Genomic DNA, 72089 nt, shown 5'->3' on the forward strand with positions numbered 1-72089 from the left:
TTATCCATCGCCAAATTAACCAGTAAACAAAACAGCCCAAAACATCCGAGCTCAAAATTCGCGTACACTCGAGTGCACAAACGTTAACAATTAATTTTATTCCAACGCAAAGGGACGTGCTGGCAAATCGCACGGCAAGAAAAGAGGACAAAAAACACAGAGGCAAGGCAAAGCTTTGTGCCGGCAAGTCCGCCATGCAAGTTGATTCGATTTCCATGTTAATCCGCGACTCCTTTGTAACAAGTCGCCGTGCGAGTTTTGCTCGCGACTGTACCTGCAAACGACAAAAATTCAATAAGTGTTTGTGCAGCTTTTTGTTACCCCCCTTCTTGCAGTGAAACAGTCGAAAGTTATATACGAGCAGGTATGTAATAAAAAAATTAAAAAAAGTTTAATGGAGCGGTGCATTTGGTATGAAAGGAGAAAGGTCAGTTCAAATTCAGTTCCTTAAAAGGTAGGGGAGAATGAAGAGAGTTGTGACAGAGGAGAGCTGTTGTGATATTGTTGATTTTTGGAAACCTAACAACTATAAACGAGCTCGCACGTATTTGTTAGCTCGAGACTTGAACTAAAAACGCGCACTATTACGGAGCTCACAGGTAATAATAAATTCCAAAAAAATCGACAATGTCACAACTCTCCGAATATTTTTGTACCTTTTGATCCATCAATCAATAGTATTATTAATGAAACAATAAAATGTCTTCGCTTGAAAGACTGTAGCAGTAAAAAAATAAATTACCTATTTTTGAGGTTATTATCATTCTTAAAGATATTCCTTTTATCTTGCATCTGTGACTATTAAAGCTGTCGAGAAGTCAGTATTCTGAAATCAACCGTGTAATCTGCTTTTTACGGTTCATCCGTCCTAAAGATGCGGCTACATTGTGTATTTTTTTATAAATAAGTATGAGTAAATTACGTAGCCGTACCCTTAGAAGATCGCTGAGGTTGCAGCCGCGCGCTCTGTATGAAAATACCTAAGTGTCGATATTGCAATTTGGCGCTGTGACGCAAATCTATTTCCTTTCAATATTGTTTAATTTAATTTGTCATTCCATAATCCGACTTCGATTAGGTTTCATCTCTTAGAAAGTAATTTCATGTAATTTTTTATTTCTTTTAATTAAATATATTTTAAATTAATTGGTTTTTTTTCGATCCTCCGGCTGCAGTAAACGTATTTAGTATAAGTATTCCTCAAAAAAATACAAGCAAAAGATCAATACAAACACGACTCTATAAATAATAGCAAAATGTATGCCTAAATGAAAGGTCTGGGTAAACTGGAATGTTGAATGACATGAGTGAGACTCTACATTGGAAACATTTTCAGAAATATGATGACAATATCTTAGTTTAATTCTGGTAAAATACAATTAGAAATATATTTTATAACAAGGTATTAAAAAAGTCAAGATAGGTACCTACGATGTGGTTTGCAGACAACCTTAGATACATGGCAAGAGGCATAGCATAGCCATAAAAAAGAAAAATCCTTAGATACCAACTGTATTGTAATAAATGTGTCTTTCTTTCTTTCTTTCTATTGATAAGGGCTATATTTCACCGGGACACCATGGCGGCGCAACCAGTCGCTGGCTACCAACAAAATGTATACTGCTCTATAGAGAGTTACTCACCTGGTGTCAGTTTGGTTGCGCAAAGCTGCATACATTTTGTTGGTAGCGGCGACTGGTTGCGCCGCCATGGTGTCCCGGTGAAATATAGCCCTAAGTGGAGCTGCTCTTTTATGAATTTGCTAGTAACCAACCTGTTTCACATTCAAGTTAACCTTATGTACACATCTTTACAATTCGAACACCCCGCGCATACTCACGATATTTTACTTAAAACTTTTCAACTCGTGCGCCAATATCCGTGTCGAGTATCATCCACGTTCAAAGTTTTCATCTCATCTGGGGGATTGTTAGATGCCATTTTCCCATCTAGGGGATTGTAGGGGGACCATTTGCAGTGTTAGGGGTTTCCTTGACATAGTTATGGGCGTTTTATCGCGAAAACATATCATCAAAGTTGTGGACTTTAAGCTGTGCTGGAGTGAGGAACGAGGAATATGATCTTCATTCAGAATTTTAGTCCATTTAGTAGAATTTGTTGAATTGCGCAATATTGCTAAAATAAAGTAGCAGTGGACGGGACACATAGCTCGTAGAGGCCGATGGGGCAGAAAAGTTCTCGAATGGCGACCACGGGCCGGTAGACGTAGCGTGGGCAGGCCCCCCAATAGGTGGACCGACGATCTGGTGAAGGTCACTGGAAGAACCTAGATACAGGCAGCGCCGGACCGGTCGCTGTGCAAATCCTTGGGGGAGGCCTTTGTCCAGCAGTGGACATTATTTGGCTGAAACGAGTAGAATTTATAGCTTTGTTTTTTGCATTTGTTCACTATCATCATCATCAGTTTGTCTTCATTACAGGAGGACGACATTATTTTCCAGCAGCACAAGGTCTGCACGCGATATTTGCTATTTTCAGGCACCTGATATTTCCTTACGCCTCTAACGATGAAGAAGAATGGGGTGGTTACTCTGCCGGAGTTATTTTTTGAAAGCAATCCATAGTTATCAATTAATGATTTGAGATAACTAATCCAACATTATCAGCAAATAGCCTAAGCAGTCTTAACTAAACAAAGCATGCTTTAATTAACATAACAATATCTAACTAATCTGCGCCCGTTGTCACCTACTTACGACAAATTAACGCTCCGGCTTGCCCCCGTGGACCGTAATGGGGCAAAGATTAAACAAGGCAGCAAGTTATGTTACCATTATTGCCTACATTTATATTTTCAGGTAAGTAATAACGGCCATTCCGGATATCATTGGGGCATAATTTCCAATGGAAAGGTCCTAAACTTTACATAATTTATTATGAATAGTCTGTGCCCGTGGTTAAAATATGATTTTGAAAGATCATTAAAATATTAAATTGGCATAAAACCAATACCTGACTTTTTAGGAGAGAAGAAATAATCAATCTTACCATTGTGGGTTGCACCAAATTACTTTGACCGTAACAATAATCATAACTGATGTTTTTTTGTATAGAGTTTGACAGACTTGAGGTTTGATAAGTTAAAATAATATAGTGCAACCCAGCATTTTTTTGTTTCATGAAACACAGGAGGGATACCTATGTGAATTGTGACTGTAGATATTTTAGTTCGTAGGCAAATAATATACATTTATCTGTCGCTTCTGTACATTGTCTAGCCTACAGGTTAGGCATTATGCGCCTGCGTCCGGATCCACCTAATTAAGTGCTTGCAGTTAGTGTCGCGGGATTTATGATATGTACTGCGGATGCAGCGGAACGTCTTGCTTATCAGAAGGAAGCTGGCTTGATGACTTCACTTGGGGCATGATTAATGGTTAAGTGGACATTTGAGTGTTAATTTCAAGATATAAATGTTATCACTGTACGGTCAAAAAGGAATAGCACTTTATTCCTACAACTAGCGGCCGCCCGCGACTCGTACGCGTTTTACCGCCTAATTTTTTTCTTATCGGATGCTTACGTCATAACATCTACCTGCATGCCAAATTTCAGCCCGTTCTGTCCAGTGGTTTGGGCTGTGCGTTGATAGATCACTATGTCAGTCAGTCAGTCAGTCAGTCAGTCAGTCACCTTTGAGTTATAATATACATTTATATTTAAATGTATCTACCTATTAAAGGTAAAACCGTTGATTGTAACATGCAAAATTTAAACCGCTGATTTTCATCAATAAAACTTTAGCTTTACCTGAGAACTGCCGAAGTACTTTTACTTATTCAGATTGAAAGTTTACAAAAGGGTAGGCAGTTCCTATTTATTTCTCAGTAACGCTTGGGTATTATTTACGCAATCGTTTAAGTATACAATCGGCTTTCATAGCTCAGAAAGGACAATGTTCGTTCTCCATACATTGTTCGCCTAAGAACCAACAATTTTGACATATTACTACCCGAAAGCGAAATAATACGATTCTGTGTGTAAGAACAATGATTCCTGATGGACACTTGCCATAAAATTAATGATTAAGAATATTAAATCACAGCGATTTTATAATATGTCGTTTATGACAACATGGCGTCTAATGTATTGTGTGAATGTATGAACACCGATTCGCGAAAAATGTTTTGTATTGTCGTCACGCCGAGTCGCAGCCAAATAGTATAAAATAATAGAACAAGTTTTAGAAATACAACTCGGCATTCCACTTTTATTTTATTTTCAAAATCGATATTTTATTGTCTATGATGGCCGCAGGAACATCACTATACATGGACTCCCAGCAATAAAGTACGGTAATGCCTCGTACAGATTTTATCGGCAAAAATTATGGAACTTGATAGGTTTTAGACCATGCCACGCACCAAAACGTCCGGAAGTTGTAATAGTATTATAGAATAAACGTTAAAAGACTTATTTATTTAATTTTTCAATGCTTAAGTGTCCATTAGAATGAAAGGGTGCTTAATGTATTAAAAAAAATAGAAAATAATTATGATGGGTTAATGTTTTTGGGCGGTTTTTTAGGCGGTTTCTGACAATGTCCTTTACGTCTAACAAGAAAATAATTTCATAACTGGATGATTACTCAACTTTAAAGTTATTTGCTTTAAGGTGGTGTTAGTTCAATCTACCGGGTGTAACTAGAATACCTGCGCTTACTGTTATGGGAATGAGAAAAATTATAAATTATCTTCTCATGATATACCTGTTAGTTTGTAGGTTTTAGGGCTTAGGTTAAAACTCGCGTGTGTCTGTATCGAAAAATATTATAAGCAGCGCAGTATGGCGCGGTCGCGTGCAAAGAGCTTTCTAAACGATTACACCCTGTATATTCTTAAAACTAAAACACGTCTGACATACCATCTGACCTCAGCGGGTACTCGTATCACGTCTGTCCTTTTACAACCAAATACGACTCAACAAAGTTGTCCCGTTAACTGTTAATGATCGTAAAAAGTTAATAGTCATTTTAAAGTTTAAGAGGTGACTGAGACTCCGATAGTCGGAGTCACGTGGGTGGCGAATCGTAAAATAGTAGTAAAACCGGATTAATTCGGATCTTGATGCGAATGCACTGCATTCGATGAATATGTGGTGTTCTAAGATTGATCTTGAGTCTGCGATGTGAAACAAGGCTTGAAATTGGTTCAGGTTTAGGTTTGTTTCATTTAAACATTTGGTCAGATTAAGGTAAACCAAAATGGACTCGTATTCGATTTATAATAAAAATATATCCTTGGACATTTTACACTACGCTTCTAGTCCCAAACTAAGCAAAGCTTGTACTATGGGTACTGGACAACGGATATAAACATACTTAAATACTTTTTTTTGTAAATACATACATATTATACATAGTAACACCCAGACCCGTCACAGAAATTAAAATTCATAATTTCAACTTCTGCCCGGCCGGGAATCGAACCCGGGACCTCTCGGCATAGTAGTCCGTTTCCGAACCACTACACCAAACGGAACACAAATATTGTATTACTAGCTTTCCGCCCGCGGCTTCGCCCGCGTGGAATTTTGTCTGTCACCGAAATACATTACCGCGCGCGTCCCTGTTTCAAAAACCGGGATAAAAACTATCTATGTCCTTTCCCGGGAGTTAAACTATCTCTATGCCAAATTTCATCAAAATCGGTTGAAAGCAAGACAGACAGAGTTCCTTTTGCATTTATAATATTGGTATTTTGGTATGGGTAGTATAAATTTATAGCAGTAAAACTAAGACACAAATCATTTTAGGCACTCTTACACAATTACGACAGCTTCTAGCTGCAACTGCATACTGACAACTGTTTTCTACATACACACATACACGGTACTGCTCGAGCAGTTGTGACTACTTCGGCACGGTGAAATTTCAGTTGCCAGGTATATTTTATACTGACTGCTCGAGCAAATATTACAAAGTAGCAGTGGTTCCTCTTCCTCAAAATCAATGTTGCTACTGATTTGAATGAAAATGAAATTGTGACCTGTTGAGCAGTTTCACTACCAACTACTCCAGCAGTTATCAATGGTAGATTCAAGCTGTTGACTGGCTGCAAAAGCGGTCCGTGCCTTTATGTTGACCACTGGCTAATTGCTCGAACTGTCCGTGTATGGCGGGCCCAAACAGACTAATTTTTGCGTATGATAATTTATTATATGAAAGTTCTGTAGCTCTACCATAAGTTTAACCTTACCAAGTGCGTACAAAATGTATGGCAGATTGCACAGCGCCCCTAGCGGTGAACGGCAGAAGTTTGTGTAAGTTACAGTTAGTAGCAGCTAGTCGTTAAATATTTCTAGATTTAAAAGTTTTTTTGTAGTTTTACAAAACACTCCATCCACTATGTCATCCACTCCATCCAGTAGGTACCTATCCATATTTCTGCTTACAAATCCAGACATAAGTGTAATAAGTTATATTATGGTAAATTTATGTTCAAATTCAAGCAAAAAGCATTCTGTGTTTATAAAATATGTTTATTTGCACCTAGTTTATCAATCACCATGTTATTTCCATGCTTTCTATCCAGTCGACTGCTCTAACGACACGGGTGGGCAGTCGTTGAGATGACAGCGCGAAAATCGTCGGCATCCACTAATTATGACCCTTATGTACCACTATATTGACAAAGTTCTCCGTCTTCGTACGCGATATTGGAAATTTGGCATCTACTATCTTCAGAATGACATTAGGTATCTTCTGGCTTTGATATTCAATTTTCAACTGTATTACCTTGACAATCAGTTCAAAATTGATTTACTAAAAATTATTTGACAGACGATTTCTACTGTCGACAAATGCATTTGAATTACCCCACAGTGCTCCAACGCACACACGCACATTGTTTTGATAGATTATGATCTTTGACGTTAGGAACACACCTACATTGCTTAGACAACAGTGAGTGCATATGAACTTTTTACCATAGCAATAAAGCTCAAATTGACTACGTTTTAGTTACAAATCATTTGTATGGGAAAAAGAAAAGGGCTATTTTTAGGGTTTTTCCAGCAATAATTCTAATTTTTCTCGCCGTAAAAACCATCCTTGAACTTCAACGAACATTTTAAAAAAAGATTTGGCCAAATTGGTCCAGGCGTTGTTGAGTTATGCGCTTACCAACACATTTTGCGATTCATTTTTATATTATAGATTTATTGGACAGTTATAGTCGAAGCTAAAAAATAAATGGTGCGACAGAATGAAGACCTACTTACTTGGCCATTAGTGCGTCTGATTATTTGTATTTGTAAATTATTTACTTTCGAGAGCTTAAATACAATAATAGTGAAATCTCATGCCAACAATTTTTATGACCAAGCTTTTACTTACAAACATTATCAAAATGTTTTAAATCCAGAAACTAAAATATCGTCACGTTTATCGGAAATGCTAATCAAATTAATTAAAATACGAATTAAAGTTAGAGACCGTTAAGTCTAATGTTCAAAGGGCGCTGAAAAAATAAATATTCGTCGTTGTTAATGTAAAGGGTTAAGTGAACGACACTGAACTTTTAGTTCATACGTATAATGAACTATAATTGTAACAAAATTTAACTATTCAGTCATTGAACCCACCTTGTTTTTGTTTTTAGCAAAAATTGTATAAGATGCATGGCAACACTGAAATAAGACCCGTATTACGAACCGAGCTCAAAACTTGTTGATTCTGCCCTGTGTTTGGTCTAATGTAATTCAACCAATTTCAGGCAACCTACGAGTATTCTCCATTTTGGATTGAGTTTATGTTTTCCTTTACTAGGCGTCATTTGAAAAAAAATCATTACCAAATCAAACATCGATTTCTTAAAGTATTCATTCATTCTTTTTTCGTCACATACTACTCTTTGTTAGAACTAGCTGCATTTAAAATTTAAAAGTTTATAAGAACTTTGACATTTTAATGCTAATTTGCTATAGTTCCGAATAGATAAATAGTGTTTACGTCGGTAAGGCGAGGGACACACTCAGGGATTTTTATTGCATAAAAGAAAACTGCATTAAAAACTGAACGAAAAATAAACATTTTTTTTACACAGAATTGAACAAAATCGAAAAAATAAAATAAAACATTCATCAGATTCCTGAAACGATAATTTATTCTATCAAAAAAAAGAAGCATGAGTGCTTAATCAAAATAACCTACTTAACGTTTAGATGCAAACACGAGACGTGTGACTAAAATAAATAAATAACTGTTACATAGCTGGCAGTCATAATCATTAATTACAAGGACGCAACATTCTGACTGTGGAAAATCCTGGAAAAATTAGCTTTTTAAAAAAACTGAGAAGTAAAAAAAATAACAAGAAACTCATTGTGTTCCAGCCTTTACGTTCCCACTAGCTTTAAATACCATCACCGCCACTCCACGCCCGCCGATTCTTCGTAGGCGTCGCTGTTAACTGGTAACCATGGCTCCTACTCCCCAAGAAGTGGTGATTGAGGAGTCGAAGCCTGTCCACAGGCCGTTGTCCGGGGATGAGGTGGTCATCAGTGGGATGTCCGGGAGCTTCCCGAAGTCCGACAGCGTCGCTAAGTTCATGGACAACTTGTATAATGGGGTAAGTTTGGAACAAAGATCGTAATTTCAATTTAACGATGCACAACATTATGTTATTTTCTGGATTCTTTGAAACTTTATTTTTTTATTTAGTTTTAATTATAAGAATCATTTTTAAGAGATTATAGAAAGTTTAAGATTGTGTGGTTTTGAAAACTATTACACTTTCTAACGTTTACTCGTAAACTATTAGGCCCGATTCGATCGAAGTTTTATCCGAGAATAACTCCTGGTTTAACTGGCACATTGAGAGTTTCAGTATCGGAAATATGTTAAAACCGACGATTTATTCTGAGATTAATATTTACTCTTGTTTGGTCGAATCCACCCTTAGACGAATAAATCGTAAATATAGGTGATAAGCAATTTTTTTTGCAATTAAAATACTAAATGTAGTCATATTTTAAAAAGATAGACCTAGACCTAGACCTACCATGTGGTTTTAATAAAATACGTTGCTACTTTTTCCTTCAAAACAGTTGAATTTCCTTACATCCTAATCATGCCCACAGGTGGACATGGTCACTGAAAACAACCCGCGGTGGACGTTCAACCACCCTGAAGTGTCGAGCACCATCGGCATGGTTAACGGCATGACCAAGTTCGACGCGCAGTTCTTCAGGGTACACTTCAGGCAGGCCTGTACCATGGAACCCATGAGCAGGAAGCTGTTGGAGCACGCTTACAGTGCTATATTTGATTCTGGTAGGCTATTTTCAAGTTTAAACTCAAAATTCGATTAAATTTTAAGCATAGACGCTTTTGATTGGTTGAATTTCAATGTTTATAATATCTACATAATGGCTAAAATTGAATCGAGTTTTAGGTTAAGAACTCACGGCGCGATTTCCACCCGCGCCCGCGGCGGTGTTGGAATTGCGGTTTTATTTCAAAATTCACGGGAGCGGTTAGTTGCGCGGTTATTCTAAGAACTCACGGCGCGCTAAGACATTGGTACAAAATGGACGCCCGCTGATCGGGCGCCCCACGATTCTGCCGCGCGCGCTGCGGGCGAAAACCGCGTCGTGCGTGAGTTGTGCATTTGTTTTTACATACATTATCTGCATTCTACAGAAGCTGTGGGCTCGCAACCGCTTCGTAAAAAGCGCCATGAGTTCTTAGCCTTAGTGTTGTATTATACGTGACTAAAACACTATAATTATTAATGTAGACTATCTTGATTAGATGTGCAGGTTGATCAAAGTGCCTATATATAAACTTTTAAGGCTCTAATAGCCCAGGTATCGGTGTCTGACTGCCAATTTAATTGTCGCTATTTTTATCTCTGTCGAAGTTTTAACTATAGCATAGAGCCCACAAAAGTTACTAGTTATCTTAAAAAAATGTTTCCTTTAACATAATATTCACTTGTATACATTTTAATATTATTTGTAATCTTCTTTTTATAATATTGTCTGTATTTTACGATGTACGTAGAGAGTATGTATGACTTATATTTTCTTTCAGGAATCAATCCTCTTCAGCTGAGAGGGAAAAAAGTGGGCGTGTTCATCGGTTCAACGTTTTCGGAGTCCGAAAAGATCGTCATCTACGAAAACATCCAGCGCAATGGCTTTGGTATCACTGGGTAAGTTTTAAATTAATGTGAAAGTGTAAACTAAACACATCTCAAACTAAATTATAAATAACTTGAAAAAAAAAACTAACTGCCTAAGATGGGAATCGACCCCACGGCCTTTCGTTTGCCGAGCGACTACTCTTCGATCTGTACCTCTAGTAGGAAAAACTTTCGAGTTCGTTTCGTTGCGTATTCAAAGTGTCATCGAAAAATTTTGTATGAAAAATTAAACAGCGCCCCCTAGGGCGGCTATAATATAGGGGGCGCTGTTTAATTTTTCATACAAAATTTTTCGATGACACTTTGAATACGCAACGAAACGAACTCGAAAGTTTTTCCTACTAGAGGTACTGATCTATTTTGATTCCTATCTTAGGAGAATGTTTCCATTTGGATTCAGGTGAACATTCTCCCTTAAGCGCATAGTTTAGTGAACTCCTATAAACAAATACATAATTATGTTGTGGTTGATGCATTATTATAACCTGTTTCATAAGGAAAACTATCTTCAATAAAATTATTTTTTTTGGGAATTGAAAGCCTGACATTGTGACTTTTATTATTATTTTTTCTAAAAATTTTAATATGAGTTTTCTCTGCACTACAGTGTTATGGAACTGTTTTTTTTTTCATAATTAATTAATGAAGTTTTCCAAATCTAAAAACCCCATAAATTTTCATACATGAAGGCGAAAAACATCGTGTATTCAGAGGAAGCTTTTAAAATACATTTAAAAACATTTGCTACAAAAACTAGGATTATACATAGATAAAAAATTATCCCCTGTGTGTGGAGTTCACACGGGTCGCAACTCACGCTGTCGGTCAAATTTACGACTGTACCTGCAATATCCAGTCTATTGCAAAACAAATAGCAAAAAATAAAAAACCTTTTAAAAAAGTTTGTTTAAAATATTATGGCCAGGTTTATTTTACACTGCTGTACTAGCAACGTTAAATGTAAACTAAACGAATTAGTTGGTTTCAATTGCATATTTAACTTTTGCCATCACTAAAATCAGAAAAAGTTCACATTTGCGTTTAAGAATTACATTCACCTGAACGCGACCAGTGGGAAAGACCTTGTTTTCTTGTTGAACTACTAGTAGTTCAGGGACCTGATCTTTGAGGAATTTTCGAGGTAGTGTCCTTTTTAGGCTTTTTGGAGAGTCAAAAAAATCAACCGACTGGTCGTGTTCAAATGAATGTAATTCTTAAATGCAATGGTGAACTTTAATGTTTTTTTTTTTTCTAGTAAATAAAAACTGCGTCTCTATAATTAGAAACACGTAATTTTTGGATAAATAAGGTTTTTTTATATTTTATGGGACAGGTTTTAAATAAATACATAGTTTTATACACTGTTCTATAAGCCCGTATTGACATCGACTATGCCCCGTATGAATATATCGTATGTGCAATCTTAATTTTAAAGCCAGATAGTGTCACATAATATACCTATAAATATTACTTTCTAATTCATAAGTTAGACGTAAACATCACAAGCTTAATTATTTAGCCAGAAGCCATATTCTGATGAGTTTAGAGAATTTAATTTAGGGTTACCTAGGGTGTGTTTAAATATATTTACGCATATTAATTAAGATTCAATTTAGAACCCTCACTCGTTCAGCATTCAATTACACGTTAGCAACGTTCGTAATGCGATGTTCATGAAACATAAAATTTAAATTCGTAACGATGAGGAAAAAAAAATACATAAACCTTACTGAACTTTACCTTTAAAATATGGATTTTGAATATTATTAATATAAATCATGTTCATTGTCCTGTCACAGAAGGATTTTAATATGCGTGTATATTTCATCTAAATCGGTTCAGTGGTTTAAGCGTGAACAACTTACAAAAAGTATAGACAGAGTTACTTTCGCACTTATAATATTACCTTAGATCATAATAATATTATGATAATATCTATAATATTATCTATGATTCTGAGATTAGTACCATTAGTACTGTTAGTACGGACCATGAAAGAACGTTTGAATCATTTTTTAATCTGTTGAACGTATTAATAATAAGTTTCCTCTTAAGAAATTAACTATTAACTCGAAACATCATAATACATCTTTATTCTGTCAACAGACCACATTTTTTTAAAACCTTAAAAAATAATCTCCTCCAGCCGTCAGGCACAGATGGCGCTGGGGTTCCGCGAACTAATAAGGGAATAATTATGAGTAAGGGCCCACCACTCGGCAATTTTTGCCGTTTATTAAAACGCGAAAGCAGGTAAGGCGTGTACGAGTTTTTTATACAGCCCTGTAATGAAGAAGTTTGGAAGGAAACTTTAATGTTTATTAACACTTATTTTCCTTTATTATTAAGGTGGAACCATTAAAATTCGAAAGCCATCTGAGGGCTTAGTGTGAGTTTACATCAAACGTCCTCACTAGTGAGCGCGTAAAAAAATGACTTTAAATGTATCACGGATTGTACAGCGCCCCTAGCGGAAACTTTCAAGAACTAAATTTTTCATATATTTTTTAATGCGCTTTCTAGTGAGAACGTTCGATGTAAACTCACACTTTTCTTGTGGTGCTGTTTTCTTAAGTGAAGACTCAACAAGGCCCAACATCACCCGCTATGACATAAAAACAAGTAAATTAGGCCTTCTAATCCTAATTCTATTGTGAAATCATGATTCTCAACTCGATTTCTAGCATTCATTCAGACATTTAATTTGTTAATTTAATCAACACTGTAGGATACTCTCATAAGTCGAATCGAGTTTTAAGCTACGTATGTTGTTGGCTACGTTCCGTAGTAAGGGCCTTATTCTATGACTACACGCTGAGTCTAATCCCAAACGAGTGTGGTGAGTATGATCAAATTCCAGTAATTTATTCTAACACGCACTTGCAATTATATCAAAAAGTCACGTGCAAACACATAAAGGCGCATCGCAGCGCATTGTAACCGATCCCTTTCAAAAATCCCCCATACAAAAAACCGCAAGGTAAACCCATCGAAACGCGTGCCGCCATCTATTGAGCGGCTGCGACAACTCGCTGAAAACTTTAATTCCATATGTCGCACGTAGGTGGCGCTCTACGTGAAGATTAACAAGTTTGACGCCGCCGAGTAATTTGCATTCGAATAATAGTCCTGTGAAGTTTTAGCCGAATGTTAAGCAAAAGTTAGTTGTAAGTTGAGTAAGAGCCAAACATTGGCTTCGTTACAGATGTAAATCAGGTGACTTGTATACTTGTAATAATAGTAAAGTTTAAAAGAGCTTAAGGCTATGGCTACACTGCGCTCTGGTGCTATACAACTTACCTCCGTATTCACAAACGATGCTTGCTTAAGTGAAGCAGCAAATCGAACGCACAGCGTTGAATAGAGCTCTGTTATTGGTTCTGTCACTCTGTGCGTCAACGCGCACTGTGAGACCTCATAGTAATACTTTGTGAATACGGGCGTTAGCATTTTAAAGATTTTCTTATTAGCTTATTACCAGAAATAGTAAATTCTAAATCACGAATTTATAGATCTATCACTTTATTGTACATCACACATAATGAAAAGAAGATTCATACTCAAAAGAGAAAGTACAGTTTAGGCGGTCTTAGAGCTATGAAGCGATTTCTTCCAGACAATTACATAGGGACAGAGGATAGTTTTTGTACAGATATTTTTATTGATTAAAAATATTTTATAGCGCTCGCTGAAAACAGTCCTGAAATCACTTACATATTCTGACGAATGATGCAATTTATTTGAAACATTTATTAATTCTGCCCTTGACTCCCACAAAGCCACAAAGTTTGAGCGATCTGTTGTGAGATTATGCACTTAGTTAACTAACAAATATTTGACCTAATATAGGTAAATAGGATCACAATTTCAGTCTCTAAACTTCACTCCGTAATATAGAGTAAAGGCTAAATTAACCGAACGAACTAAGTTATAATTAGATTTGCCTCTCAAATGAACACGAATGCTAGGGTAATTCCAGGATACATGCCCCAGTGGGATAGGTGCCGCGATTTTAAGTACACTATGTTACAAGCAACTTAGCCTAAAGTTATAGTACGTATAATAGAAAGGGACCTCCTCGTACCACTTTTCGCCTCGCAAACCATCAAAGAGTGCGTTCGTTTAGCCAGTGAGAGCAAAAATCTTCCTCGGCCAGACCTTAGCGAGCGTCGAAATAATATTGGTAAGTATCTTTAAATGGATAATTTTTTTGTTAGCTGTAAAATGATGAAATTTTTTATATAATTTGATAGACTATCTTATAAATTATACGGGATAGCTATGTTTAATTCGATTTTTAGTGTTATTATATTTTTTATTAAAAAAGGCACCTATCCTGTGCTAAAAGGATAGTTGCCTAATTTTTTTTGGGTATAGATGCCCTTAGGGCCATGTCCCATGCACCTAGGGGCATCTATCCTAACCTGCTCTTTTTGTCACAGGTAGCAAGTAAGAAGAAAAAAAGAATGTAGTACGGCTAACCTTAGGAAAGTAATAAATAGGGTGCCCTTCTGATTGAATTTTCTTTTTACCCGACTGCGCTAGAAGGAGTAGTATTATTTTTAATAAAAAATATTAAATTTCATTTTTAATTCATTTAATAACAAACAATCTTAAATAATAAAACTTGGCTTGTTTGATTTCAAAATACATTTGACCCTTAGAATTCAAAAACTATATTAACGAGTCATCTATCCCTGCATCAGGCATCTATCCTTTGAAGCAATCATACAGTGAGTCTTCTATCCCCCACATTAGGCGTCTATCCCACTTTTTAGAGGTCAATTAAAATGGTATTTTCTCAGAATCGGTATAACTTAAACTAAAATAATTATAGTATTATCATAGACGAAAGACCAAAGTTTATAGATACTAAGGTCAAATTGTTGATAAAAACTTACTGACTGAGTTACAGAGCTGTTTCAAAAAGTGGGGCATCTATCCTGGACTTACCCTATACGTGTGAGTTCAAATGATTTGCTAAATCAAATTCAAAGTTATACTAAAAGTAGGTACTTAAGATTTTCCAATCTTGGAAGTCAATCTATGTATACCTAAACTTTTTTATGATTGTGACGAATAAACTCTTTTTTTTGTTTAGAGTTTGCGTTAGTTATAAAAATTTCTGTTTACTCAAAAACTACTAATATGATTTGAAAAATTCTTTCACAATTAGAACCCACATTTTTTTCTTATTCTTAAAAAAATGTTAGTAACTACCAACGCGAAGCCGGGGCGGGCCGCTAGTCATAAATAAATAAATAATAGTTAAATAGCAAGACATCCTAATGTGTTGTCCATTTGCATAATTGCGTTTTAATCAATGTAAGGTTCAAGTAAACTTAATTTTAGAATCAATGTATTCGTTTTAAATCAACTGTTAAAAAATAACTACTAACTAATTATTCAATTATTCTCGTCAAATATCGTTTTAGTCCAGTCATTTAAGCTTAAATTAGGTAAGAATCTCGGAATTAGAGATACCCAGCTGTAAGTCTGTAAATACTTGTATATTGACACCCTAAAAGTTGTCTCAAAACCTACATATGGTAGGGTGTAAGCAACTTTTAAATTTTAAGGTCAAAGGTCACAAAAATCGGTTTTTTGCGCTTTTTTTGGAAATATCTCATTTCCTATGGGTTTTTTGCTATTTGTATTTATTATCAATATTGTAGAATACNAGAACCATAGACTTGGCACGACTTTGTCTTGATTTCATTACTTTTTAGAGATAAACAAGCAGCTCCATCGAGACTTGGCTAGTTTTTTACAGAATGTTTTTGGTGGGATTTCACTTCTTTTTGTAGAATGTGGCATAATTATTTAACGTCGTCGTCCTTTAATATTATCGACATTTTTTTTACGATATTAAACACAGATGGTAGGGCCCAAAAGATAAGGAGACATGTAAAGTGCCCCATAAGGGCTATCTTTTCTTTCTTTTTTATTATTTTCTATAATAATTTTGACGTTCATAAGTGCCACTTGTGGTCTAAACTGAATAAATACTTTTGATTTTGATTTTGATTGACAGCGACCTTTAAAATGGACAACGAGTCAGAATTGTTTTAATAATAACTTAACCTCAGCGAACCTCACGATATAATAACGAAATCAACCAAATTCAAATTACACAACATTCAACTTAATCGACGGGGGGGTCTAGAAAGGAAAAAACATCTGGACACCGCGGTGCAGAAAATCGACGCTCAAAGTGCTAGCGCCATCTAGCGGTGAGCGGTACAGGCGAACACCACGGNCTATAATGACTGGACCTATTTGTTTTTTCGTATTAATTACACATAGGTACCTACATTTATAACACGCTCGCTACGAGTAGGTAACTGAATCGTTTCTAATAAAACAATTTATTGTTAAAAATATATACAGACATAACTTCTTAATAAGTATGTTTACAGTAAAATAATAATAAGTCTGACACGAGTCTACTTTGGGCAACTAAAACTAAAGAAAAATCATAATAATTATTAAACATTTTGCCTCAACAAGAATTATAACCCGTTCTTGTTTTGACATAAATATTTGTGTCAACGAAATTTAACCTTGTTTTTACAAAGAAAGGAATACGACCCAAAAAAGTTATCAGACGACCTATTTCCCATATTTAACGGGCCACGATCGACTCGACTAACGATACTCAACGGAATCGGGACAGTAACGGTATAACGGGATAATATCTTTGATTTATCGTTGTGCATCAAAAATAAAAAGTGGCCAGCGCTAGGTCGGCGGGATGCTGTGGACAAATGACCGTATCTATCAATTTAACGACGCCACTCAAAAGGTTAAGGATACTCGCCGATACTCCGTTAAAGTACACACTAGTGGTGGGACACGGTCCGTTTTTAGAAAATAGCTGTTTGAACTGTAATATTGCAATTCCGATTAGCACGAACGAAATTACACAAAATGCATACGAGTTTGAGAATTGTAATTATTGCTTTTGAAGTACAGGTTCTGATCATTATTACTTGGAATGATAAAAAGGACAAGTGCAGGTTTCAAAGTTATCTTTCTAACTTAGAAAAATAATTTTAAAGAAGTAAGTCCGTGTAACTTACATTTTAGATGGTAGTTTTATCGATTCGATACTTACACTTCGTTTCAGGTTCGAAAATTATATCACATTTACCAATATTTTGTAAAAAAACATGGTGAAAATATAAGACAAGTGTTTCTTTGTATTCATTTTACCGACTCTACCTTAGACAATCGATATATTTGTTTGTGCACTAAAAATGCAATTCTACTATTAAATTCTTATAAAAATCCCAAATCTTTGTCCAACTTGAAATCAGAAGAAATTTCACACCCCATCACTACCGGACAGTAGATAATGACCGGATCTGGATTCCGTAACGATACGTCATCCGTTACGTCGAAGTCGAACTGGGTCACTGATAGCCGATGCATTGCGTAGGTGAGACTTTTGGGTGAGGGGTATCTCCACGATGGAGTGACCAACTTACACTTCGCCCTGAATTAGGGGCGATTTGTTTGAAATGAAGACGGTTTGGGACGAATGTGATAGCGAATTCGAGGAGTAGAAAAATCGACGCGGATTTTCGTGTGCGATATAAATCGTCTAGTCGTGTGGGTCAGTTGGACAGGTTCGATTCTTAAATTGGATACAAATGGTCAGTAAGATGTTTGTGATATTTCCTATTTCAACTCAACAGTTCGAAAAGTTTTATTAAATACAGTTGTGCACTTCGTGTTCAATCAAAAAGGTCTTTGGACTATTAACATATCTTCAGACAAGAAGATAACTTTATAAGGGGTCTAAAAAAATAATTCCCAACAGGGGAAGATAAATATTCGGACCACGCGTTAGAGGAACCGGGTTTCTTTTTGTGGATTTAACGACATACATAATTATGTTTGATGCTATTGTTTATAACCAACACTCTATGTTACCAAAATCCATTTTAATATTGATACCTCAAAAAATATCAAATAGCAAATACTATCGATAGATACAAACAAAATAATTTAGTGAATTCATTTCACATTCATTGCGAGTGAGCAGTCATTCAACCGAACATTCAGAGCTTTTAATTATTTCACTTTGTATAAAATAAGCGCTTGTCCTGATGAGTCTCATTTTAGGGTGTTTGGTTTCTATATGGAACATTTTGAGCATTTACTTACGTTTCGATAGCGATAGATAATGTTTTTGGTTCAAATTTTTTGCTACACAAGACGTGATTTATTAAGCACTAAATCTAAATATCATCATTATCATCATCATTTCAGCCATAGGGCGTCCACTGCTGAACATAGGCCGCCCCCAATGCTTTCCATGTTGCCAGGTTGGTAGCGGACTGCGTCCAGCGCCTTCCTGCTACCTTTATGATGTCGTCAGTCCACCTTGTGGGTGCAAATCTAAATATATTGTTTGCTATTAAATAAAAAGACGAAATAGATTTTTAATTATGGTAGATACCTAAAAGATAATAAATTCCATGTTGAAATCCTTAAATTATTTTTTTAATGTTATAATTTATAGTCACAATAATATTTTCAATTGTTTTCTTTTTCAGTTTTCAAGTAAAGGTTTGGCAAAATAATGTTCTTAATAATGTTATATATTTTGTCGTATGAAATTACTTTTGCATCCCCCTGTGACATCGACCTAACGATATAAAATACTTTAAATTAATAATTACGGTATGAATTAACGAAACTTGCTCGAAATGCAGTCGTAAATATTAACTGGAGTTTATGTGGGTCGCGTAAAGTCAATGTCTATGTCTCAAATCGGCATTTTTGTTCTAAACACTGAATAAAATTATTTAATTTAAAAAATTGCGTACTATAAACGTTTTTTGAGCTTTGTTAAATTTCTTCCTAATTTTGTACGCAATCCCAAACCTTACAACTTTTGATTGTCCTTTGTTCCGGTCTAAAAAAAAATCCCGTCTCAATCATTGGTTTAACGATTCAATAAAAGAACTAGGAAAGAGACCAGTAAAAGCCCTTTTACGTCTTTTAAATACCACATTGTTACGTTGACAATAAAAATTTTATAAAAAAAAATAAAACCGCCCCCAAAAAACCTACACTAAAACGTAGAAAAATAATTACTAATTACCTACTTATTTATTAGGACGAATTATTAATATTTATGTAGGTATACCATGATTGATACTTCTGGAGTCGGTGCCAAGATTATGAAACATGTAAAGTTTGCCTGCACCGACTCCAAAAGTATCAATCATGGTATACCTACATAAATATTAATAATTCGTCCTAATAAATAAGTAGGTAATTAGTAATTATTTTTCTACGTTTTAGTGTAGGTTTTTTGGAGTCGGTTTTATTTTTTTTTATAAAATTTTACTTATTTCTTGCTTTTTAGTTAACTAATTATTACCTTGATGTTACCACTGAAGGTAGGCAGTACACTGAGACCAAAAAAAATTGGTTCATAATCGGCGGAGATATTGCGTATAAAAAAGTTCATCCCCAATTTTCCACCCTTGGGGGTGAAATATTTTCTTCAAATTCGCATGAAACCACCCTTTTGATAATACCTATTCAACAAAAAAATATTCGTTCAAATTGGTTTATAATCGGATGAGATATTGCGTATAAAAAAGTTCATCCCCAATTTTCCACCCTTGGGGGTTGTTTTTTTTATTATTAAATTTAAATGGGACCACCCTTGAGGTAATACCTATACGCCGAAAAAAGATTTGTTCAAATCGGTTCATAATTGGCGGAGTTATCGCGTAAAAAACATAAAAAAAAAAAAAAAAAAAAAAAAAAAAAACATACGGGTCGAATTGAGAACCTCCTCCTTTTTTGAAGTCGGTTGAAAACTCGAGTTCATTGAGTTGCAGAGCTTAAAGACTGGTGGTTTGATTTCACGCCACCGTAAGCCATTGTTATGGCGGTTGTAAGACTTTTATCTTGCAGGACATTAAAATAATTTTTATTGTTATTTAAGTAGTTTTACGGATTTTTGCATTTATAATCACAAATGGTAGAGAAGAGTGATTTATACATCTTATCTTATTTATAAATGAAAAAAGCTGTAAAGAATTGTGGCGGCGAAGGCTTTGTCTAGCATCTCTCTCACTTACGGTTACTTACGGAATATCGGGGCCTTATAAGTGGTTGGAAGTTTTTAGCCTTGTCCTTTTCAAGTGGAAAACCTGACTCACCTATTGAGTTAGGTTTTTCGCGTGTAAAATAAAATAGGTGGAGCAAAAGAAATAAAATCATCGGTCAAGCAGCCTTTATCACTAACTTATTAAGTTATAGGTCACCCTGTTGAAAATTTCATTCGATTTTCACGCTGCGAGCTAGACTCGTTCCATCAATGTTAGGAAGTATTACTGCACTCGCGGGTTAAGTGATAAGGCTTTCCAATATTAGGTTTATTTTCAGTTAAAGGACCAAGTTACAGAAATTGTTTAGGACCACCTCGTATGCAAATTCTATTTCGTATTCTATAAAAATATACCCATGAAAAAAGTAAAAAAAAAATCTAATTCTGTTACTTATCAAAAAACTATTTTATAATTTTAAGATTAGGATAATGATGAATACGGTGTGCTTAATACTTAATTTTACTTTTTTTCAAAAAATTTATTAATTAACTTAAGTTATAGGCTTTACCTAAAAAATTTCAGTGTAGTCGTATTGATTTGACTCTATTAAATAGTTGTTTTATACCAGACTTACACCCGTATTCACAAACGATGCTTTCTTAAGTGTAGCAACAAATCGAACACACAGCGTTGAATAGAGCTCTAGATTGGTTCGTGTGTCACCCTGTGCGTCCACGCGCACTGTGAGACATTATAGTAATGTTTGTGAATACGGGCGTTATAATGCCTAACGCCATTGGTTATAATGCCTAATGTCAATGGTGTTTTACATTTAACAAATGCAAAACACCATTGACATTTTGACTTTACGCGTCTCCTCGCGTTAATACACGGTTCATTGAAAAATAGCGTGAAATGTCCATTTCCGTTAGGCTTTTTGATAGTGAATTTTAATTTGCGGCGTTCGTGTTATTTGGATAATTGGCAAACATTTTGATTGCTTGTGGCATTGTTCTCATTAATAATAGGTAATTGTATTTTGCGCACAAACAATGTATGGCCAAATATTTACATGGAATGTAACATTCCATCAATTTTCAATTGGTTTACCTGGTACTAAATAAATATTAACATTAATTAGTAAAGGTTAATTTGTTTCATGTTTTAATATTCTAACTACCTACAGCAATAAAAAAAAGTTTCGGCTGTACCTACCAACTTTTTAATAAAAAAATGACTTTTTTAAAATAAAAGTACAAGTTTTGCTTTTGTAAGAATTAAAGTCATAGCAGACTTATCAACTCGGAAAGGGATCAACACGGTATCGCCTTTTGCGAGTTGTCATCGCCTTTCGTTAGGTTATGGTGCGGATAAGTGTGCGTGCTCGAGTGGCGACCACGGGCTGGAAGACGTAGCGTGGGCAGGCCTCCTACTAAGTGGACCGACGATCTAATAAAGGTCGCGGGAAGAGCCTGGATGAATGCAACGCAGGACCGTTTATCGTGGAAAGCCTTGGGGGAGGCCTTTGTCCAGCAGTGGATGTCATTTAGCTGAAACGAACAAACGAACGAAGTGTGCGTTGCAGTATCGAGTTTCATACAAAGAATACTGACCGCCTCGAGTTGATAAAGTTACGATCCCTTTCCAGGTTTATAAAATAATGTCCTTTAAAGTACTAAGCCGTCAGATCATGTCGTTTTATTATAATGAAAAACCATTTCCAATAAATTAACCTTAGTTAAATTTGCGTTAAAACAATCCCTTTGTCCACAGATGCAACAAAGCCATGTACGCCAACCGCATCTCCTACTGGATCGACGGGAAGGGTCCGTCCTACGCTCTGGACATGGCCTGTGCCAGCTCCATGGCTTGCTTGGAGCATGCCTACCGATGCATCAGTACTGGCCAGTGCGATGCTGCTATTGTAGGAGGATCTAACCTGTGCATGCACCCTAATGTATCTTTGAACATGAAACGGTAAGACACAATCCCAGCAAAAACATTTTCGTATAAAATGTTGCCAAGAGGAGACAATAATTATTTTGATTATGAAATAGCTATAAGATTCCATATAGAGCCAAGATTCTAACTCCACACGCGCTAAATAAACAAACTCTGTACCTTAGTAAAAGTGGCGCGGCCGTTTTATTAGGTACTACATTAAAGTCAAAATAGAATTTTTTTCTATTTTGTATATTTCTCTATATTCACTCTTTGATCACGGGAAGTCATGGACCCGGTTTCGGATTTTGTTTTATGAATTAGAAAATTTAGGTTTTTTTACTAAACAGCTAAAATAAAATTATGTAATATACCTACCTACCTGTTTTTATTAGAAATAGGTATAACACAAAATATTGATTCCACAGGTCGACGGAGATCTAACGCGACTCCTTCTTCTTCTCCAAAGTCCAATGCCTTTACCTAAATAAAAAAAAACTAATAAAGTCAACATTTTGTAGTGGTGTTGGTGGTACCGTCTGTTGCGGCCGTACGCGACCGCCTCCTTGGCGGCGCGACACTGGCCACCAAGAAAAACGAAATTCTTTTTTCGATAACCAATTTGATGTTCTTTTGTTTATTTCGCTCTCAGCCCATAATTTTCTCACGTTTGCAATTCCACGATTTGAATTTGTAAATTATTGTAAATTACAAATGTGTACTGACGTTTAAGCATAAAACAAGTAAATACTTTTACACATGACTAACTCAAAACACACATGTAACACAAGATTTAGCCCTAACGAGCTACTACATCATCGTCTAAAGTTCCTCTTACACACTTCTGACGACACATGAGTTTAGAAAATTAATTATATTTTTCACATTATTTTTTAACAGTGCCGGGTTCCTTTGCCTCGATGGGAAATCCAAGTGCTTCGACAAGAACGGCGATGGCTACGTCAGATCTGATGCCATCAGCGTACTGTTCTTGCAGAAGGCCAAAGATGCTAAGAGGTAAGTACTCGTAAGCTGGATACCGGCTAACACAGAAGGCATTGGGGGAGGCCTATGTTCCGCAGTGGACATCCTATGGCTGAGATGATGATAATGATGAAGTACTCGTAAACCTATACCAAATTCTTCTTTCCTTTTTGAGTTTTTGTGTCACATAGAGATTAGTAGAAGTCTTGGATGTAATTTTTAATTATACTTACACAATCCAATGAGGGCTAACTAGACCCCACTCAAATTCAACTACAAATTAAAATATTTATTTACTCGTGATGTGAAAGGTTAATAAACTTTTTCAGTAGGCCGTTTGATTTGCATAGCGGTCTACTAGTGTCAGAGGCCATGGGTTCGACTCCCGCACAATACAAATGTTTTTATGCATGAACGTTTTTATTAGTATTGGGTGTGGCTGTTTTCTATGTACATACTTATTGTACTGTAGCTTTACTTGTGCGTATACGTGTACATGCACATAACGATAGTCTGTATCGACCTACCACACATGTAAAGCTCACTTGCCTTCGTGAATTGCAACAACTAAGTATATGTAAATATACTTAAGTATTAATATCCATTGTCTGGTACCCATAATACAGGTTTGAGACTAGATGGCGCAGTGTAAAATCATTATCATCATCATTATCCCAGCCGTACGACGTTCACTGCTGAACATAGGCCTCCCCCAATGCTTTCCATGTTGCCCGGTTGGTAGCGGCCTGCGTACAGTGCTTTTCTGCTACCTCCACCTTGTGGGTGGACGTCCTACGCTGCGTTTTCCGGTACGCGGCCTCCACTCCAGAACCTTGCTGCCCCATCGGCCGTCAGTTCTGCGTACTATGTGCCCTGCCCATTGAAACTTCAGCTTGCTAATCCGTCTGTCAGTGTAAAATGTCCAAGGTTACACCTATTTATTTATTTATAGGATCTACTCCGAAGTGTACCACGCCAAGTCCAAGTATGGTCTCAAAGAGTTCAGAGACACCGAGTTCCTATCAAACCGCCATCCCAAGACCATCGAAGACTTCCTGAACGCGTTCTACTCTGAAATCGACGTGTCTCCCCATGATGTGGAATATATCGAATGCCATGGGTCAGGTAAGAAGTATACCTTCTTTGGAACAGTTCGTACCTGTAGAATTGGGGATTTTGACACCATTGTCCAATAATTCTAATGCACATTAAAAAAAAACACTTCATTCTGCTCTTAAATAATTGATTTTAAATTACCTGTAAATTAGGATTTGAGTTGAAAAAATAGTGACGTCACAGGCTAGTATTTCCATACAAAATTTATGTACGAGTCTCGTTTTGACAGTTTTAAAAAGTACATCAATTGATTGGTGGTGTCAAAATACCCTATTCGACGTTAGTAGGTACAGCAATGTACTCGTAGCAATAGGAATTTGCTAGCGAAAGAAAGTAGCAATATTAGCAATATGCTTTTCGTTCTAACATTGCAGTATTATTGAAATAAATAAATGCTAAACATGTTGTATTGTGGTGGTCAGATTTCTACCTCACGTACAAATAGCTGGCAGCTAACAAAACATTGGTTAAAAAATAAAAAAGCTATCAAATATTAAAACCACTGCCATTGTTACAATAAAATATTTGTACGCTAAGAGCAAATTTTGGCGCTCCATTTATATTTTACAAAAAGTAATCAATGTTTCCACAAAATTGTGCAAATAAATATTTGAATTTGTTTGTACCTTTTGTTTTAATGTTATTATTGTTTCAACAGCCAATGCAGAAGCAGACGGGAATGAGCTTAGAGCTATAGAAAAAGTATTCGTAAAAGAAAACCCCGTGAAAGTTGGTAGCGTTGTATCCAACATGGGTCACGGAGAACCGGCGTCGGGAGCATGCGCTGTGACTAAGGTAACTTATATTTTAAAGACTATGTTAAAATTAATAGTTGAGGTAAGAATAGATACGAGTAATAGAAGATAAATATTATGTCATACCTTGCATAAGTCTGTCCAAATGCTCACCACTGTGCTCGAAGCTTGGCTATTTTCTTTTAACGGGTCTTCATCCAATAACACTGCAAAGAAGAAAAGAATACCCATTTTTACTTCTGGAATACCACTAATTTCATAACAAAATCAAAATCAAAATCAAAAATATTTATTCAGTTTAGACCACAAGTGGCACTTATGAACGTCAATAGAAAATAATAAAAAAAGAAAAGGTAGCCCTTATGGGGCACTTAACTACACTAACCGTATTGTAACTATCTATTTTCCAAAAGAATGTCACAGCTACAAACTAATCCTTCGATAGCAGTTGATCTTTAACATTTATGTGGGCTGGCAAACACTCTTATAATGATTTTTTTTTGCCGCACTCACGTTTGCTAACTCTGATGTCCTAAAGAAAGTACATTAATAACGTAGTTTATAAGAGACTTCAAATTTTTCAGGTGTGTCTAGCTTACCATAAAGGTGAGCTACCAGCTAACCTTCACTACAACGAGCCTCAAGATGATATCCCGGCTGTAAAGGACGGAATGATCCAAGTAGTGCAAAAGAACGTTCCGTTCGGCAGGGGATTTGCCGCTTTGAATGCCTTCTCGTACTCGGGCACCAATGTCCATGTTCTTTTGAAAGGACATTACAAGAAGAAGGTAAATAATTTAGTTATTTAATTGTTTGTAAGATTGATTATGAAATAGAAGGTGGTTTGTTTGCATTTGCAATTTTTGTTGACAAGTCGCTCATTAATGCATTTATTTACAAAATACGTAGCCCTTTAAAAAGCCCTTTTTGTTTCTAAATCCAATTATTATGGTTTTAAGAGGATGGTTTTTATTAATTGTGTGCCTATTGACACAGTGGCCCACTATTTTCTTTATTCGTTTTGTGTTGTTATTGTTTATTGTGCTTACTGTGTTCAATAAAGTCTATTTCTTTTTTTCTTTCTAATTGGAATATTTTACGTCTTTCACCGTCACAATATAACTTTTTATGTAACATATTCATAACTTTTAATTTAAGACTCAAATGCATTCCCTAACATTGAAATCCAGGATCCGGAACGGTACAAGGCCACCATCCCTCACATCGTCCTCGCCTCTGGCAGGCAAGAGGAATGTGTGATGAAGATCTTCGACGGCCTGAAGAACCATCCGGTGGACCCTGAGCAGATCGGTCTGCTGCACAGCATCCACGAGAACGAGATCCCTGGACACATGTGCAGAGGTTTTCTTCTATTAGGTGAGGGAGTTGAAAAGTTTATCTAACTTAAGAATAAATGAAATACCTACGTCTTTAGTTCTTGTTTTTGATATTATATTTAGAAATTCTGGTCAAAGAAAAATAGGAGCAACCCCGTGTATGTCTTTCCGTGTATGTCGTAAGAAATCACTAAGGCCAGTTTGAAACCGGTTTGAAACGGTCGCGTCATGTGTGGTCTCTCAACGGAATCTATGGCAGAAACTTAGATGCAACTCAAAAGTAACTAGAAGTTGCAGTTTCGTAGCAATTGCGTTTCACCGTGTGTTCTGGGCCTAAGGGCGTAATACGAACATCAGGATTCCACAAACTTGTCTGGTCAGCGTGGAGAATGTAAGCCAAATCCTGGGGTTCTGCTCTGAATAAGAAAAAAAGTCCTCATGAAGTAAAGACAAAATACTCTGATAAAATGATGTTGTTTTTCAGTTATTCTAGACTAAATACAAAACTTAAGTCGCCTCGATTCCTTAATCTCATTTTTCTTTGTCAGATACAAATGAGGAGACCAAAGAGACTGTAGTCGTCTCAGAGAAGGTGGAACATTACCCGGGCAGTGTCCGTCCTTTGTGGTTCGTATACAGTGGTATGGGGTCCCAATGGGCTACCATGGGAGCGGGACTCATGCGCATCCCGATATTCGCTGCTGCTATTGAGAAGTAAGTATCATTTTAGCACTATTTATCATTTTAGTGGTCTCTTTTGATGATTTCATAGGGTGAAGCTAGAAAAGCTTGCAAATTCTTATTTATTGCTTAGGGCTTAATCAATGTACATGTTCTGATGTTACGTTACAGTCATCCGTTTGCAGGACCGCATATGAAAAATAAAACAAAAAGTACCAAGAGTTGTGTCCAGTCTTGCAAATGCACGATAGACACTAAGGGCATTTTCAAATTTAACGTTTTAAGCTGGAATTAAAACGTTAAATTTGAAAGAGCCTTTAGAGGACAAACTAAAGGCTAATGCTGTTATTCACTAACCATAAGTACAAATTAAAGGAGTAAATAATAATTATAATTAACTTCATCATTCTCCATTAAAAGCAAAAACCGCAATATTTAATTCTCTTTCAACTCCACAGATGCCACAGAGTCTTAGAGCCTAAAGGCATTAACATAATGCACATCCTCACCGACCCTGACAAGACAATCTACGACAATATCCTGCACTCCTTCGTCGGTATCGCAGCAGTCCAGATCGGACTGACTGACATATTGAAGTCCATGGGAATCGTGCCTGATAACATTATTGGTAAGATGGTATTGTGTGAATAACCAAAATATAAATGATAAGCGACTCAAAGAGGTCAAATTTTAAATTTCAACTAAGTTTTTGTGCGGCAATGAACGATTACCTACTTTAACACGTTGGACGCCACGCGGCTCACCGGTGAGCCTCGAACAATACAATTTCCATTGTGTCTAGCGTCTCGGCGTTCAATGACTTAATAGTTTGTAAATGATGAATAGTTTGATTCCTAGATGGGCTTTGAAATTAAAAATGTCTTATCTGGGGGCGAGGAAATTCTAACGAAGTCGTTCGGTCCATTTTTGACCCTTATTTGGTACCTGTTTGCCTAAAACATTGCTGTTATAAATCTGTTTGGCCCAATTTGTAAACATGCTTCTGAAGGCTTGAGTAGTAGACTAATGTAAATAGTCATAGTCATAAATGTTTATTGCATCATGTTGGTTAAAGTAAACCATTCCAGACATCTTTATAAATCTACCACAATCGCTGTGTAGGTGTTTTAATAGCTCATGCTCTCTTGAAAGATGTATGGAAGACATTTTGTTTTTAGAAAAAGTTTGATCAACTATGCAGCGCTCTAATTAAACCTGCCAACAAATCTTTTCTTTTGTTGTGTGGTATACGATAAAGTGTGTCCTATCTGTTTATATTTGCCTCAATAACTCAGGCCACAGCGTCGGGGAGTTAGGATGCGCGTACGCTGACGGCTGCTTCACGGCTGAGGAGATGATTCTCTCCGCGTACAGTCGCGGTCTGGTGTCGGTCCAGACGCCCTTCATTAAGGGATCCATGGCTGCTGTCGGCCTTGGATACAAAGCTGTGAGTGATTGTTACAAGAACAATATCATCATCATCATTTCATAGGACCGTCATATTCCATATTGCTCATTTGGTAGTGGATGCTTCACGGCTGAGGAGATGATTCTCTCAGCTTACAGCCGCGGTCTGGTGTCTGTTCAGACGCCCTTCATCAAGGGGTCCATGGCTGCAGTTGGCCTTGGGTATAAAGCTGTAAGTGACTGTTACAAGAACATCATTATCATCATCATCATATCACCCACAGGACGTCAAATCCTGAACATAGGCGTCCCCCAATGATTTACATATTGCTCAGTTAATAGCGGCCTGCATCCAGCACCTTCCTGTCACCCTCATGACTTGTGACGGACGTTCCACGCTTCTTTGGCGTGCGTGGCCTCCACTTCAGAAACTTGCTGCCCCGTCGACCGTCAGTTCGTCAGGTGTACTATGTACCCTGCCTATTGCCACTTCAGTTAGCTAATTCGTTTGACTATTTATAATTTTCTCATAAATCATCAAAGTTACATTTCCTACTAAAGCAGGTTATTTCAAGGAACGCGACATAAATACTCATATCTCTGTGTAGTTACTTACTACCGTGTCTGTTATTATTTATATCTTTTTCTGAAGTACCTATAACTCAGGTAATTGACAAGCAATAGACGAGCTATATTCGGAACTCCCAATTTTTTTACAAATTGAATAAGTAGGTTATTTGAATTTTGCTCATAATAAGCGAGTTATTTATTTGGAACAACTCCTTCAACATCTACCTACTCATATTTTACCAAATGACCATTATAAATCTTGCTCCAACAGATCCTGCCCATGTGTCCACCAGAAATAGAAGTGGCTTGCCACAACAGCGGCGAGTCGTCCACCATTTCAGGACCAGCTGACGTCATGAAGGAATTCGTGGCGGATCTGACGAAGAAGGGCATCTTCGCGAAGGAGGTCCCCTGTTCGAACATCGCTTACCATTCCAAGTACATTGCTGGTGCAGGTACGTTAAGCAGAACTTAGATTTACTACTGACAAAAAACTGTCAGTTTTAACTTTCCCCCGGGACAAACTTGACCTTCACTGGTTAGATTTTTATTGGCGGCCAAGCTTTAGATGTTGGCTACACCGGAGTTGTAGCGGTGGGAACGAGAGGTGGTAATAGTCCCGTACTGACCAAAAAATCATTTATGATGTTGATTTTTTTATGCTGGACAAGGCAGGTATTTTACCGCATTCGCACCTGGTGTTAAGTGAGATGCAGTCTAGGATGGTACATATCTGCCCTGTAAGTTATCTATTATAGATACCGTATTGTAAACCCTTTAATAACAGGTTGATTAAGGTGAAGAAGTTTCTTGCGATGCTTCTTCTCAGCACTGAATTATCCTGAAGCAATTGTAGAGTTAAAGTAATACTGCAACATCTAATAATAATAAATCATTTATTGTTCTAATTGTGCTGGTAAATACAATTCAAGTCAATTCATAAATTTCCTGACAATTAGCCTTGTAGAAGCGTTTTTAAGCTTGTTTGTAGAATATAAATTCTACTGCCTACGACGGGATTCAAACCCGCAACTGCGCAAACTACCAAGCTAAGCTGCGTCCAGTAAAAATGAGCATAGATAATAATAATATGGGACATTATCACTCATCAATAGCTCTAACTAAGTGTATAATTGGTCATCTATGATACTCGAGTCCAGTTGAATAGGCATTCGAAATAATCCCTAGCATCAGAGGGAGGGTCCTAATTCGTGCCTTTGTCTAGTTCGTAAATAACAGGGTCAGCCATTGTTCGAGCTAGACAATCGTTACAACGAGTGTGTCACGATCTTTTGTCTGTATTGCGTATTGTGTACGGTTGTGTAACCCTTGAAACGGTAATTGGTATTGACATTGCGTTAGTAATTAAAATAACAACGTTGTGTGTTAAGATAATATGTAAGGAGGGCCTGATTTCTATGTAGTATTTTTTGCAAATATAGTCCAGTCAATGAATGCCTTAACGACGGTGTAGAGAGAAATCCGTGGAACACAATTTCTGACCTCGGGACTTTATTTAGCCTAGTTAGGTGGTGAACATAGCAAAAGTCCCCGCCCTTAGCCCTTGAGCCGGCGGGGAGAGGGGGGTTTAAAGGTACCACTTTTCGGTTTTTCGCTTAATCCTCGGAAACTATGCGTCCTAGTGACATGACTACTATAAACCAAAAAAAGCTTATTCAATTTGCTACAGGTGAGACAGTCAAGTTTTTCTATATCTTGTATAGTTTTTGCGGCATCTGCTCTAGAAGGTCTGTAAAATTGGAAATTTTATTGTTGTCTTACATGTTCCTTTCAGGAGAAAATCAACTAAATCAACATTGAGCAAACACTATAGACATGCGGGAGCATGTTAAGCTTAGTTGCATGGAGGGGACTGCACCGTGCGTATATTTAGACGAACCAATTAGAGCCACTTTTGACTCCTCATCATTCAAAAACTACTGTGCATTAACACTTCAAATTTGGCTCATGTATTGAGACTTGCAAGATATACATCAGCTTCAAATTTCATNTATAGAAAAACTTGTCAATCTCATCTGTAGCAAATTGAATATGCTTTTTTTGGTTCAAAGTAGTCATGTCACTAGGACGCATAGTTTCCGAGGATTAAGCGAAAAACCGAAAAGTGGCACCTTTAAACCCCCCTCTCCCCGCCGGCTCAAGGGCTAAGGGCGGGGACTTTTGCTATGTTCACCTCCTAACTAGTCTAAATAAAGTCCTGAAGTCAGAAATTGTGTTCTACAGTTTTCCATCTACAATATGTAACGGAAACACCGTCCGATCCATTAAGGTGTTAATAGGTATCGAGTTAAGATTCGATTTGTGTAATAATTTTCATAAAATATTATTTAAAAAATACCCCATGAAAAATAAATACAAAATTTACAAAAATAAAAAAGCTTACATGGCAATTCGAACGGCAGTGTAGAGGGTACGCGGGAGGGGTAGAGATGCGCCGGCACGTCATAAGGTCATGACCCCCAGCGTCTTAAAAAAAGCCGCGCGGCGACAGAGTGTTAACGCTTTTTGAAAATTTCCCCGTTGTAGGGTAAATCATTGCTAAACTTATTGACTTTAAAAATCGATAAAAAAATTGTTTTTATTAATTACGTGATTTTGATACTTGTTTTGGTAATGTTGTTAAAGCTACTTTATGACCCTTTCGGATCGGACGGTGTTTTTGTTACATATTGTATAATGCTTTATCGACTGGACTAATAGTTCTTATAGCATGCCAAATTCTACGTATTTTTAAATAACAGCTGTCTGAAAGTTTAGTTTTGTATGAGTCGTGCCAAATTTAGATTAGCGTCTATGAATAAAAATCATTAAAAGGTTTTCTCATCTTTCTCAATGACTACAATGTGATGTTTAAATGGCCAGTTAAATAAAATATAATCTTATTAGTTTTCGACCCCGAAACATTGAATTTTCTGATAGAATTAGTTTATTCTTTATCTTATTGATATCGTTTGAAAGAGCTCGTGAAGCACTTTCAGGATCAGTAACCAGTTTTTCGGTCACTTATCGTTTCCACCCTGTATTTAGGCACAATTACATCATCATCATCATCATCTCAGCCGTAGGACATCATTATCACAAATATCGCAGGTTCAACCTAAGACAACAATTTCATAATTATCTTATTGTTACAACCTAAACGTATAAGGTGTGGTAAGTGTGTAAGTCCTTTTCTCATAATCTTATTTCGTTATCAAGGGCCTGCGCTTCTACAATATCTGAGCGAAGTCATCAAAGAGCCAAAGGAACGGAGCGCCAAGTGGGTGTCCACTTCAGTGCCCCAAGAAGAATGGGAAGAGCCTAAAGCCAAGTATTCTTCAGCAGAATACCATACAAACAACTTATTAGTAAGTGCAATTAATTTTGAGATTAACCCACTAGACGTTAGGTATTGTTAATTTCTTCAATAATTAATTCTACACTCGAAGTAAATTACATTGAAAACGTTATTTCCTAGACCTGAATTTAATTTAAATTGTATTAAAATCTAAGTCAAGGTATTTATTTGCATAGAATAGGTTTATTCAAATTACAAACTAATTATCATCTCATAATAATAATAATGCTTATTTAAAGCACATGCTATGCACAACGATTTTTAAGAAAGGACAATGTTCTTTCTCCATACATTGTTCGCCGTTAGATCAACAGTGCCGAGAAAATACTTTCTAGGTTCTAAATGACACAAATCTTTATGTAAGAACAATTCTGTACCCCCAGTGAAAAGGGATCTAACTCGACTTAGATCAAAATTGACTTTATAACATAATGTGAATCTCTGAAAAATTAGCTATTTTTGTATCTAATCGGTATGTTTCTACGACGTATAGAAAAGAAAATAATTTTGTGCCAAATGATACAAGTAAGGCTTTGTGAACCAATTTTGAGTTTTCTTTCGTGTATATTGATACATGTCTACTTTTAACAAAGTGTACCGGAGGCTTCTTTCAATTTTTTATTGTGTCAAGAGGTACGACTCGTGTTACTACTTTTTACACGATTGAAGTTGTTCAGATTGAATTTGTGATTAACAATATAAGATGACTCATATTAATATACACAAAAAAAACTATGTATTGTTGGTTGGTGAAAAAGAATGTAACTTAATTTATATCACAAAAAGTAAAAGACAAATGATTATTTATTTTGTGTATAATGATTCAATTAGACTAATACCATTAACCACAAAAGTTTCGTACATGTGTAAAATGTTATCAGTTACTTAGATCAAAAACATTTGAAAATCGCAACTAATGATTTGGTTAATTATTTGGTGTAAAATGATATAACTTAGCCCAATTGTCAGATTAAAGGAAAACATAATGCGTAGTTTATAAATCAAAGAACTTTAGTTAATAGTTTTAATAAATAATGGTTAACATCTACTAGTAAAACATATAATTGAATTCATAGTGCCTAACGTTGTCAATAAAAGTACTTAATAAGTGCATTATAGAATTTACAAGAGCTCCAACTACCAGAACTCTTTATAAACAAAACTCATCACCTTAGACAATAAATTGAACTGGGCGAGTCATGTCGAGAACAAAATAAAAATGGCCTGTATAGCATTCCATCAGTGCAAGAGACTCATTGGTAGTAGATGAGGTCTCAACCCAAAGATAACACTGGCTCTACACGTCGGTTATATGGCCCTCTTACACAAAATATTATAGATCACTTGTGTGGTGGCACAGAACACAACTATCAACAGCAAGATCAAAACTCCAAAGCCTGCAACGCCTAGTAAGCATAGCGGCCACTAGTTGTATGAGAACCACTCCATCGACATCACTTGAGTACCTTCTGAATCTCAGATCTTTAGACCTCATCATTCAGGAGGAAGCGCAAGCAGCCGCTCTAAGACTTAAAGGTAAGAACGGCATATAGAAGCAAAACAAGGAGACAGGACATTCCACGATCCTGCACAAAACCCTAATAAAAGAAATACCTCTCACCGAGGCACCTATCGGCAGAATTCCCTGTGTTCACTCTTCGACTGAAGATATAATATCCAGCTTACAGCGGAAACGCAAGATTGCTCTGGAATCAATGAAGTTAGGATATTACACTGACGGCTCCAAAACCCAAAAAGGTACGGGAGCTGGTGTCTTCTCGAATTACCTAAATATACTAAGAATATCAACAACACTTGATAAACACAATACAATTTTCCAAGCAGATTGCAATCAGAGCAGCACAGGCGGTTGCAACCATAGACATCCGAGGTCTGAATATAAAAATAATCTCAGATAGTGCAAGCAATACAAAGCAACTTAATATACTACATTATAATACTTATATTGGAATGCCATGACGCGCTCCTAAGTCATTGCAGATGCCAATGGCGTTACCCTGCACTCTTGAAGTGGATCAAAGAACACAGTAACTCCTTGGGCAACGACGTAGGCAAACAAAAGATGCAGTTGTGGATATTATATCGAAAAAGTTAATGACTCATAAGACTTAACAGGGACAACATCCGCAAGGTCCTAAGTGTAATAACAGGTATGTTAAACAAACACCTACACAGTATAGCTGTACAGACAGCCTNTTGTCTTCGTTTATTTCAAACGTGTGGGTACGTGTGTAGATTAAATTATTATGATGCACTAAATATTTGTTTTAAATAGTCACTGAATTTGCCAATCAATGCACACACTTTAGGAGTCCCTCCAGGCAAGAAATTGCTAGATTTATTTAATTCTAAACAGTACTATTATTTTAAAATTCGCGCAGCGAACGCTAACGTACACGCAGCTGTCAACGTCCGTGACGTCACTCCGAATTGATTGTAGTCATAGTACATACTCGTATACATGGATGATGTGTTATATTTTCTTATAATACTTAGTGGAATTACTGCTTTCAAAACGTGAATTAGAACTGGCCACATAGCAGATATTTTCCTACATCTAAAGGCCTTTTGAAATATATATTGGTTATGGCTATTGGAGCGGGTACCACTTTCCATACATTTGTGCCCATCATCCTTTAATCTGAAGTTTGACTTAAAAGTTGTATAACAAAAATACGAGGCCCTCTGGCCTAAATAAAAAATATATTTTTGTTGAGGGACTGATAATCAGTTAGAGTTCTTTTTTACAGATATATTAAAGATGATCCCATATTGTTGTCATTGTCTATATCAGTGTTATGATCACAATTCTTTTTATTTTATTCATGACCTTCGACCAGTTGGACACATTAGATAGCTTCTTGTAGTATCGTGCAATATATTTTTAACTTTTAATTAAAATCTAGTTATACTGTAGCAATTTGGACGATTTATTTTATTTACAAGATCGGTATCTTATTGTCTATGATGACCGCAGTCAACATCACTATTACATGGATTCCTAACAATGAAGTACGGCATTGCCTTGTGCCGATTTTACATAGATTTTATCGACACAAATTATGGAACTTCATAGGATATGGAGCAGGCCACGCCCTAAAATGTCCGGATGTCGTCATAGTATTATGGAATACATATAAAAGACTTTTATTATTTCATTTTCTAATCCTCAAGTGTCCGTTACAATCTAATTAATATTTAAGTATTCAAAAAGTAAGAGATTAATTTTGATACTTTACTACTGTGCCCAGGAATCTAAGGTGGTTTCTGACAATGTTCTTTCCATGAATTAATTTTTTTAAATATTTTTTTTAATGTGGCAATGGAAACGATGTGCTCATTTTTTGGCTCATCGCATTAATACAGATACAGTCAGCATCAAATAGTTTCTGACACCTAAAGTAACCAAAAAGTTCGCAACACGTCTTTGTTACAATAGGAACGTTTCCTGGGTAAAAAAGCAAGATTTTTAATTATTCCGTCAGTTAGCTTATCAAAAACTATTCGACACGTATTTTTCACTATTTAAAACTAATAAAAATGTAAAGAGACAAAGCGTGCCAAAGTTCTAAAGAAAGGCCCGTGACGTCAGTGAGTGCGTAAAAGTGCAGCACTTTGACGTCGCGCGGAACTTCAACGCACTATAACTTTGTAAATATTTGTTTGATTGACAATTAAAAATATTACGTGTCCAATATTTTTTTATAAAAAAATTACTCCAATTGCAAGGCAGTAATTTAGATTGTAACTGTATGACGCTGACTTTACCTACTTTTTATAAGGAGAGGAGATGGCATCACATACAACCCAAATGGCTATTGATATCTGTTAACTATCTTAAATCATTGCAGAATCGTAGGCCCTCAGAATCGCTAAAATAAAGTGGCAGTGGGCGGGGCACATAGCTCGTAGAGCTGATGGCCGCTGGGGCAGGAAAGTTCTTGAGTGGAGACCACGAGCCGGAAGACGTAGCGTGGGCAGGCCTCCCACAAGGTGGACCGACGATCTGGTGAAGGTCGCCGGAGGTGCCTGGATGCGAGCGGCGCAGGATCGGTCTTCGTGGAAATCCTTGGGGGAGGCCTTTGTCCAGCAGTGGACGTCTTTCGGCTGAAACGAACGAACGAACCATCTTAAAAAATCATTTCTTCCCCAGAACTCAGTGCTCTTCGAAGAAACCTCCAAGTTGATTCCAGCTAACGCGGTCGTGGTAGAGATCGCTCCACACGGTCTTCTTCAAGCCATCTTGAAGAGGTCTCTGAGTGACTGTACCCACATCCCGCTGACCAGACGAGGGAATACCGACCCTGTGAAGTACTTGCTTGAGGCTATTGGGAAGTAAGTAGAGTAAATATTCTGGGTTTACTATTGTGTGGTTTGTAGAAAGGCACTACTCGTAGGTATTTATTTACAGTACGTAAAATGACAAAATGCTCATCAATTAGTGATTAGCGTATCGGAGTATTACGAGTATGTCAGATATCGTGGATTCAATGCCTGCACGATGTCAATATTTAAATGCATGAACATAATTTATGTTTTGTATAGTATTTACAAAAAAAAAGTTTTATATTCGTTGACTCTAGTATTAAGACAAGCGTTTCTTAGTTTGGGACTAGTCCCAACAGCGGTCTAGACAGCGCAGTGAAACATGGGCAAAATGTATTTTTAATATTTAATTAAAGGACTTTTATCATGGTCAATAAGTTTTGTCAATGGGCTTATTAATTTTCTGATGAAATTTTTATTCTAAACGGCGATATTACTTTTCAGAATATATGTCGCTGGGTACTGCCCAAAGGTGGACGTTTTGTACCCGACGATCGAATTCCCAGTTTCGACCGAAACGGGCCTCCTTTCACACTTCGTTGGATGGGAACACAGTGAAACTTGGTTCGTAGAATTAATTTTAAAGTTTAATTTAATTGAATTTAAATGTACTTTTGGGGCTTGTCGCGTATTGCGATAAATAACATTTTCAAGTCACTTGTTTATGGTTGAACTTGAACTAATCGAATAGTTGAATATTGAATTATAAAGAATTTACACCGAATAGTCTAGTAAAGCTAACTTACTATCGAATTAATGACGTACAATTTCCAGGCCTGAAGCAAGATACAATGTCAAAGACAGAATGGTGGCCACAAACCGTGTGTTTATTATGTCAATTCATGACGATGACTTCAAGTACTACGGCGGTCACATCAGAGATGGTAAGTTGATTTTCAATTTCATATTTTCATTTCATCGATCGACCGTAACACCACCGAGATTATTTTATTAAAAAAAAAACATTTGAGCTTTTGTTATAGATAAAAACGAATTGGAGAAAAATGCAGCTGGGTACAACTGTGATTGGAATGCGAGCTAATTTTCTAACAATACTAACTTGCAATCAGCGCCGTCTCTTACTATAATATGGAATCACGTATATCTATCATACACAAACAAGTAGCACCGACCACACAAAGTTGTACATTGTGTAAACTTGTATGATTTTCAAATAAATACGTAGTATAGAATATGATCATCATTATTATCATGAATCACCCTCTGTTGTAATCACATTGTCATACCAACGTATCAAGAAATTGCTTCACAAATCCATTCCTTTTTAGGTACAATCATATTCCCAGAAGCGGCGTACCTCACTCTCGTATGGGAAACGCTTGCCATGTACCAAGGTGTCGAATACAAAGACATGCCGGTTATTTTCAAGGACATAACCTTCCACGCCGAGGCTAACATTGACGCAGAAAAGCCTTTGCATCTAAACATCCAGATTTATAAGGGCAGTAACAGATTCGAGGTAAAATAGAGATTTATTGCGCATATATTTTCATATAAACACGAACGTACTCACAAGAACTGATTTATGTTGGGCACAAGGATGAGCAGTTGGCCACTCCTCACGTCGACGTGGTTTATGCATTAGTTTCCGTGGATTTTGCACGCGTTTTTTCTTCTTCGTTTCTGTAAGATAATGTATTCAACATCGAGCAACTTATCTAGCTTTGTTTTGTGGTTATTTGTAAATAGAAATGCATACAATTCTGTTTATTACATACGAGATTATAAAGGTTGACTATAAATCACTAATTAGCAATCATTATCACATGCATTTGACAAATTAAAAGAGATTTTATTTAGTATTTTGTATTTAGGTGTTCTTGACACTATTTGTAGAATTCATTTACCAGAAAAAAGTCACTTGAATGTACATACATTTAGGTACATTTCAACCTCTTTCAAAGTCACAGTTAACAAATTACTCCATTTAAAATGTTAATTTAATATTTTTGCGATTCATTTTAGGTAAGTTGTGAAGAAACTAAATTCATAACCGGTATCATGGAACCAGTGAACAGTTCAGATATTGTATTCCGTGACTTAGAACAAACGGACGAAATCAAAAACGATGTTCATCTTTCAAAAGAAGATATTTATAAACTACTCCATCTTAGAGGATTTGGTTACAAGTATGTATGCCCTTTTGCCGAGTAACTTTTGCTATCACTGTCCCAAAGGGCTGGATGTAACATCATTTTTCTTTCAGGGACAAGTTCCAAACACTCGAATCGTCCAACGTAGAAAGAAATGAAGCTAAAATTAAATGGACCGGAGATTGGGTTACATACATCGATGCTTTAATACAATACAACGCCTTTTCAAAGGACTCTGAAGGCTTATCTGTACCTAAGTTTATTAAAAAGCTGAGTATCGACCCCAAAAGACATGAAGAAATTACGGAAAAATCAGGATCTGTGCACACTGCGCAAGTTTTCAGTTTTTACGGCATCACAAGGTAAGGGATTTTAAAGATTGTGTATTAAACTATTTGTGTTATAAATAGAAGTAAAATGACTTATTTCATACAGATCTGGCGGAGTTGAACTTGACAGCATTGATTTTAACGACAAACCGATAAAGGAAGAAGTTGCAGATGTTTTAGAAACTCAATCGTTTATCCCACACTTCCTTACTGGAGCTGTAAACGTGAGTACTGCTGGATTGGTCTAAAAAGTTAAAATAATCCAAAACGAATAAATAAGAGATTGCTGAAAAATTTCAAATATTGTTAATTATATTATGTCGTTTCAGATTAATGCTGCTCTCCAAATAAACCTTCAAGTAGTGGGCGAAAACACTCAAAATAAAGAAATTAAAGTTACCGAGATGCTAAGTGCACCATACACTGAAGTGTCTAATGCAATAAACGGAATGGTTTCTAACATCACATCTTATGATGTGGTGATTAATAAAGTTCAAGGAGAGTCTGTAAAATTGGATGCTTTGGTATCAGACAAGACGTACTTCGCAAAATCAAACTTGTTTGTGGTTGACAATCTCTTGGTTGATGAAAAGGTAATGTTTTGTAAATAGAAATTGATATTTTCAAAGACAATTTTATGTTAACTGATGATAAATTGATATTAATTCAAATAATCATTTTCTTACAGAAAATGCAACTCATGCATGGAATTCTTCCTAAAGATTCCTTTGTAATGACCTTAGAACACAATACGTCAAAGATTCACCCAGAGTACAAACTGTTCCGAGTGATCACTGCTATGAATGTGCAAAATCACGTATTGATACTACTGAAGAAAAATTATATTGGGACAGAAGAGAATGTGACGTACATTCCTATCGTACACGATAAAAAGTTCTCGTGGGTTCCAAGGATCCGAACTGAACTAGAAAAAACACGGAAAATCGTATTAGTTTCGGAAAGGCAACCTTATTGTGGACTCTTTGGTAATAATTTCATCAATTATGTTTTTTTTTTCATTTCACTTTTAGTTGTGCTAATTTCAATTTCTATACCACCAGGTCTTGTAAAGAAATTGAAGAAAGATTATGGCAATAAGATTGGTTTGGTGGTTGTCGATGATTATCATGCGCCATCATTCCACCCCGAAAATAGTGTCTACAAGGAACAACTTCAGAAGAATTTAATTTTCAATGTTTTCAAAAAGGTTAGTTGATTTCATCCAAAATCATAATTTGATTTGATGGAAATAAAATTCTAAATGAAATAATTATTATCTTTTAGGGCCAATGGGGAGGCTATTATAACTTGCCAAGTGAGAGGTTGGTCAACATCAAGAATGCAACTCTTGTCAGTGCCATCCCTGGTAATTTGGAGAGTCTGACTTGGGTTGAAGCACCCAAACCTGTAGTCAGCAACTCTTTGGTTCAGGTACCTATAAGATCTTTTTTATTTTCACTATTCTGGCAGACCTTATTTCTTAAAAAAAATGTAATTGTTATTTTATTTCTGTAAGGTTCACTATGCTGGAGTGTCAATGAAAGATGTAGTACACGCAGTTGGACACGAAAAAGGCGACGGTGACCACTTTGGTATGGATTTCAGTGGCCTTAACCAAAAGTAAGTTTATTGCTCGCAAGCTACTCGTATACAGACAACCAACTCATCAGGCTTATTGTAACATCAAAGTCATATTTACTAAATCCAAATAAGATGTGTTAGGCCCAGAACAGACGGTGAAACGCAACTGCAACGAAACTGCAACTGCTAGTTACTTTTGAGTTTCATCTAAGTTTCTGCCATAGCGTCCGTTGAGAGACCACACATGACGCGACCAGTTTGAAACTTTCAGTTTCAGTTTCATTCATCAGAAGCATCAGAAAGTTGCAGTTTCGTTGCAGTTTCGTTTCACCGTCTGTTCTGGGCCTTAGACGTGTTAAAAACGTTAACTTGAAATGCAGTTGTTTATACACATTCTGGAATTTTCAGAGGAGAAAAAGTGATGGGTCTCTTACCTCGCGGTACTTTGTCAAGCACCGTTGAGACTGACTGTAACCTAACATGGCCGGTACCTGAACACTGGACTCTAGAGGATGCTGCTACAGTACCTTTGCCATACGTCCACGCTTATTATTGTTTGGTAAATATAGTTAGTTCACTTAAAAAGACGAGTCAGTCGAGCTTTTCCTCACATTATAATATTTTGTCTTTTCGCCTTTTAATTTGGATTCCCAAACAAAATATTAAGTCAACCCCGTAATGTTGATGCAGTGCGTCTTATAAAACCAACCTGCATAACCCAAAGGTAAACTGGATGAGAATGCCTTATGGCATTAAGTTCGCCTAGTGTTAATATTTTTGGCATTGAAGTATAAATAAATAAATAAAAATAATAAGTACGAGTATTATACTTGTACGTATTAAAAATATATTATCTTTAGGCCATCAAAGGAAGATTAATGCGGAATAACACCGTATTCATCAACGGCGGTGCTGGAGCTCTGGGTCAGGCCGTCATATCAATTTGCCTGTCGCTAGGCTGTACCGTCTTCACGGCTGTCTGTGACATGAAAAAGAAAAGGTTCTTGACGAAACTGTTCCCTGAACTTGATGGTAAGAAACATTTTCAGAAGAGCTGAGAAGTCATCATTATCATCAGTAAAGTTCAGAACTTCATTGTCCCCTCCATCAAACGTCACAGCAAGCAGCTTGAGACCATTTGCATCTAACGTCTTAATGCAAAGTCTAAGCCTTAGACATAGTTCCACAAAATTTGAGTTATTCACTCTATCTTCCAGTTCAAACTCACCATCATAATATTTTTCTTACAGAAAGTCACATTGGTAACTCAAGGGACGGAACTGTTCATGAGATGGTTACTCTCAAGACTAATGGTAAATGCTGCGATTACGTCATCAACACAGCTACAGGATCCTTGCGTGAGGTAAAGTGAAACCTTAATGATCACTCTTATTGCCGATTATTGAGAAAATTTAACAGCATCAAATAATATTTTGGTTGATTTCAGAGCGCAATGAAATGTGCCGGGCTTTCATCCAAGTTTATGGACCTCAGTGACCTCGACATGAAGAACAATGAACACTTCTGCATGTTCTTCTTGCTAAAGGAGAGAAATTATGTTGCTTCTAACCTCTCTAACATATTCAAGCCCGAAAATGAGATGGAGAAAAAGGTAAGGCTACATGATTTGGAACTTTTAATTGCTGAAAGATTTTAGGTTATTGCTATGTAATCAATATTATCTCCTTATAGAGGCTACAACTGCTAATAAGTGAAGGAATCAGAAAAGGCATCGTGAGACCGCTGAGTCGTGTGGTATACTCGCCCAATGACGTCACTAGGGCTTTCAGACTCGTATCGTCCTTCAAGCAACGGGGACGTGTGCTGATCAAACTAAGGGACTCTGACACTGCTGCTCAAGGAATAAGTGTGATTCCTAGGTATGTCATGTTACATAGACATCAATATTTTAGACAACTTCATCATCATCATCGTCATTTCAGCCACAGGACGTCCACTGCTGAACATAGACCTCCCCCAGTGATTTCCACATCGCCCGGTTGGTTAGACAACTTAATCAATAATGTTATCACTATCAATTTCTTTAGGCATCGAGTGAGATTTTTTATAGTAATTTGAACCAGTCTCAAATAAACTATTTTATATTATTTCAGAATGGAATACTCATCCAATGGAACTCAAGTTGTAGTTTGCGATGATCAAGGCCTAGGCATTGAGCTGATCGATCATTTGGTAAGACGTGGAGCTAGAAAGTTTATGGTCAACGTGACGGCTAACGCAATCGGTGGATACTTCAACACTAAGCTTATGTGGGTAGAGTTCAATTTCCCCTTTGAACAATTTTTTTTAGCATCAGTGATAAGACTCAATGCAAAATTCCTTGCCTTGTCCTTTGCTTATCTTTCTAGAACTTGATCAGTTTTCTTTCTTTATTTCATTTCTTCCACTACAGAGAGATAAATAATTAGATTCTGATGTCACAAGACTAATGAATATCAAGATTCGAGACAAACTGAATACAATATTTTACTGTGTCATTATTCTTTTCTTCTTTTTATTCTTGAATTTTTGATCCAGGTCTTGGAAGAAACTTGGCGTGACCTTGCAAATTCTGAACGATAACATCAGCACAGAGAAAAGCTGCATGAACTTGCTCACTCAAGGATCTAATTTAGGTCCAGTGCAAGGCATCTTCATCGTCCAGAACAGAAACGATGATGGAAACGAGAGCTTCGAGCCAGAAGATGTTGCGAGGAAGTTTAATGAGACCGCTATGGTGGTTGCGCATTTGGATCTGATGACGCGTAATCTTTGTCCAGAACTCAAGTAAGTAGCAGCAGTAGCTAGTGTTAGAACATTACACAAACAGTACTGGTTTGTTTAAATGGGATGATTTTTGTAAGTGCGGTTAGCCAAATCTGAAATTGTACGTTGGTAACTGTGTAAAAAGCTTTAATTTACAATTGTGGTATCAAAAAAACGCAAATATTATTATTTCCATTTTATAGAAGAATTTGGCTGGATTTTTAGTACTTAATCTGCTGTTGTCGTAGTTTATGATACTGTATATTACATTACTGTGTTAAATATTCTTGAATTATATTATATTCTAAGTAAACTGTTATTGTTTGAAGGCACTTTGTGGTCCTAACTCGCTCGGCTGACAAGGTTACAGACGAATACGCTAATTCCGTTTCTGAGAAAATATGCCAAAATAGAAACGACGTTGGGTTGCCTGGCCTTGTGCTGCGAGTCGGAGAATTGGATGAGGTAAGTCTTAATATCACACGTGGGAATAATACTATAGATATACTAATTAAGGACAATTGAAAGCACATTAGATCGCTTTGTTGTACAATCGATCTAATTACAACTTTTTCTCCTAGACATATCCTCACTGGTTCCGTTTGCAATCGATCCAATATAATAATAATATGTATAAGATGCTACATTGTGTAGCTTAATGTGCTGTCGACCATGCATGTGTGAATGTGACTATGAAGTTACAGTCTTTAGATTTTCTTGGAATAAGAGCCTAGCTTTCAGTCATTGATGATAAGTTTTAGAATATTTAGACAAAGGCTATCAAACAAAGAGTGTATTCTAAATATTGTGTGCTTGTGTCTTTTTCGTACCATAGAGGTACCTCAGGTACTTTAAGAAGTCAGTATAATTGATTCGTCTTGTGGTGAAACAAGTAACAAAGATAACTAAAACTAACTCGTATCTCACTAACAATAAGTATCGTATTTCCAGTTCAATAAAAACTCCACCTATACCGAAGGAAAATCTCAAATGATATCATATTCAGCACTCTTCAGTGCGCTCGAGTCCAGCTTGAAACTCAATTATAAAAATGTTCGAGCGTTTAATCTTGGGAAACGAGCTGACTCCGACTTTGTGAAGAAAATTGAAAAAATACTAGGTGAGTTCACTACCTTCAGTTTGTTTCAGAAAGTGGGCTGAAGCTGAAAGTTAAATAAATAATCTAGCACAGTTATGAAGAAAGATCACTAAAAAATACGAATGTCTTTAAACATACAATTTCAAATAAAGTAATTTTTCATTTTACCATTTAACTTCCAAGGCTCGTTAACCAAATAAAAGTTTGTTCGAAAGATTGATGTTTTTACCAAACTTAAGGACCGAAGTCATATTACACGTAAAAATTAAAGAAATTTCAATATTCATTAACACAATATTATCCTAATTTTTTTACAGGAATCCAAAGCCTATACAATCTTTCCGAAAACTTAACTTTAGCAAAATTAAGCTTGAATGAGATGAACAAAATGGAAATTATTGCTGCCATTAAAGATACTTACAAAGTCAGCTACTCCATGGATAAAGTAAACAACCTCACTATTGGAACGTAAGTATATCTACCTATTTAAATTATAAGTACAAAGCATCCCCAATGTTCTTAGTTTTATATTGGGCTCTTTCAAGCTCTATACATTGAACTCGACTTTAAAATTGACACAAACATATATAATTTCTGCGCGTAGGCTACATTAGACACGTTTAAGCCCAAAGTATATTTTATACCTATTTTCTTTTCCAAAAAAGTATTGGTGCCAATATTAATAGTAGCATAATCAACGCTACGAAATATTACGACAGTGTGTATTAATCAACAAAGCTAAAAGATCCAGAATTTTCGTTTTTCAAAGAATACGCTTCAGTTAAATACCTCAAATTTAACTAATGAAACTATTATTTTTATAATCTCTACAATTTAGTAGAGCAAAATGTGCTCTAATTTTTAGGAACTATAAACAGCACTTTAGCAAACTTCCTAATTAGGTTCCGTAATTATCTTTGCCGAAAATTTAGGTTGCCCTCATAAGCAGGCTGCGGTGTATTTAGTGGGCCAAACTCCCCAGGGGAAAATAATAAAACTTTTTCCCGTACGGAAGATGTAACTGGCACAAAAACTTATATTGCGGTGACGTTAGATTGCGGGTACACTGGGTAGACATTATACGCTCCCTATTACAGCAAAAGAAACAGATATAAACTTGTGGTTGAACACAACGGTAACCCTTGGGAAAGACCAATTTTGGGCTAAAACTAACATATTTGGCTGCTATTACTTGCTAGAAAAAATGGGATACAATATCATGTAAAATCATTTTCAGTTAGTAAAGTTAAAGTGCGGGAGGCCTATGTTCAGTGGACGTCCTATGGCGGAAATGATTGATGATAAAAGCTAAATTTATTGTTGTACACTTGGGCAAACACATCTTAAGCCCACAGGATGTAAAACATATCGCTCCCAAAAGATAATGCACTACAATAGATGTAGGATTCAGAAGAGAACTGTGTGCCTACCATGAGTTTACGTTAGGTGTGTTCGCTAGCGACTGCGTAAAAAAATGACATTTAAATGTATGACATATTGTGCAGCGCCCCTAGTGGCTACTTTCAAGAAATAAGATCTTCATAGAATTTTTTGACGTATTCGCTAGCGAGCTCACCTAACGTAAACTCATGGTAGGCACATGTTAAACAACATGTGGTGTTCTAAAAATTCTTGTGATTGAAAGTCCTAAATAATTTTATATTTTCAGCCTGAAAAACCTAAGTGAGTGTTTGAGTACACAGCACACTGATTTCGACAGTGGTTTAGGAGCGTTCTTCACCTTCATCGATGATGATGAATGCTTGGCCACTGAGCCCATGGTTCCTATGCCTACAATACTGAACGATTCAATCGAGGTGAGATCATGAAATCATTTATGTTTTAAAACATTTCCCCACCAGCCCCAAGAAAAGTAGGATACCTAAAATTTCACAGTGGGGCAGTTTTTATCAGCTACAAATTTTGTGGCTTCTACAATTCTCAGCAGTAAGGGTATTTTTGGAACTTTTAAAATAATAACAAGGTCAGTCAGTTTCACCACATGTTGATAAAGCTTAGAAGGAACTTATCTCTTAGATAAGTAACCTTCAACTCTATTCGGCGTTAATGTCAGACTCATGCCCGTTTTCACCATCAATCCCTAATTTCCAACATGAGATAACTATCTCAAGCCGGCCCATAATCTTACATTAAAATAGCTATGTTCATAATTTTAACACTCTTCTCTCATCTTCCAAACAGCGTGAAGAGGAATTGGACTTCCAAGCAGCGTACCTGATGCTCATCCCAGGCTTTGAAGGCCACTACCGCGTGTTCAATCACGTCTCCGAAAGACTTAAGATCCAAGCCATGACCTTCCAGCTCGGACCCGATCTAGCAAATGAGACCATCGCGCAAATGGCCAGCCATGTCTTGAAGGTATTGTATGACTGTTTGAACTTAGTTTTTGGTTAAAGGAGATCTATTTAAAATCAGACTTTAAAAACAATGAATCTTCAAGTTGAGACATCTTCTAATCCAAAGGCTGGCCTATTCCTAGGTCAAAGTTCATACTTGTATTAATGTGATTGGTTCTCAATAATGTCTGATTATTTAAACGACTAATTCTGTTGGAGGTCGTGGCAAGCACATTATTATGGATGGATGCAGGCAGCGTAAGACTGTGGAAATCCATGGGAGAGGCCTTTGTCCAGCACTGGATAAAACGAATGTCTGAAATGGGATTTCATCATCATCATCATTTCAGCCACATAGTACATCACCCACCTTCGATTCGCGGACGATATCGTAGTCATGGCTGAAACCTTGGAAGATCTAGGCACAATGCTCGATGGCCTCAGTAGAGCCTCTCAACAAGTGGGTCTCAAAATGAACATGGACAAGACAAAAACCATGTCTAATAACCGTGTCGCACCCACTCCTTTGAAGGTTGGAGACTCTACACTCGAAGCTGTTGACAATTATGTATACCTGGGACAAACAGTCCAGTTAGGTAGGGCCAACTTCGAGAAAGAGGTCAATCGTCGAATCCAACTCGGCTGGGCAGCGTTCGGGAAGCTACGCAATATACTCACGTCCGAAATACCGCAGTGTCTCAAGACAAAAGTCTTCGAGCAGTGTGTGCTGCCAGTGTTGATTTATGGATCCGAAACGTGGACGCTTACTATGGGCCTCATAAGAAGGCTCAAGGTCACCCAAAGGGCGATGGAGCGGGCCATGCTTGGAGTTTCCCTGCGTGATCGAATCAGAAATGAGGAGATCCGCAGGAGAACCAAAGTGACCGACATAGCTCGCAGAATTGCTAAAACCAAGTGGCAGTGGGCGGGGCACATAGCTCGTAGAGACGATGGCCGTTGGGGCAGAAAAGTTCTCGAGTGGCGACCACGGGCTGGAAGACGTAGCGTGGGCAGGCCTCCTACTAGGTGGACCGACGATCTCGTAAAGGTCGCGGGAAGAGCCTGGATGCGGGCAGCGCAGGACCGTGCATTGTGGAAAGCCTTGGAGGAGGCCTTTGTCCAGCAGTGGACGTCATTTGGCTGAAACGAGAACGAGAACATCATTTCAGCCATAGGACGTCCACTGCTGAACATTAGGGTGTCCCATAATTTTCAAAGTTTTAAATGTGTAACGCATAGGTCTTAGTTTTGTTTGTTTGCCTCTAAAACACTCGGAAATAAAATTTTACTTTATTTGGAGTACGATAACCCGTGCCGACTTGCATCGAAACATGTTGCACGGCAGTAGCGGTGCGTATTCATTTGTTCTCAATTAATCATCACGACCAACTTACCAGCTCTGATGAAAGCCTTAAGGAACTCTTGACATCCACTTTCCAAAAGGTATATGAGAGTGTTGACAAATTGATTTCCAAAGCAGCCTTGAGCAAGTTTAGTCAACATCTTTGTTACTTCATGTCAGAAGAAATTGCCGTTTTATCACTCTTTGATGATGAAGGTAATGAACAAACACCGTCAATACTGTAGTAAAAGTACAAAGAGAGAGTATGTATGATTCTGGGAAGATATACATTCCATCTGAAGAAGGTATGATTATTTCTATGGTAAATAGGACTAGTACTAATTTTTGTATCATGTTTTTAATGAATTGATAATAATACTGCCTTATTTATTGTTGCTGGAAACCCATTGAGTGATTTAGTGTCTGTCAAGACTATACATTTATTTTTCCCATTGAAAATTGATAAGAATTTTCCCCTGAGACCCATTTCTAAATGAGATGAAGATGTTGCCTATTTAAAAGCAAAAAAGTGCTTTCTTTAAGGGTAGTTAATGATACAGCTGAGAGAGCTATAAAGCTTATGCAAGATTTTCATTGTTTGATCACTGCAAAGGAAGAGAAAAAGATATTTTTGCTACGCACAGTGTACCAAAAATCAGGCCAATATTCAGGAGCATGAAAATCTGTATCCAGAATGTAAAAAAGGGACCCAAGGGGGAAAATATATTGTCTGATATCTTCTTTATATAAATATTTTATAAAATTTAAATATTTTAATTGATTAAGCTACATAACCAAAGGGATAAAACCAGCATTTTTCAAAATCTTCAGAGCTCAGTCGGCACGGGTTAATGTTGACGTAGAAAGATGAAATTTTGTATTTAACTATGTCTGAGTAGTACTAAAAGAAATAGAGGGTATGCATTTCAATATCTAAAAAAAAATTTTTTTCAGCCATTTATGGGACACCCTACTGAACATAGGCCTCCCCCAATGCTTTCCATGGCAAATGGGAATTATAGAGACACATTAATCCTAATAGACGATCGTTACAGATTGCATTTATTCAACAGGAATAATTATCTTCTGTGAATGTTTTAACATTATTCGTAGTAGTAAAGACAAAGGACTAATTCAAGCCGCAGTTTTTACAAAATCGTCAAGCTTAATTCAGAATTAAATAAATCTTAAAGACATCTTACTAAGACGCGTCTATTCTGCGGCGTTTCTTTAATGAAAATTTAAACAGATTTCATTGTTCCAACAAACAATAGAAACAAAAAGAGGCGCTACATTGAGACGTTCTAATTCTGTTAATCTTTTAATTTAAAAGTTTAACTGCCTACTGTGAGTTGCTAAGCCTCGTAATATTTACGTTGTGTATCAGTTATTTATTCTTCTCAGTTGCCCGTCTGATTGTTTTCACTTCTGCAAACAAAACTCGGAACGGTCCCAAGTTTCTTTGTTTGTAATTAATTTCTACGGCTTCGTCACAGTGAAGGCCCCGACAATACATATAAAGGGTAGTTCGCATGTTTTTACAACAATAAAGGCAAAAGACGCAAAACATAAAGCTTTAATATTTCCAAGAAACAACTTCTAAGAACTCAATCAACTCAACGTCTAATAATTGGTGAAAATAAATAAATAAATAAAATAAAACTCTTCAAATCTAGTCCTGAATAAAATAAAGAATTGGTTTTCAATTGGCTGATTATTAGTAGTTTTAGGCTGGGTTGTACCATCTTACTTTAATTTTAACAAACGTCAAAAGTCTGTCAAACTCCATACAAAAACACCGGTGATATAGTTACAGTTAATATAAGGCAGTGCAACTATTATAATCATATATACCTATTGTCAGTCAATTGATTTGACAGAATTGTGACGTCATACCTCGAAATTGCTAAACAAGTATGTGATCGGTGAATTTTGACAGGTCATGAAAAGTATGTCAATAGACGGTGGTGTAAATGACCCAATTATTACTAAATTGATTTATCAAACCCTTTCAATATTTGCGGTATGAGGAGCCAAGCTATCAATACGCTTCCTTATTTCACCAAAATTTTCGCCAAGTGAATGCCCTTTTGACGGACTTAACGCAAAATATTGGAACTCTTTGATAGCATTGCTTATTAGTCCGCGACAGTAAACTTTGGCAATTTTGAAAACCAATATGGTCGGGTAACATTGACACTGAACTTTCTGTGGCCCTAGTAATGTTGGTAAAACTTTAATTGATTAATTGCAAAGTGGAATAACGTTGTGTGTTCATTTCATGACATTAATATACTTGGATTTGCATTGAGTTTTTGATGTCAGACATCGTCACATCAGCTACCTACATTTTTGTGGATAAATCACCCCTTGTACAAGTACATTAGATGCCACAGTACTTAACTTGACGTGCCGGCGTCTGTGCATACAAGAATTAATTTCCGTAAATTAAGCAAAATATCTCGTTGAGTAGGGACTTATCGCAATCCAAATTGAATACCTGATAAGGCACAAATAGGCTTGCACTAAATGATTAATGAAGGAGAATTTTGCTTGGGTATTGATTAAAAATACAAGACAAAACCTACCGTGTACGTTTTCTTTGTTTACAGTCCGTGAGAGCGAGGTTCGAGCTAAAATCAAAGTTCTACCTTTTGGGGTATTCGTTTGGAGTAAACGTTGCTCTTGAAGTTGCGGCTTTGATGGAGAAAGAAGGTTGGTTTCATTTAGTTATACCTCATGATTCAACAAAACTTTCAAAATATTTCTCGTATGAACATGAGATCAACGCGGGGCTAATTACTTTTTGAATAAATAAGATTACGTCACCTTTTAAACCAATTTCAATATCTCGCAAACCACACTGACCAACGCAATCTATTTTTACCGTTAAATTTTATTGGACCGTTGCACTCCTCGTAAAATAATACGGCCGAAATATAATTATTATGAAGCTCAGATTTTATTTCCATTTTTTAAATTACGGACCGTTGAGTTCAATTATGAAAATTCGGAATTCATTGCATTGGTCTCGTTTAAAAAAGTGTATTCAAAATTGAACTTTGTTTTCAGGGCACGTAGGCAAAGTTTTCTGTCTGGACAGCAGCCCAGACGCGCTGCGAGTGCATCTCGACTCCTACATTGGAAACCTATCAGACAACCGACTACAGAACGCAATCGTCGAACACTTATACCGCTTTATGTCAGGAAACGACAACGAAGAATTTAAGAAGGAACTGGAAAAACTTGAGGACTGGACAGCGAAGAAAGAAGCGTGCGTGCAGAAGCTAAAGGGGCTTGTGAAGTACTCTCACCAGTACCAGAAACTAGTGCTTGAAGCAGCGTACAAAAGGATCAAGATGGCAAGAGAATATCAGCCGACCATGAAACTGGACTCGGAGATAATTCTCATTAAAGGCATACCTCATCCTAACGCTCAACAACTCCCAGAAGACTACAATCTATCAAAGTACACAAACCAACCAGTCATCGTGTACAACATCGAATCTGACCACGCCTTAGCTCCCAATGACAGTAGAGTATCCAACATCATCAACAGAATGCTAGAGCCAGAAGTGGTAGAATATTTCAACAAGAAGAACCTATGCCATGTGTACTTCTCTGATAAATTCAAGATGCTGTAAACTAGTACATTAATTTCACTTAGCTTTAATAAACGGCCACTAATTTATGTTAGGTTAAGTTTTAATTATTAAAGTTTGTGAGTTTCAAAACTGTTTCATTTTTTACACTTCTATATTTCCAGATAAAATAATATCTTTATTTATATCATTTTCATGATTCGTTTTTCAAAATGAGCAACAATATCACTTCTGTGGATAGAATTTACTTTCGAATTTCGATCACTTCAAATATGAATTTGCATCACTCAACGGCTCGGCGCAGTCGCTACAATTTTACTCGTAAAATTATAATGATAATGCAGGAAAATCAAGATTGATAACCAAACTCAATAAATTCTCATGTTAATATTGTTTGATTGCGAAATATATTTCATTTTGCAGAGAGAAAATTTAATATTGTATTGACGTGCTGTCAGATTCAGAGGAAAATTCGAGTTCGATAGTATTTGAGTAAACAAATTACGCATTAAGCTTGTTTTTGTAAATCATCGAATATCCAGTTGAGTAATGTTATTCATCTTTATTTTATAGATAGGGCGTACAATTAAATATACATAACGACACCTGAACTATGGGCGCATGATAATATTGAATCTACAATCCTAAACTGGAGCTGACACTAATGGCCGTTTTCACCATCAATCCCTAATGCTTATGTGACTCCTATGAAAACAAAATTCCTGTTATGTGTTACCATAGATAGGGATCACTTAAAAATTGGGGATAAATGGTGAAAACGGGCATAAAACGACTTGATGATGAAGAGCGAAGCTAGAAACTTGAGTGGTAGTTATTTGAGTTGGCATCAATTTTCAGGTGCGCCTACAAGCTCAAAGAGAATTCAGATACAATAACTCTTCTATACTTAGTTAAATCTGTAGAGGGGTCAATTCTGTACATGAAATATATTTTCAAAATAGCTATCAGGCGGTGATTAGTGATCGATACTGATGCCAAAAATGCAATCAGTAAAATTTTTGTCTGCCTGTCTGTCTGTCTGTCTGTATGTTCCTTATAGAAAAAAAAACTACTCGACGGATTTTAACGAAACTTGGTGCAATTATTCTTCATACTCCTGGGCAGGTTATAGTATACTTAGGAATTCCCACGGAAACGGGAATTAGCGGGAAAATCCTTTTGCATGAAAAATCTAAACCGCTTATGTAAGACGCTTGAAATTTGGCATGCAGGTACCTTAATAAACTTAAAGCTTAGTTACAACAGGATATTGTAAAATTCCGAAAAGGAGTCGCGGGCGTCCGCTAGTACATAATAATATTAAGGCTTGGTATTTCTGCTAAAGTAGGTATTTCGCGCTGTCAAAATCTGCGCGCGCAATTCTTCACCGAAGACAGCGCGCCAAAGAGCTCCCGCCACAATTTCCAGCTACATAGTATAGAAATACGCAGTTGGTTAGGTTAGGTCGACTTCCTTCCCTTCAAGCGTCACACTCACAACACTTTCTAATACAAATCATATCCAAGTGATACAAATTAAAACACCTTACAGACTTTTTGGGAATATAATCTAGAATCGAATAAATATGAAATACTAGCTTTCCGCCCGCGGCTTCGCCCGCGTGGAATTTTGTCTGTCACAGAAAAACTTTATCGCGCGCGTCCCTGTTTCAAAAACCGGGATAAAAACTATCCTATGTTCTTTCCCGGGACTCAAACTATCTCTATGCCAAATTTCATCAAAATCGGTTGCGAGGTTTAAGCGGGAAAGCGTAACAGACAGACAGACAGACATGTTGATGAATTACCACCTAGACCAACTTCTGCCTCGTCCCAAAACCATTCTGGGGTTAAAAGAACATGTGCCATTTGCCTTAGCCATGTAATAAAATGTACTAGGTTCACTAGAACTTATTATGATAAACCTATGTGCCTAAATTGCTGCAAGCAAAATTGTGATGTCTGTAGACGTGAACGTTTCTAGTAAGTGATGTTTGATGATTGTAGTTTTTTTAATTTCTTATCTTAGGATAGCTTTACCTGCTGAGTTTTGTAGATCAGTATCTAAACTATCTAAAAATGATGATTAGGAAGGTCCCAAAGTGTATTTCTGGGGGCTAGTATGCCCATTTTAGGTGACTAACTTTTTTTTTAATGAAAAGTACCTTGCTTAAATAAAGACTGATTTTGTACCAAAAACTAATGTTTTTTTAAACCATGTTTTTATATTATTTGGACAACTATATAAGTTACGAAATTCTTGGCCTCAAACTTATTTTCCGTTAGCTAATTTTTTTGTACATTAGTTTTTCTTTGACGTCTCTTAAACGTCACCTCACCAAATACGCACTGTTGACTTCAGGTCACCAGTTAAAGGTTAATAAAGGGGTTAGAATTTTATTACTTCTTAAGGATTTTATTATGGGTTGCTAAAGTGAATAAACCCACAAGACCCAATAAGTCCACCCACAAGATGGACCGACGACCTTATAAAGGTAACGGGAATACGCTGGATGCAGGCTGCAACCAACCGGCCATTGTGGAAATCATTGAGGGAGGCCTATGTTCAACTGGATGTGCTATGGCTATAATGATCATGATGATGATGATGAAGGAGAATCAAGGGCTAATAGCTTGGGTAGTTCGTCGTAGGTATAATCCTTTCCTTTTCAATGCTTCTTTAAGTTATATTAATTGAAAGAAAGAAAGAAAGAAAGAAAGAAACATTTATTGCTATGGACATCACAAAAGACAAAAGAGGTAAAATGAAAAAAAAAAAGCAAATAAGACAGAGGTGACATAAAACATACAATAAATGAATGAATAAACTAAGCAGTGCCACCCTGTCGCACAGCGATGCCCATCGCAATGGGACCCCACTCAGCATATGCCGTGGCCCCCGGTGAGGGAAGCCACGACGCTGGTTTTCAGTGTGCCCCATGCCGAGTGAGAGTCACGGACACTAACCTATACTGCATAAAATATACATACATAAATAATAATAATAGTGCGCGTATAAATTTTAAATGTATATACAGACGGAGTAGAAAATAATAATATACGATATAGACGAAGTAGAAAAGATGTGATAAGATATTTATAAATAAAAAGATAATATTTAAAAAACAAAACTGTGTGTGTGTACATAATAATAATAATAAATTGTAATGTATTAAAGTGCGTTTGTGTATACTGTGATTGTGTGTGTCTCGACGTCCGCAAAACAGTCTCGATCGATCGAATCATTCTGCGTGGTTGTGGCTATTCATAGCATCAGTTAAATCAGTTTGGCCCATAATCTTGAGCGCTTTAGTCGCATACCCACAATACAAAAATAATAAATAAACAACTTTCAGTGACGTGCAGCTGCCCCTATATTTGACCTAATTTTTATTATTTATTTGTGTCATTGCGCTCTTCTAAAGAGTGTAAGACGATTATATGTAGGTACTACAAAAATTTAATTTTAACTCATTGGTTTTGTCTCATATTGGAGGAATGTAGGTACTATGTATCATGAGTAGGGTCTTAGTTTAAAAGGATGCCAACGATTTAAATTTCAATAGGTAGACAAAATTCATAATTCTTAATTTTCAAAAATTTTAGTTTTCTCCAGTAACACTGATGTTATTATACTGTAACTCATCAAAGTCATCATTGTCAAAAATATTGACAAATCGCGAACTGTCACGACCAAAAAACTGACACGCGTCCGTCCTCCGTAAGCGCCACCGCGCGACTGATTGAGATTGTCCAAGCCGTCATGGGCGATTTTTTCCACATTTTTTAACATAGTAACTAAATAAGAGCCAATATAAAAATTTCATCCGTTAAAAGCCCTCAAGTTATTTCTGAACTTTAGTTTAGTAAAAGATTCAGAATCTCAAATCGCTTTTTTTAAAAATAAAACCATAAATAGAAAACGAATAGAGGTAACTTTGGGAATTTATTCTATCGAGTCAACTTCATCAAATCGTGTTTCCATCTGTTAATAGCCCTAGAAAATATCCTCAACTATGCCCAAATAAAATCTTAGCCTTTAATTTTACTGTTTAGTACCTCAAAAATGAAAAATGAAAACCTCATTTTCGCCATTTTCACTGCTACCCGGCCTTAAGACCCCAAACGCGTGCCTACCTACATTTTTTGTATTAAAAAAAGAAACAAAACGTGACAAATGATATTTTAACCAAAGCTCAAAGAGAATATTAATCAAATTATTGTGTTCAGATTTCAACTTCTGAAAGGCCAAATTGGGAAACGAGACAAAATAAACGAATTAATAAATCAAAAAATAAATAAAACCTCGATGCTTTATTTTGCATGTTCACTTTATCTATTTAAAAAACGCTGAAACGTATATTTCAATATAGGTCATTTAATTACATGTTTTGTGTTTTTTTGCAAAGGAGCGAAAAAGGCATAGAAGCCTACCGAAATTCTATGGTTAAAATCACATGACGTCCAATGTCTAAGAGCTCAGTTGGAAGAGCAGTCGCCCGGCAAGTGAAGCGGTCGTGGGTTCGATTCCCGCCTTAGGCAGTTAGATTTTTTCAAATTGTTTACTTAAAAGACGTCCACTGTTGGACAAAGGCCTCCCCCAAGGATTTCCACCACAACCGGCCCTGTGCATCCAGGTACTTTCACCAGATCGACGGTCCACCTAGTGGGAGGCCTGCCCACACTTACGTCTTCCGGCCCGTAGTCACTCGAGAACTTTCTGCCCCAATGACCATCATCTACGAGCTATGTGCCCTGCTCACTGCCACTTGAGTTTAGCAATTCTGCTGGCTATGTCGGTCACTTTAGTTGTCTGTAAAAAGCTTCTGTACTTTATTTGTTGCACAGTTATTTAATAATAGACACCTGCTATGGCTGAATTTTTGATTAAACAGAAGGTGCTTTGTTATTTTTTACCAAAATATTAATTTACACGGAAGTATCTGCATAAATTAAAAATGAGAAGGATGGACTTTCAAGGTGAGGTATTGACATTATTTTAGCATATTTTCATACAAAATTGAAAACAGATTTTGGTTCACATATTTTATCATAATTAGAATATTTACAATGTCGACATAATTTTCAATTTTGATGAAATTTATAATTTTAATTAGGCTTAAAAGTAGAGCAAGTGAATTTATATAATTATGATGATTCTTTGGACAACTCTGCCTTTATTTTCTTTCTAATCGTTACAACTTTTTAACTGTTTTTTTCTAAATTAGGAATTTGGAATTATTTAATTCTGAAAAGAAAACATTTTTCGGAATGAAAATAATGTCTGAATCCGTGCAAAAAAAACCATAGTCAAAGGCTCTCACAAAACAAACTACGGCCAGTATTTTCCGATCCACACTTTGCTCTAAATCAGAGGTGGGCCCGTATTTGTGCGCGAACCATTTGCCTAATCCAGTGACGGACGGCGCACTTCACATTTTACTCGGGGAATTTAAATAACGCTAAAATAAGGCCCCTAGTCGGTCTGAACAGTTGGTCGTGTTGTTCTCGATTTTATTAAATGCTTAAATATTTGGAAACAGATACTCATAAGTTACCTAAATACTAGTAGAAAGTGATGTTTAATGAGAAAATATCATTTTAAAGCAGTGTAAAACATGCGTGTAATTTTTGAAAAGAAAAGCTTCTTCGTAGTCAGCTACAAAAAAGCTTCAAAAGCTCTGTTTTTGGGGCTTATTTTACTGCTTACACAAAAAGGTGTGAGCTCGAACTGCCCTTAATTTGTTATAATATTAAAAAAGACTAGACATTACCCATTGATACAATCTAAATGGAGTTTGAAAGTAGAGTCTGTTAAACTTTTCTAATTATTCTTTAGTATTTTAGTCGTACCCTAAAAATTGTATTTGCTTATTTATAATTTTATTACATTTTAAACAAACTTTAACAATGTAGTAGGTACCAAAGAGACACTCTTTAATAGGCAGGACCTAGTTATTTATCTCAGTAAAATGTTCAATTAACTCTACAAGTTTATGAAATACAGACATACTTTAGTATTATCGTCGATGACTATCTATTATTAACTGCCGGCAATTCTCGTAGACAGTTTCAAATTTCTACAACTGTAAGCACAGGAACTGACAAGTTCAGACTTCTATTATAAATGTACATTGAGCTACGAAACTAGTAATAAAAGCGTATTTTAGGTAATATAAGAATAGAACGTAGTTTATCACACCTATTCGTATCGTGGTAGGTAGGTATTAGTTTTAATTCGAGGCGGGCAGTAAGAAACAAAACAAATTTCATTGTGACCGTGAAAAGTTGACAGAAGAATTCAATTTTTATTTGATTAACTATTTTTTTAAACACATAATATCATAGGTCAATATTTAGATAGTTTTTGATATAGGTAGGTACCTAACGCATAACCGCATGTCTATAAAAGTGGTTATCAAGTGTTACAGAATTCTAATTGTAAAATAAATTACAGTAATTATGTAAAGCCTGGTCTTTCTAATATAAATAAATAAATAACGTTTATCATCACTGATAAGGTCATCATTATTATTATTGATTTAATCATAAAGTTTCCCAGAAGCTGACTAGCCTACTTCTTGAAGAATTGCACGTCAATCGCCACCACTATTCTTTACTACGTTCCCCAGCTATTCTTTCCCATAGCAAAAACACGAGCAAAAATAGCGCATTATTTCTAAAGCTAATTTGTTCGGAGCTCCTTGTTCGCTCGCTACAAAATGTACTATGGCCGAGACAAATTGACAGTGGAAGTCTGCCGCGACAGCCCTCCCGGGCGACTGATTATTGCATTTCAATATTCAATGCACTGGGGACTTGGAATTGAAAAGTTCCGATTTCCCGAATTAGTCTGTGTAGACTTGTGAATTCGAAAATTGGCTGGTTAATAGCTTCTATACAGTTTGGGTATAATTAGCGATGGAGTAATTAGTTTCGGGGGCTGTATTAATAGAGTAGTGCTTCATAGTCTTGTGTACGGCACGTCTTACATTTTGAGTTTTTATTTATGGTAATCTCGGTGTTCTTTAAGATTTTCTACACAAAACCTTTATTTCTAATAGATAATAGAGCACCCATGATTCCAGGTATAAATATTTATTTATTTCGCATTTCTTAGGAAACGTTACAGCTAAATGTTACAGTAGTATTTATAATTAAATTACTAAATAAATTAAGATGTGTTCTAAGCGGCAAACGGCTCTACATCCTTTTTCCATCTTATCAAGTTAATTAAGTTTAAATCGTAAAAATACTCTTTTTACACCCATATAATCCAGTTTGATTCCCGGTAAGGGCGCATAATAAGTCTTTCGTCATTACAACAATAAATTAACATCATTCCTATGTTTTGGCAGTTGGAAGTAAATTAGTCAGTTTTTCTGTGGTTAAGGATACCAAGTGGTGAATTATTCTGCCTTCATCCTGATTATCACTTCCCATCAGGTGAGATGCAGACAAATAAATATGCTATGAAATAACCAGAACAAAGGCAATAATAAACAGAATTACAAACGATTTGCTTTACCTTATTATAATTGAAGTAAAACCTCGTAACACCAACCACTATTGGACAAGGCTTTTATTGTCTGCTATAATAAAGATCAAGGAGATACTTAGAATCCTCATTATGGTCCTGTTATAGCGGGTTTGGTTTAATATCTTTTGTACGGAAAATACAGTCCTTATTTTGTTTTGATTTTTATAGCTAACTGACTTCTCCTCACGGCTTCACTCGCGTGAAATTTAGATTTTCACAAAACGTTTTTAATTATAGCCTTTAAGCATGTTAGTCTGGGTTATAAAAAAATAATACCGTAAAGTCTCATCAAAATCCGTTATGTAGTTTTATAATAATAGTAGGAAGTAGGATATGTTATTCTGAGGTATAAACATTAATACTGAAATCTTTCATCAAAATCCGTTCAGTAAAAAACATTACATCCATACATCTATACAAACTTTCGCATTTATAATATTAGTAGGATTTGTTTTGAGGAAACAATTTTTTAATGACGTTATTAGGTACCTTAAATAGAAAACAAGCTACTTTAGGATACTTAATTAACTTCTTATAAAAATTTAAGAGCAAGCGAAAGGTTAAGGTATTTTTAAAATAAATAATGTCACAGGTATATTTAGAACATTCTAACAATTAAGGACATCCTTCGCTCCTAAATTAGTAAATGCTTTACACGCCTAGTCAACGACAATGTCTGCGGGTTTGAGGATTAGGTATGTAAACTGAAAAAGTTATTTGGGAAAAGAGTTCCTATTTTTCCAAAGTAAGTAATCGAATAAATTTAAAATTTTAGGGATCGCCGCGTCAGCCTGGAAGGTCCCCAGTTCGATTACCCGAGCTAGATTTAAGAGCTGACCGGCTTGAAACTCAGCAAGCAAATGTTCTGTTCAGGATGACATATATTTGGATATGCCTGCCTACGAAATAAATGAAAATTTTAAGATATTTGTTACGTTTTTGTTTTTGGTCTAGTCGTTTAATTATTATTCCAATCCAATATGTAAAATTAAGACACTTTAAAACTAAATCGATCTTCTACTCGTATGGACTTAGCACTGTATCCAAATCAGATACTAGCCAGACATGAAAACTATGAGTGAAAAGTCTTTCAGTCGGTCGACAAAAATGATAGAAAAAGAAAATTTCCGCACGCAATACCTATACATTATTTTAATTTGCAAAGCTATTGTTCTGTCATAAAAGAACAAAAAAGAGTCATAACATTCACAAAAAACTCTTTTGGCAAATGTGAAGTTTAATAATTGGTAACTCTATGTGTGTTAAAGAATGCTGTTTGTTTTCCTAACAATAAAATAAAGAAAATATGTTTTCTGCAAATAGGCTCTTTAAAAGCGCTTTTACAGTTTTTTTTTGTTTAATTTAGTTTTTTTTTTGTTTATTTTATATTAAATAATAATATGCCAGGTCCAAAATATATTTATCCACGTTCTGCCTACGTGGACATCACACTCAACTGGGTCTTCACGTTCCCTTGAATCGGAAATTGATCTAAGACTGCCGTCCACCGTTACAGGATACGTATTTAGATCTGTCACTGTACCAGTTGGTGGAAACGGGAATACAATATTTAGCTTTTGATTAAAGCTATAAAACCAATTTACTTATCTGCAAAAATATATAGTTTAATAATGACATTTCCAACAAACTCAATGTGTACCTACATTAATTTCTTTTGAAACTATTAAGATCGTCGTTCTGTCTCCTTCCTAAAGTTGCTGTGCCCTAATTGGGTCCACATTGTATAACTGCCTAAATTGTAAGACCTAATGTGAATGCTAATGTGGTTATGCAATAAACGATTGAGTATTGAGAAAAAAAAATATTTTATTTGTTAAACAATGTTTCAACAACAATTTTATCTTCAACAGATGGACTCTCGTACTCGATTCTAAAACAGAGCACACAAGGTATCAAATTACTCGACGTGTTTGTTCCAAGTTTGATTGGGAGCTTTATTTATAAAAAAATAATTATTTGGTTCAATTAACACGTGGCGCCACGTTCCGATTGAACCATGGTAAATAATGTTTAATCGGTAAAAAGGTCTTATCAGTTGCTGATGATAAATAATTTAATTTAAAATAGATAAAAATATCAGCTTCAATCCCATAATAAATGCTGTTTGGATTCAATCCTACATAATTGGGATAGTCAGCATAACTTTAATAATGTCCCTGGTTACAGCATAGCAGGCTTCTTCTTCTAATTAACAACTCTAAAGTCTATTAACACAACTAATCAAATGGAAATAGAATTCAAAATTAATTGGCAACATTCAAATGGACTGAACCTAAAATATAAATTGCATTGAGCCGTGCAAACCACTACATCCACCGACTCTACCACCTAGTTGGAAGGAAAAGTAAATTGTCACTTAGAAATAAGTTGACAATTTACAAAACCTGCATCCGTCCAGTGTTGACTTACGCCAGTCCGGTGTTTGCTCACACTTCCTGCACAGACCTTAAGAAATTCCAGACCCTCCAAAACAAATTCTTACGCCGAGCCGCGGACGCCCCGTGGTTCGTGCGTAATACGAATCTCCATAGAGATTTCGAGATCCCATCGATTGATCACTTTATGAAAGAAGCCTCTCGCCGCTACTTTGATAAAGCGATCAACCACAAGAACCCTCTTATCGTTAGCGCCGCCACGTATACACCCCAGAAAGATGTCGCTGCCCAATACCGACGACCTAGGCATGTCCTAGACGACCCGGACGATCCTATTACCGAATTTCTGAACACAGACATCACTGCCTTAAGCACGCCAACTACTCCACAACACAGTAGCTCGTTACACCGTACTCGCCGGCGAGTACGAGGCCCTGCTTTCCATTTCGGACGGTACAGACATGTACCGGGCCGGTTCTCCCCTATCCGTCCCCCGGACACGGCCTGATCCGAGGTCCGAGCCTACCGTGGCGCCCTCAGGCCGCGTCCGTAGTCCCCTCGATCGGGCCCACTAGAGTGAGCCCGCCGTAGGCTGGACTTTGGTCCAACACCGCGGTGGGCAACCCTCTAGTTGGGTTCGCCACTGATCGGGCGCCTTCTGCGCTCGATACGGCCCGATCGCCGACGATCGCCAAACGGCTAGAGTACCTTCTGTACTCGCCACTCTGCCCGGTGAAGCTGGAAAAGCTCCTCAAGCTACCAGCGCGCGTCCCTTCAAAAAAAAAAAAACATATACATACAAAGTGCGCTTGGGCAACGCACACATAGATAACGCTCGCAATAACCGCGAACCAGTCTAAACCAGTGGGGGCACGAATTCCGCCCACTTGAGACGCGTCTGTGTACGTACGCAAAATGATGTACCTATAGTTGTACATGTGTGGTGGCTCACTACTGTTTATTTAAGGTTAAAATTTTATAGGTATAAAAAGGTTTATATAGGCTACTCAAACTCATAGTAAGTCGTAACACTGACTTATCTCTACATTGCCTCTAATAAGTTGATGACGCGTCCAACATATCAAATCAGATTTTACATTCCACATATTAAGTAATATTTTAAACTACACAAACTCAAAGCCCCCTAACATTGGCTACAAAATCACTCGGTCGTTGTTTCATAGAAAAACAAGGAAGGAGCAGCGCACAAAGGCGACTATTTTCGATAATCCATCAAAGCCGAAGTGTCTGCCGGCTGTAATAATGGCGCGTGTATTTTTTGTTCGTCCTCAATTTGGCCGGGTTTTGTGCCGAGTCGAGCGTGTTTTTTCAAGATTTCCTCCTATGATAATTTCAGTGTCAGTTTTAGCGTTAGCTTTGTCAATTTCTGAAATATTTTTTTCAGAAACTGACAAAGCTAAGCTAAGTTTTTCAGAACATTGTTGAAAATGAATACTTATATTATTCCCCCAGCCAGGGGATAAGAAGATTTGAAAAAAAATCTTTTGATCATCTCAGGGGAGTCATCAGGGGAAACATGAGACTGTTTCAGTAGTTTAAAAATACAGTATCCGTATTGAAGTCTATTTTAAATTAAGAATAATTACCTAGAGAAAGAATAATTAGGACTTCATGTATTACTTACCATCTTCTATCCTGACGTCACTTGAATCATTATTCCTGCAGACAAAATACATAAAATTAATCAATTTCTATTAGCTTTAAGGCTAGACGCAGACCACCGATTTTTAGTCAGCCGATAGTTGAACCCGATTCTAATTTGTATGAAGTATCAGTCGGTGTAATGTGCGCACTTCTATACATGCCCATAATTAGGTATTAACTGCGCGACTAAACTATCGGCTGATAAAAAATCGGTGGTCTGCGCCCAGACTTATCGCAGTAAATAATTATGTCTTAAAATATTTTTCAGGACACTGGCATAAGAAGCCCATTCTCATTTTTTTTGGCTATTGATTTAATAAAGAACACATAGGTATTTTGACGCATTTAAAACAACGTTAACGATGACATCAAATAATTTAATTATATTCCGATACATCAAAGTTATGTGGCATACTATAATATCTATGTGAAAGGGAAACATTAATGTAATTTAGGAATCGGTACGTTGTTAGTAGGGCTGTCAACCATTTAATTTTCATAGGCTTAAAAATTGCAGGCTTTTTTTTTCAGGGACAGGGTAGGTGATGTGGGGCTCATCAGAATGATGAGGCATACCCACTAAAATAACCCCGGTGCTCCGTCGATCGCCTTGGTGAGAGGAACTATGGGAATCAGGACAAAGCCTTCAACTGCCACAGAAAAGTTTCAGACCTAACATAACTCTGTTGCAGTCCTGGGGTATTAGCTTACTGTATGTCATAAAACCCGCAACGAATTCAATCAATAGGAAGAATTCAACATACAGTCGTGGTCAACTAATTAGGGACAGATAGAATACTAAGCAATACTAAGCAATACTAAGTGTTCGTATCCTATTATTGTGAACTTCATTCAATATTACTGGCTGTTACTTTGTAAACATATTGACTATCAAGTACTCTATTTAACAGAATACAATAACAACAAAAAAACTTACTAACTTAATAAAAAATCTTAATCAAATCACATGAATCGGTAATTATGGTACGGACGGTCTGGCCACCTAATTAGGGACGGTTAAGTTTTTCCTTCTAAATTAAAAAAATAAAAAGTAATAACTTTTATTCTGTTCATTTGTAATTTCGGCGTCAATTTGAACAGCGATATTCTTATCTTGCGAGTTAAAAACTCATCAAATTATTAAAGGTAATGGGCTGAAAGAAAAGCAACAATGCGCTAAGTTATAATCAATCTTTATCAGTGTGGATGGCCATACCGGTAAATTGCAGATCATCTGAAATGTTCCAAAAACATGAATCTACGATGCAGTGGCTTATTTCAAAATCATGAAACCACAGAAAGTATGCCTAGAAGGAAGGGGCCAATAAAAACAACCCCACAAGTTGGATCGCAGAATGGTCACTCTCGCAAAGAGAGACCCCTTTAAGGGTTTCGTTCTGATCAAGAGCGAGATTTTTGGACCAGAACCGACTGCTGGAGTATCTGCGAGGACCGTCGGAAGGCGACTGGTGGAGGCAAAGCTTGTAGGAAGAGTTCTTCGAAAAGTTCCACTACTGAAGATGGAACACAAATAAGCAAGATTGGCGTTTGCAAGAAAGTATGGACATTAGGCTTTTGCTCAATGGATAAATGTGCTGTTTTCTGATGAAATCAAGATAAATCTTATTTCATCCGATGACAGACAATACGTGCGACGACCTGTAAAGTCCGAAATGATACCAAAGTAAACGAAGAAGCAGGTGAAACATACAGGCGGCAAAATAAAAATCTGGGACTGTTTTTCTGGACATAGAGTGTAACCTATAAAAAGAACTGAAGTTAAACTTGAGCAATTCCAATACAAATAAATATTGGAGAAAACGATGCTATCGTATGCTGAAGAAGTCTTACCAGTCTCATGAACATTTCAACACGATAACGACCCAAAACATACCGCGTACTCTGTTTAATAATTCCTAGCGCAACAGTCAGTGACGGTACTAGATTGGCCCGAAAACAACTCAGACTTAAGCCCTATAGAGCTTATGGTATGAAACGAAGGAAAAAGTTGCAGCTCAACGTACTGGCACTAAAAATCAGCATTTCGTGGCATTTAATGGTATTTGGAATAATATTTCTTTAGAAACCTGTAATGATTTTAATTGCATCCATGCCGCGCCCATGTCAAATGGTTATAACCAACAAAACCAACCATATTGGTTATAAAAATACGTTTGATGATTTTGTTTTGTATTCTATATTTATTAATGAAAACTTTTTATGTAATAAACACTTAAATAATTTCCAATTTATTTACATTTACAGTGAAAGTGTTACGTGTCCCTAATTAGTTGTCCATCCCTAGGTCAATAAATGTGTAGGTGGCAATGATTTATTTATTTTAAAAATATTGATCGCAACTAGCTAGTTTCTTTTCTGGCCTTTAAATATTTAGAATACTAGCCAAATTACTTGTTATTAATAGGCACAAGCTACAAAGCCTCGTGAAGATTTTTTTTTGGGACTGGAGAGACGGTCTTGTGTTTTAGTCATATAACGTCCCTAATTAGTTGACCACGACTGTATAATGTATAATGAACTTCTTCCGTTCCGAAGCAGGAGACAGGCGAATTTTTTCAGGCAGGAGGTACCTATACACTATGGACAATGAAATTAACACATTTTTGTTACAAAATAACACTGAGTATAACGATAAAAGAAATCACAGCTTGACATACTGTTCTGTGTACATTGTTATTGTTGTTTTAGGCTGGGTTGCACCATCTTACTTTGACTTTAACAAACCTCAAAAATCTGTCAAACTCCATACAAAAAAGCCGGTTATCGTCATTGTTACGCGCAAAGTTAGGTGGTGCAACTCAGCCTTAGTCATTTAAAATGTGTGTAATTTAATTAAACACAGCCCTAATGTGATCAATGGCGCTTGGCATGCAGCTATTACGATAAATGAACAATGATATTCATAATTATCAGCTGGCGGCACTGCCAATTTAGGGTATTAAGTTACATAACGTTTTGTACTACTCAATGTAACCATTTTATCATTGTTATAGAAAGTTGCGTATAATTCAGACCATCAATCAATCTATAGCTAATCGACTGAAATACCTATTGGTACATTATTATCTAGTATCTTTTCTTTTTTAGACAATCAGGTAGATTCAACTCTGCAATATCAAGTAATCTGAAAACCAGAGTGATTTACGTGATAGGAAGTTTATCTCTGAAATAATATATACATACATACATACGTAACTCGCAGAATTGCTGAAATCAAGTGGCAGTAGGCCGACGACGATGACGATGGCCGTTGGAGCAGAAAAGTTCTCGAGTGGCGACAACGGGCTGGAAGACCTATCTTGGGCACTTGGGCAGGCCTCCTACTAGGTGGACCGACGATCTGGTAAAGGTCGCGGGAAGAACCTGGATGCGGACAGCGCAGCACCGTTCATTATGGAAAGCCTTGGGGGAGGCCTTTGTCCAGCATTGGATCAGTGGACGTCATTTGGCTGAAACTAATGAACATAAGTAGGTAGGTAATACTCATAAATTTTTTTTAAAATCATAAACAAAATAAAACGTGTCCTGTACTTCATTTCACGCGAAACAAAATGGTACATTATACCATAAAACATACATAATGCACAATAATAAATGCTCTTTGCTGGTTCGAGCTAATGATTACTGTTTCATGGCACCGACGGAGTTGCGGATTTCATTTGAATACATTCGAAACAATTCTGCGGGGGTCAAGTCAAAAGACAAAGGAGATTAGATTTTGGACATAATTATGGCTGCTTTGATTTGAATTTTTTTGTGAAAACTGTCTTATTTTATTCGTTTGTTCGTTTCAGCTGAAAGACGTCCACTGCTGGATAAAGGCCTCCCCCAAGGATTTCCACGAAGACCGCGACCTTCACCAGATCGTCGGTCCACCTAGTGAGGGGTCTGCCCACGCTACGTCTTCCGGCTCGTGGTCGCTCAAGAACATTCCTACCCCAGCGGCCATCAGCTCTACGAGCTATGTGCCCCGCCCACTGCCACTTGATTTTAGCGATTCTGCGGGCTATATCAGACACTCTGGTTCTCCTACGGATCTCCTCATCATTTCTGATTCGATCACGCAGGGAAACTCCGAGCATGCATGCTCCATCGCATAAACTGAAAACATAATTTTTAATTTTAATTACAATCATTATGAAAGAAAATTCTAATGAGGGACATGGATAACTGTAGTAGATCAAGTCTTTAATTGTGTATACGATTAGGCTAGTTTTTATTGCCAGTACATACTATCTAATGCAGGGAAATCATTATATTCGATTAAACATTATTTTAAATTAAACATTTAAAATTCAATAAACGCCATCTATCGACAACTCGTCGAACTACAACGTAACTGCACCAATCGCTGTTTGCTTCTAACTTGCGCTGCTTGAACTTTTTGCTTTGTTTCCTTGTAGCAATACTGCCTAGACATCCAGTGTAACTTAACCTCTGAGATTTCGTTTCTGTTTTTCAATTTTGCTGAATATTTTTACTTCAGTTTTAAAAGATGATGAATTGGAGCGTATTCTAAAGATTACTGTTAAATGATAGATCTTGATAATGATAAATTATTTGTGTATTAGAAAGTAGAAAGACTTTTTGATTTTTTACCGATCTATCATGATTTGATGTTAAGTGATAATCTAATTAATCGGGATTAGCCAAAGTACCTACCTACCTAAACTGTACCAACACGTTTTAATAAAAGCTTATCAAGTACATTTTGTTTCAACCGAATTCTGTCCACTGCTGGACAAAGATCTCTCCCACCAATGTACACAACGACTAGTTCTGCATTTCCCGCATTCAAGTGTTTCCCTGAATAAATTCAACGATACAAACAAACTAAAACCTTTTTTAGAAACATTAAAATAATGACACAATGTTTTCTCACAACAAAGTTGTACATTTCTTAGGCTGAGTAGCACCACATTATTTTAACCGTGACTATAACCTTAGCCGATGTTACTTTGTATGGAATTTGACAGGCTTTTGACGTTTGTTAAACTTAAAGAAAGATGGTGCAACCCAGCCTTAAACAATCCTTATATTTTGGTCTCTTTGTAAAAACAACGTGCCTTGGTACGCTGGACGCTTTAGCCAAACCAGTGCATTAATTCAAAGAGCGAATAATACAGCTAGTTCATAATACGTCGAGGAATATGTAAAGTGTTCCCCGCGGATGACTGAGCGGTTCCCTTGAATGGGAATACGAAAAGGTGAAAAAATTATAGATAACTTGTTGTGTGGATTATGAATTTTGATATTCTTTCAATATGGTCCAAGAAGTAGCGCATTTTAATAAACTAGTGGCCGCCCGGGTGGAGTTTCGTAAAATCCTTTCTTAGCGGATGCCAATGCGGATGATGACATAACCTCTACCTGCATGCCAAATTATTCAGCCCGATTCGTCCAGTGTTTTGGACTGTGCGTTGATTTAAATATGACTGTTTATTAAATATTAGGGGCTTGGTCTAGCAGGAGGTAAGTGAGGGTAAATGCGGTTTATGGTGGGTGGAGTTACATTCAAAAATTTGATTTTCTATTTCTTGTCAACCTATTCAACCCACACCCTGTACGCATGATTACATCCTACCAAAATTATTAGAACTAAAAAGGAAACGCAATTTTCTTATTTTGCAGATATTTTTCGAGATTTCACCAACTTTTCACTGTGCATTACCCCCTCTTTACATTCAAAAGTTATCATGCATGTGCATAGAAAGTACAAATAAAATCACTGCGGTTAATAGTTACGGTAGACAGCCATTTCAACCTTCGAATATTACTGCCATTTCAGTTGTTCGAATTCCTAAAAAAAGACCACCCGCAACAAAGCAAAATCAAATTAATTTCCCGATCACATCAACTTACCCACAATAGAATAAAGGCCGCCATTTTAAATTGTGTAACTTTTGTCTTACAAAATTGCATCGTCGGCCTCCGATTTAATTCCTTTCGCTGAGACGCTCGGAATTACCTTCGGGAGGTGCAGCATTGTTCTGTGCCAATTTACGGGGACTCTTGATCCCGGGAGAAGTTAGGTGAAGGTTAGATCCTATTACCTACCTTTTGCAAGGCTTGTACGCTTACCACCGCTTTTAGTTGACATGATTCAAAGGTAATAGTTTGAAACTATAAGCTTCTATGATAAAATTCAGTCAACGAAAATGTAGACTTTACGAGTACTTAGACTAGGCGCAGATCACCGATTTTTAGTTGTGCCCGATTTTAAATTGTATGAAGAATCGGTCAAATCAAATCGGTGTAATGTGCGCACTTCTATAGGTACATGCTACTGATCAACTGCCCGACTAAACTATCGGCCGACGAAAAATCTATGGTCTGCGCCTAGGTTTATTTTAGTTTCTGAGATAATGTCAATCACAGAAAAAAATTGTTAAAATGATGGTAATTCAAAATATATTTTAACATTCTTTTGTTATATTTCATACCATCAGATGGGAGAATATAGCTACAAAATAGGTATCACTATCAATATCGAAACCAATATTGAGGGCGAATTTCATTATTACACTTCGTTTTAAACTCTACACTTCTATCCCAGACACTAGATTCCGAATTGATTCGATATCGAATCGCATATTTCACCAAAACGCGTCGTTCACGTTACGCTACCGTCCCTTCGCGCTCACGTCTCGGTCACTAGATAAAGAACAACGGCATGTCCTCCACAAATCGTTGCCATCCTTTTTGTCCTCGCTGAGGGACGAAACAACGTTCTTACATGTGATTTGCCTGATCGAGTACGTGACTACGTACGGCTGAACATTGGGATGGTTTTGAGAAATGTCATAGTTTTATGGCCTTTATTTGGCTTCGGAGATGTTTTTTAAAATACCAAGTAGGTACCTCTAAATTAGTAAGACACGGGTCTTAATAAATGAATGTTTAACACCAAGGATCTCTTTCACCATCTCCGAGTAAAGTTCCAATTAGTCACATCCTGATTACTGCTACTCAACAAACGGGACTATTCCCACCTNGAAGGCATTTTAGCGTTACCTATTCAGAGATGTTGAAATTCGATAAACTGCTGCTCGTGACTTTATCAAAGGAATAGCCTACTTGACACTTTACTCGGAGATGATGAACGAGGCCCTAAAGTTTATAATGTGACTGTGGCTTTATAATTCCTATAGTAACTGGTGGTGACTGGCTGGTGGCTGAGGTCGTCACTATTCATAACCATTACTTCGTTCGTTTGTTTCAGCCGAAAGACGTCCACTGCTGGACAAAGGCCTCCCCCAAGGATTTCCACAAAGACCGGTCCTGCGCCGCTCGCATCCAGGCACCTCCCGCGACCCTCACCAGATCGTCAGTCCACCTAGTGGGAAGCCTGCCCACTGACATAGCCCGCAGAATCGCTAAAATCAAGTGGCAGTGGGCGGGGCACATAGCTCGTAGAGCTGATGGCCGCTGGGGCAGGAAAGTTCTTGAGTGGCGACCACGAGCCGGAAGACGTAGCGTGGGCAGGCCTCCCACTAGGAGGCATAAAAATTCATTTATAAAATTATACGACTGTACAATTTACGAGTAAACTTGAAAACACTTATGACTATGCACTTTTGTTTGCAAAATAAGTAGCTTATCTTACTGCAGCATTTAAGATGTCACATTGCTAAGACGTAGTGCACCTACTTGAGTCTAATTTATTGAACACCAAAAAGTCATTTTCCCCTTTTTTCGTCCAGCCTCTGCCAGCTCCTTTTTTTCTTTCAGATTTTTTACACATCTTTTTTTAGACAAGTTCTACGTCACATAAAAATCTATTTACTACGTTTACCTTGTTTATTTCAACATACAAAGCATGGCATATTGCAAAATACTCCCGAGCCGTCGGGAGATCTTCTGAGTGCGCTTCTGTGTATTCGGGAGCAGGAAACAAGGTTACCTCCCATTTCCAATACGGGAACAACGTGTTAAGATTTAGAGCTGCATAAAATGGGAATGTTTATTATTTGCAGGATTCCTTTTGTTTCTCGTTGTAGGACTTTTTGGGAAGTGTTACTTTCTGCACATCTGTTGATATTCATTTCAAGACATACCTAGTAATCTACTCATACTATCTATGGAGTGGCATTTTATTTATATTTTTAAGATCGATCGCCGAAAATTTGACGTTATTATTACACAAGAAAACATTGATTAAATTAAAAGACTAGATTGTGAACATACAAGACTTTACTAAAATGTTCAATTCACTTGGTTGTAGGTATTTTTACTCTATCCCCAAAGATTAATAAAACACTTGTCTTAATCCAAATGAGAGAATCAGAGACCGAAATAAATTAATTGGGTAATTTTAAAAAATACGATAAAACGAATTTTGTAGCAATTTTTATGAAGAATACCAATTAAAATTTCCGTTGATTAAAATATTTTAGACACAATTTCGGTCACATATCGTTTGGCAGCGTCAACATGGTGGTTGTGTGACGCAAAAACATTCTCGTCAATGTCAGAAACTTTTAATTTACGCATTGTACGGGACGGAATTGCGTCAGAACCTTTTTTCGGGTTTG

General features: G+C 36.7%; 1 protein-coding gene across 1 annotated transcript; it reads left to right on the forward strand.

Annotated features, from left to right (window-relative positions):
* The first annotated feature begins 8420 nt into the window (after nucleotides 1–8420).
* LOC114354373 (fatty acid synthase) lies at nucleotides 8421–52063 on the forward strand. Its single transcript, XM_028306731.1, has 40 exons — nucleotides 8421–8591; nucleotides 9103–9295; nucleotides 10058–10178; nucleotides 22022–22225; nucleotides 23090–23206; nucleotides 24126–24298; nucleotides 24948–25084; nucleotides 25629–25832; nucleotides 26235–26421; nucleotides 26930–27095; nucleotides 27521–27690; nucleotides 28358–28509; nucleotides 29311–29494; nucleotides 32259–32407; nucleotides 36572–36753; nucleotides 37189–37308; nucleotides 37519–37628; nucleotides 38034–38224; nucleotides 38731–38894; nucleotides 38972–39220; nucleotides 39294–39411; nucleotides 39517–39780; nucleotides 39876–40173; nucleotides 40249–40394; nucleotides 40472–40618; nucleotides 40704–40807; nucleotides 41177–41327; nucleotides 41629–41800; nucleotides 42019–42131; nucleotides 42216–42380; nucleotides 42461–42648; nucleotides 42883–43038; nucleotides 43307–43555; nucleotides 43864–43999; nucleotides 44486–44654; nucleotides 44951–45101; nucleotides 46303–46450; nucleotides 46836–47012; nucleotides 50945–51047; nucleotides 51405–52063. Exons 1-40 carry the CDS (start codon nucleotides 8442–8444, stop codon nucleotides 51974–51976), a joined length of 7050 nt encoding a protein of 2349 aa, XP_028162532.1. The 5' UTR covers nucleotides 8421–8441; the 3' UTR covers nucleotides 51977–52063.
* The last annotated feature ends 20026 nt before the right edge of the window (nucleotides 52064–72089 follow it).

This window comes from Ostrinia furnacalis, unplaced genomic scaffold (assembly GCF_004193835.3).
Source record: "Ostrinia furnacalis isolate ACB-3 unplaced genomic scaffold, ASM419383v2 OfSCF2047, whole genome shotgun sequence".
NCBI classification, from domain to species: domain Eukaryota; kingdom Metazoa; phylum Arthropoda; class Insecta; order Lepidoptera; family Crambidae; genus Ostrinia; species Ostrinia furnacalis.

Coding starts and splice junctions, on each gene's coding strand:
- LOC114354373 (XM_028306731.1), top strand. CDS start 8,442: ATGGCTCCTACTCCCCAAGAAGTGGTGATTGAGGAGTCGAAGCCTGTC. Junction 22,226..23,089: donor GTATCTTTGAACATGAAACG/GTAAGACACAAT, acceptor ATTTTTTAACAG/TGCCGGGTTCCTTTGCCTCG. Junction 38,895..38,971: donor CTTAGAGGATTTGGTTACAA/GTATGTATGCCC, acceptor TTTTTCTTTCAG/GGACAAGTTCCAAACACTCG.